This window comes from Neovison vison, chromosome 6 (assembly GCF_020171115.1).
Source record: "Neovison vison isolate M4711 chromosome 6, ASM_NN_V1, whole genome shotgun sequence".
In the NCBI taxonomy this organism is placed as follows: Eukaryota; Metazoa; Chordata; class Mammalia; order Carnivora; family Mustelidae; genus Neogale; species Neogale vison.
Genome location: NC_058096.1, coordinates 94,074,464 through 94,134,363, shown reverse-complemented (window position 1 = coordinate 94,134,363; position 59,900 = coordinate 94,074,464). Strand labels below are relative to the sequence as shown.

Here is a 59,900-nt window from a genome sequence, read left to right as displayed (position 1 = left end):
ATACCAGTGCAAATGCAGATGCTGTAGCTGTGCTTCTCAGCTGCCTCTAGAGGGAGCAAGCCCTACCCCTCACTGTGTCTGCAGCAGTTACAGACTCTCATTCCAGACAGCAAGCCCACAAGGGCTGCAACCAGGTCTCACAGCCACCCACACAGGAAATAAGCACTGCCTACCAGTGAGCCCAGAGCAGGCAATGCGGACTACCGCAGACAGGCTGAGCGCTGGCCCAGTCTGCATGATGTAGAGATGACTAGGGCTTATTAGCCAGCTGTGCAGCAGACAAGCCCTGCCCACCAGTGTGCCCTCAACACTACAGGATGATCATTGTAGGCGGTAGGGCAGAGGGCTAGCATCATCCACCAGCACGTCAGCATCCGTCATAGCTCAACCTCAATAAATTCTGGTGACCAGAGAGGGCCATGTTACAGGTAACTACAGGACATGTTCCACACAAGGCCACTAATTTCAAGACCAAGAGAAGCGGCTGACTTATGTAATTCACAGAAACATAAAATGAGGAAACACAGGAAAACGTTCCAAATGAAAGAAGGCAAAACCACAGAAAAAGAGATCAGCAATATGCCTGATAGAGTTCAAGGTAATGGTCAGAAAGATACTCACCAGACTTGAGAGAAGAGTGGCTGAACTCAGAACTAGTCAGGGGTGAAGAATGTAATAACTAAAATTAAAAATGGGCTAGAGCAAATCAGTGGATTAGAAGATACAGAAGAATCAATCAGTGATCTGGAAGACAGGGTAATGGAAAATATTCAAGCTGAACAGTAAAAATAAAAAATGAGAATAGGTTAAAGTATCTCTGTGACTTATCAAGTACATGAACATTTGCATTATGGGATCCCAGAAAGAGATGAGAGAAGGGGGACAGAAAGCTTATTTGAAGAAATAACAGCTGAAAACTTCCTTAATCTGGGGAGGAAACTGACCTCTAGGTGCAAGAGGCAAGAAGAGTCTTAAGATGAACCCAGGGAGGTCCACACCAAGACACATAATTAAAATGACAAAAATTGAAGAGAAAGTCCCAAAGCAAGAGAAAAGCAGTTACATATATACATGGGAAACCCCATAAGGCTATCAGCTCATTTTCAGCAGGATGCTATAGACCAGAAGGGCATGGCATCATCAAAGCGCTGAAAGAAAAAAGCAAAACAAAACTTCTGCAACCAAGAATACTTTATCCAGCAAGATTATCACTCAGAATTGAAGGGGAGAGTGTGTCCCAGACAAACAAAAGTTAAAGGAGTTCATCACCCCTAAGCTAGCTTTACAAGAAATGTTAAAGGAGATTCTCTAAGTGGAAAGAAAAGGCCACAGTGGAAGAAAATTTCACAGTAAAAGCAAACATATAGTTAAGGTAGTAGATCAATCACTTAGAAACCTAGTAAGGAGGTTAAAATAAAAGTAGTAAAATCAATTTTATCTATAAAAACTAGTCAAGGGATACACAAAAAGAGGTAAAATATGACCTCATATACCTAAAACATGGAGGGGGGTAATAAAACTTCAGTGCTCTTAGAGAACTAAGAGACCATGATCTCAATATAGACTGCTATACACAGGGTGTTATATATGAACCCCAGTGTAACAACAAAGCAAAAACCTCTAACAGATACACAAGAAGAGAAAGGAATTCAAGCAGGACACTAAAGAAAACCAAAACGATCAATCACAAGGGAAGAGAGAATTACAGAAACAACCAGTAAACAACAAAATTCTAGTAAATACATACCTATCAATAATTACTTTAAATGTAAATGGACTGGGGTGCCTGGATGGCTCAGTCATTAGGCATCTGCCTTTGGCTCAGGTCATGATCCCAGGGTCCTGGGATCCAACCCGTCACAGGGCTCTCTGCTCAGTAAGGAGCCTGCTTTCTCCCTCTCCCTCTGCCTGCTGCTCCCCGTACTTGTGCTCACTGTCAAATAAATAAATAAAATCTTAAATAAATAAATGAATAAATGTAAATGGACTAAATGCTCCAAGGAAAAGATATAAGGTAACTGAAAGGATAAAATAACAAGGCCCATCTATATGCTGCCTACAAGAGACATCAGACCTAAACATGCATACAGACTGAAAGTGAAGGGATGGAGGGGTGCCTGGGTGACTCAGTCGATTAAGTGTCTGTCTTCAGCTCAGATCATGATCCCAGGGTCCTAGGATAGAGCCCCACATTGGGCCCCCTGCTCAGCGGGGAGTCTGCTTCTCCCTCTCCCACCATCCCTTCCCTCTCCTTTACTAATTATTAGGTAAAATAGACTTTAAAAAAAAGATTGTAAGGAGACAAAAAGGGTCACTGAATAATGGTAAAAGGACCAGTTCATTAAGAGTATATAATAATTACAAATACCTATGCATCCAACATAGGAGCACCATATAGATATATAAAGCAAATATTAACAGACATAAAGAGAGAAACTGACAATAACACAGTAACAGTAGGGGGCTTTAACACATGCTTAAGTCAATGGATAGATCACTCAGACAGTAAATCAAACCGTGGCTTTGAATGACACACTAGACCAGGTAGACTTAACAGATACACACACAATTTTCCACCCCAAAACAGCAGAATGTCTATTCAAGTGCACATGAAATATTTTCCAGAACAGATCACATGGCAGACCATAAAACAAGTCTAAGAACACTGAAATCATATCAAGCATCTTTCACCACCATAAGAGTATGAAACTAGAAAGAGATCAATTATAAGAAAACTGAATGAAAAACAAAATACCTGGAAGCTAAATAACAGATTACTAAAGCAACCAATGGATCAACAAAGAAACAAAGAGGAAATCAAAACATACTTGGAGACAAATGGAAATGGAAACACTACAGTTCAAAATCTTCAGCACACAGCAAAAGTATTTCCAAGAGGGAAATTTATAGTGATATAGGCCTACCTCAAGAAACAAGAACATTTTAAACAATCTAACCTTATATCTAAGGAACCAGAAAAAGAACCAACAAAGCCCAAATAAATGAAATAGAGACTAAAAAAACAACAGAGAAGATCAATGAGACCAAGAGCTGTTTCTCTGAAAAGATAAACAAAATAGGTAAAACTTCAGCCAGACTAATCAAGAACTCAAAATCAGAAATGAAAGATGAGTTAAAACTGATACCATAAAAAATTATAAAAAATTACTACAAAAAAACTAAAAGCCAACAAAATGCACAACCCAGAAGAGATTAATTCCTAGAAACAATCTTCTAACTGAGTCAGGAGGAAACAGAAAATCTGAACAGACCAATTACTATAAACAAAATTGGACCAATAATAAAAAACTCCCAATAAAGCTAGGATCAGATAGCTTCACAGATGAACTCTACCAAACATTTAAAGAAGAGTTAATACTCTTCTTTAATCCCCAAGCTATCCCAAAAAACAGAAGAGGGAGAAATTCTTCAAAATTCATTTTACAAGGCCAGCATTACCTTGATACCAAAACTACAAAACAAACAAACAAATCTATAGGCCAATTATCCTTGATGAACATAAAAGCATAAAACTCAACAAAGTATTAGTGAACAGAATTCAAAAATACATTAAAAGGATCATTCACTATAATCAAGTCATATTTATTCCAGGGATGCAAAGATGGTTTAATACCTGCAAATCACTGATGTGATCTACATTTACAAAATGGTTAAAAGTCTTATGACCACTGCAGTAGATGCAGAGAAAGAATGACAAAATTGAACATCCACTGATGATAAAAACTATCAAAGTGGGCACAAAAGGAACATCCCTCAACATAATGAAAGACATATATGATAAGCCCAAAGCTAACATCACAATGGTAAAAAAGCTGAAAGCTCTCCCCTTAAGGTCAGAAATAAGGATGTCCAAACTTTCACTACTTTTATTCAATATTGTACCAGAGGTCCTAGGTATAGCACTCAGACAAGAAAAATAAAAGGCGCCCAAATTGGTAAGGAAGAAGTACAACGTCACCGTTTGTAGAGACATAGGCTATATATCGAAAACTCTAAAGACTCCACCAAAAAAATTATTAGAATAAATGAATTCAGTAAGTTGCAGGATACAAAATACAAAGATCCGCTGCATTCCTGTACACTAATAACAAAACAGCAGAAAGGGAAATTAACAACCCTATGTATAACTGTATCAAAAAGAGTAAAATACTGAGATGCCTGTTTGGCTCAGAAGAACGTGTGACTCTTGATCTTGGGGTTGTGAGTTTGAGCACCACGCTGGGTGTAGAGCTTTCTTAAAAACATTAATAAAGTTAAAAAAAAAACACAAAACACAACTGATGAATGAAACTGAGAACAACACAAATGGAAAGATATCCTGTGCTCAAGGATTAGAAAATTTAATATTGTTAAAATGTTAAAACAGACTCAAAGACTTAACAAACTAGTGGTTGCCAGAGGGGAGGGAGATGAGAGTTTGGACAAAATAGGTGAAAGGGATTAAGAAGTAAAAATTTCCAAACTTATTAAAATAAGTGAAGAAAATGAAAAACTACAGCATAGAGAACATATTCATTAATATTGTTGTAACATGGTACAGTGACAGATGATAACCATACTTATCATAGTGAGCACTCTGTAATGTATATAATTGTTGAATTATTGTGTTGTAACTCTGAAACTACTATGTCAACTACACATCAATTAAAAAATAAAAAAAAGACTGGGGGGGGAGAGTAGAGACTAAAATTTTACCTATGGAGAAAATAAAATCAAGGAATTAAACTAATATGCTTTTAAAAAGAAAATATCATTAATTAGTAAAATAGCATAAAAAGGAAAAGGCATTATAGGTATCCTAACTGAAAGTTGTCATGAAGTGGTAAAAATGGTTCAGGTGGCAGAATCCAAGGGAATTTCAGGCGGTTCAGAGTTGAAAAAGTATTTTATGTAACTTATTTAGATAATAATGATTGTTGATACAATTTTGCAAACACAGGGCAATATACAGAAACACATATAAATGTATGTTTGTTTGTTTTTTTAAGATTTTATTTATTTGACAGACAGAGATCACAAGTAGGCAGAGAGGCAGGCAGAGAGAGAGGAGGAAGCAGGCCTCCTGCCAAGCAGAGAGCCCGACGTGGGGCTCAATCCCAGAACCTGGGATCGTGACCTGAGCCGAAGGCAGAGGCTTAACGCACTGAGCCACCTAGGTGCCCCTAAATGTATGCTTTTTAAACAAGTCAGTAATGCCAGTGAACTTTTTAAGATCATTCTCTTTTAGAAGATGCGCCAGTAAGATTTTAATGATTTGATGGCAAATTACTGTTGTCTATGGCCAATCTTGTTTTTAAATTAAGATTCCTATGAGGAGGCAACAAACACTATGATGCTTTGATTACAGACCTATATTCACAAATTTATTCACACATGCCAAGATGATGCTTCACCTGAATGATTTACTCATCAAAGTGTGAAAAAAAGACATGTGGACAGTTTTAAAAGGTTACTTTAAATTATGCTGAGGTCCTACAGTCTAAAAGAAAATACCATCTATCTCTAAAGGTCTACAGGGAGGAGGTGGAATAAAGGTGGTGGTCAACTTTACATAGTTGTCAAAATACCGGCCTTCACTTAAAAGTACTGTGAATTCCTCAATTATAGCTGTATTTTTTAAAATTAGCATATCAAAAAAATCACATCTGTCTACTCCTTTAGTAGATTAAACACTTAAGATCAGTAACCCCTACCCACTATTTAATGAGTTTTGAAGGTTTACAGGTATTTCCTTGTATTTGGCACCTAACACCATGTTCCTATACTCCCTGGGGGGAATGAAGGGTGGGCACAGAGGGTAGTGGTGGTTACATAAGGGGAAGAACATCTAATAAACTGTTCAGGCATTATTTTCACTTAATGTTACAGTTACTGAGCCAGAAAAGACCTAAATGCCTTACCAAATCCATTCTCATGCTTTCAGAGATGAATGTGAATCACCCAGGACAGGACAGATGGTTGCTATCAGGATGAGTCTGTGCTGAAAAACAAAATCTTAAAACATCTGGAATTGGCTGAAAAATACATACTCAACAGTTCATATTAACTATGTGTGAAATGGATTTCAAGTTGTTGGTATTTTTTTAGATAAATATAGTTTATATGTTGTATCAAAGAAAATTACCACAATCTGATAATGGAATTTTACAAATAATACGACCTTCCACTGATGTGAAAATCATGTAAAGATCTGCCATTGTTTACAGTGGAACTAACAAAGCTATACTTTATAGACTACGGAATTCTATAAATGACATATATGTATCCTGACACTTAAACTGACTGATTTTACTAGTTACTGATTTTACTTATTAGGTTTTACCAAACCTTACTTGGCAACATTCTAAGTGTTCCATTTTAAGATCTTATTTTATTTCCATTTTAAGATCTCTGCTTTGCAGATATAAAGACTGGTTGTTTTTTAGAGCGTTCTTTTACATTATCACATGTTGAATAGTCTAGAACTAAATATCTGTATCTAAAAAGACAATATATCCCAGGAAAATCAAATGTCTTTGTACTGTTAAAAATGCAATAGGAAATGAATAAAATTTTTTCTTTTAATCAAATTTGAAAATCTGCAGAATTCAATGGATGCAATAAAGCCACGCTATAGAAAAATAAAGGAACATTTTAAACAACTGTCATTACATTTGTAAGACATTAAGGTGGTGAGGAAATGCTACTCCTAGGTATTAGAGATCCAATTAATTCAGATTCAAGTAACAATTAATATGACAAACTTCTTATACTTGAATATCTGCCCAGAGAGTTAAGGAGAATTTGTTAAACTACAGATGCTAAATCAGCATTTTTAAAGCATGGAACATCAGAACCACTGGGGCAAATGTTAAAATTACAGATTCTTAGAGTCAGACCTACTGAATCAGAACTTCTGAGGACAGTCTGGGGAATCTGCATTTTTACAATCCAGGTCTTTAAGGTTATTAAAGTTTAAAAACCAATACTCTAGTTTTCTTCATTCTTCAAATTCATTTTTTTAATATGTACTTTTTAAAATGTACATACAAAAAGTACACAAATCTTTTTTTAAGAAGTCTCCATGCCCAGCGTGGAGCCCAATATTCGACTTGAACTCACTACTCAGACATCAGGGCCTGTGCTCATGGCCCAAGTTGAGATCAAGAGTTGGATGTTTAAATGAATGACCCACTCAGGCACCCCTTGAAAAGTACACAAATCTTAACTGAACAGGTAAACGAGTTACCACAAAGCTAACCCACCCATGTCAGCCATGACCTAATAAAGATAGTAAATGCCACATGTTTCAAGAAGCTCTTCCAAACTTCTTCCAACAAACACCACTCTCTTGCCTTCTAACATCACAAGTAGTTTTGCCTGCTTTTGAATTTTATATAAACTGAATCTTAACAGAATACACTGTGTCTGACTTCTTTTGAACAACATTAACAGAATTCATTCATGTTTAATGTAGCAACAGTCCATCTTTTATTGCTTTGAAGTATCTGTAATATGCTGGGTAGTAGAGGAGTTTATAGGATTCTGGAATGAGATGGCCTCTCATCAGGCTAAGCAGGGCACAGTCACATGAAAGTAAATCTTGGTAATGAGATTTGTTTGTCCAAGCTAATCTTTGTTCTTCTGTGGTATGGAGGGGACCCAAGAGTTTCTATATTCTCTCAAGGGGAAACTCAGAAGGTAGCTGAGTAGGAAGAAAGCTCATGAATGGGGGGGGGGGGGAGGGCTTATTTTGAGCCTGCAGGAAGGTAGCACAGGCGAAACCTGCATCCTGATCTATACCGGCCTGCCTGAGACAGAGCTGCAGAAGTCTGAGAGTTCTCCACATTTCTTGGAACTAAGGTGAGGCCAACTCAGTCAAGAAGTACCGGGTTCTGACCAAGCTAGGAAAAACCTGATCGCATATTTCACAAGCTGTGGCCTACTGCATCAGAGGCCAGTAGGATGCCCAGAGAATGAAGAACAGAGGATGCTGTCTTCCCTGATAACACTGTACCACGTTAAGTCCCCTTCATATACCTGGACACCAGTTTAAAGAGGAGACGAAGGATAGAAATAAGAGCATTTTCCCAAAAGTTTAAGCATTGCCTCAAAATCTTATAAATTGTATCTCCTTTTTATCAAACTGAGTTCTAAACTGGCTCAGACAAAAGTTAATTTTTTCCTGACTTCCCATGGGGTGTGAGCTCAAGAGGAAAGAAATTCAAGTTGAAACTCCATTTCCTCTGCACACCTGAACTGTAGTGAGTAAATCTGCAACCATATAAAGTTTCCTTCCACTTTCAAGATCAGCCCAGCATGAAGCCCAGTATTTGAAAATACAGCCTCTGATTACAGTGTTGCAAATCATATTATGCTGATCATTTTAGTGTTTGAGATGTGAAAACAAATAATAATGTGCTTTGTATTTTTTACGTATTTGACAAAAAATGATCCTGCACCGCACTGCTTTTCAGCTAAATAGTAGTATTCAATGTCTTAACTACTCAAACCATATCCACCTAACTTCTACTCCTGCTATTACTACAACTGCCTTCTCCAAAGGTCATCATGCCCCCATTACTCAACCCAAAGTTGTCTTTGATTTGCACCCTATTTAATTTCTCTGTACTGTATGACCAGTACAAAACACTTGCCTTCTTAAAACTTGCACTACCCTGGTATTCTTCTACTTTTTAATCTCCCTTTTCATCTTTTGCTCATTTTTTAAAAGGAGGGTCCACACCCAGTGTGGAGCCAAAGCGGGTCTTAAACCTACAACCCTGAGATCAAGGCCTGAACTGAGATCAAAAGTGAGATGCTTAACTGAGCCACCCAGGCACTCCTATCTTTTGCTCGTTCTTTAAATGTATTTCCCCAAAGATTTTTTTAGCTTTTGTTCTTTACCATATCCCAGGGCTTGCCTTAATCATTTCTATTGCAGTAATTATTAGCCTTATGCTACAAGGTCCGTATCCCTAGCTTTAACCTCTCCTAGATTTGGGGCTCCATTTCCAAGTACTGCTAGACATTTTCACAAGGCTATTGTACCACCAACCAAATTCAATGCATCTAAAATAAAGTCTTCTCTGCCACAAACCTCTTCCTTATCTTCCCTATCACAGTTAATGGCATCACCACCTTCTTAATCATTAAGGATCAAAACTTAAGGTGTTGTGGGGCACCTGGGTGGCTCAATGGGTTAAACCCTCTGCCTTAAGCTCAGGTCATGATCCAGAGTCCTGGAATCGAGCCCCACATCAGGCTCTCTGCTCCGGGGGGAGCCTGCTTCCTCCACTCTCTCTCTGCCTGCCTCTGTCTACTTGTGATTTCTGTCTGTCAAATAAACAAATAAAAAAGTTAAACAAAACAAAACAAACAAAACTTAAGGTGTCTAAGTCAGGGTTAACCGCAAGGAAAAGAAACGGATTCAAGACTGTCTAAGAAAAGGGGGATTTACTGTATGGATGTAACAGGAAAAAAAATCACTGGCATCCAGGCGACAAGGAAATAAAGCATAAAGCTACGCCAGCTCAAGAATGGGACTGCAAAGCCAGACACCAAGGCCACACCAATCTCTCACAGGCAATCAGTGGCTTGGTTCTGTGAACCTATTTCATTCCCTTGCTTCACTCTATAGATTAGCTTTCTCTGCTTATTCATCATTTCCTTAATATTTCGATTTGCTTCACACTGGTCCAGTTCTAAATGATCTTTTCACTTACACATATGCCAAAACATAACAGTCTCTGAATTTCAGAGCTCAAATTATTGAGAATCTAACTAGCTCAGACAGACTTAAGAACTGTTTCTCCCTGGTAAGGTGTTCAATTAAGCTCTGGACATCGATATGGAATCATATATTATAAATGTGGCTGTCTAATCCTCTAATCCCTGCCCTTCAGCAGTCAACTGTGCTTGGGTGTGTGAGATTATAGGAGTTACAAACCTAGTTATTCAATCCTACTCCTTCAGCACAGGTTAAGGACAGAGGACTATTTCATGTAAGATGGTGCAGGCATAGCGCTGGATATGTCTTTGACTCCTATCTCCTCCCTGTTTCATACTTTCTTCATTTGGCTTATTTCAGTTAGCTGTGTGCACATTCCTTCCCATCACCATCATCCATCTCTTCTGGTTTGTCTATGCAGGGGAACAATGGCCCTTTTTCTGTCCATTCAACTCTCACTGACTGCTCCGTAGTTCCTTCCTTGTCTTCCCCCATTAACACTTGACATTCTGCCTTGTTTTACTGCCATTATAGTCACGCCTGTCTTTCCCATTTGACTTAAGGGTGGCACTTATCTTATCTTTGTTAGGTTTATGTATCCTGATCTCAATTTTCCAGTACCTGAAATACTGGCCAGACATTTTAATCCAAACAGATGTTCATATCCATGATGTTTACTTTAGTATATTCTTCTTGAAATTAAACACCCTATTTCTAGATCGTTATTATGTCTACCTGATAATCACTAAATTCCTTAAGCAAATATACCAAATCTTTCTTGAATGAATGGGGCAGGGGTCGCAGAGAATCAAAGAGTAACCATATCACTGTCTCAAGAAATTAATGTTCCAGTAATTAAATCTCCATACTGTTCATAAATAATGAGTAAAAATGTAGAATTTACTAGGCGGTATTTCTAGGTAAATTCTAAAGACTCAAAAAATCTGAGTATAAGATGGAAATTTCTATCAAGAACTTCAATTTTAAATGCTTCCCAAAAGAAAACCAAGAAACATTCAGGCTATTAGTTCTCAAAATCTGGTTACATTAAAACACCCGTGGAGATTTTCTAGCATATACATCCCAAAGGCCTAAGGAGGGGTGGGGCTTGGCTAGTGTTATTTTTTAAATGTTTCTGATATGCATCAAATGTCAGAACAGTTATTCTAGGATAATTTTAAAAAACAAGAACATGTACATTGTCTTTATAAATGTACATTTCAACTACTCTCATTTGTACAATTTCCGCAGAACTGAAACATACAGAAGTAATAAACTTTTACAAGAGAATGGATAGAACCTTTTCTTTAAAAAATTTTTTTCTAAAAGTTGTCTATCAAAATCAATCTATGAAATTAAACATAAAACAAATACCATTTAAAAACAGCAAAAAATCATTTATATATAATCTATGGTTTCTTTTTTAAAAGTCTACAGTCTAACAATACAGTAGAAATAATCTAATACATACAAAATTATTTTAGAAAATAATTTCTCAGTAAGATCTTCAACATCCTAAACAGACTTTCAAAAATGTAGTCATATTTAATTAAGAATAGACTTCCACAAACTGCATTGTAACAAATATATTTAAAAATGGGCATAATTAAAATGGTAATTATGAGTGTTAGGATGATACCAGATACAACTGAAATCTATCCACATTATGATAAAGAAGAGTATAACATTATGAGAAGAACGAAAAGACACGAACCTCAGCCTTTGAGACTTACTATATGTAACTATGGAAGAACACCAAGCCATGTCAATTTAAAATAGAATTATTTTAGCTATGAAGCAGATAACGTGATGAAGAAAAAGCACAATAAATCAACCTTAGCCATTCCAATTCAATAATATTAAAAATAATAAGTTTGAAGACTAGTCTATGCAAAATGCTAATTACCATCATATTAGTGGAAATTTGGTAACTACTGCTCTCATAAAATTTTGAGATCACTGTAGATTTTGAAATTTTATTCATTAGATGCTTGGATTAATGAAGATGTGAATTAAATATAACCTCTCCATTTCAGCAGACTTCTTAAAGAGGCTGAGTCTTTTAATTTTCTTTAATTTCTTCACATTCCAATAAATTCCTATTGAATTTAAGCCAGAATAGATTAGTTGAACATTTTTTAACTTGGTAAATTGTATTTAAACCAGTATATTAATACACAAGCATAATTAGATTTCTTCGATAAATTATTAAATACTAAGCTTGATGTCTATTATACAAAGGCAAGAGTTCAAAGTCTATTCAGTTAAGTCAGTCCCACTGGTGGCAATCCATTGTGAAAATGCTGACTGTGCTGGGAAATGGTGACAATCTCCACAAGAATTAAGGAGTTTTATTATATCCTCTTCTAGTTGGTTCCTCTGACTAAGATGCCAGAGAAAATACAATTAAAGAAATCAATACCCAAAACCTCACATTAAACTTATTATAGGTGTAGTTCAAAGTCAGAAAACAAATAAGCCACAGCTAAAGCAATGGCAGAAATAAGAAATGTCAACATGGTGTTTGATCGGCAGTATAGGAATTGACTCTGTGGAACTGATAATTTAATGTTCAAAGATTAGGCAATAAAATAAATCAATTATGTGGTAAAAGTGGAATGGGGAAGACTGGTAGTGAATATTAGAATGATATTCTATTTTCTACATTCAGCAGGAAGGAAAGAGACTACTGTGAAATTATGACAACAGCCAAATGTTATGGTTTAATTTATAAAATTTAAAACTCAAAACTTACAGAATACTTAAATATAAAATAGTTAATAAACTGGCTTTCTGGTAACTCAAATGTTTACTTACAATTGAAGCTGGTTTCTTAACTCTCTTTGTAATTATAATGTGTCAATTCAGAGGCCAAGTGATTTAGAGTATGCATTAAGTTTATATTTAAAAAATTCCTTTTAGAGCTTAGTATTTTAAAAAGATTATAACAGGTGTAAGAGAGGCTTATCAAAAATTTTCAAAACTCAGTATATTTTCCTCATCACCAGTAATCTAGAAACCTATTAAAACATAACCTGAATCACATTTTTAAACTGTCTTTTAACAAGGTAAAAAAATCAAATGATCTATTCAAAACTCATTTTGCAAAAGTAGTGTAGGATAACTCAGTTATTGAGTCGAAAGTACTGATGCTTGCTTTTCTCCAGAATACTGAATTCTAAAAGAACAAAAATGTACATACAGTTTTCTAGCTTTTAAGAAAAACACTTTTTAAAATTCATTAGAAAAGTTACCTCCAATGGAATATATTAAATAGCACAAGTCTTTCAGTACCTAAACTCTCTTAAGTAGAAATATGAAAATTTACTTTCCCCCCAGAATTTATGTATTGACCTATGGGGCTTGGTAACTGCAACATTCTTGGCCGGATACTATCCTGGATTTTGCTTAAATTTTGAGGGGAAAAAAACCTAAAAAATCCCACAGGTCAAAATTGACTCATATAAATGGGAAGATTCCACTTCAATAAATGAAAGGCAATTTAAAAATGCAAAATAAACATGAATTAAGGCAGCTCTAAAAGAAAATATAACTTACCCATGCAAAACAGTACTACTACAGTTTAATTCACTCCTTAACACGCTGTGTTTATAATCTAGACATAAAAGCTAAAAATCAAAACAAGTGTTGCAGTTACGATGCAGCATCAGGTGTTTACTTCAGTGAATGAAAAATAATGGTCACAACTCAAATGAATGGTAATTTAATATGAATATATGCACCTTACCAGAGATGTTTATGTTTACTACCAGAGACGTCTTAGCAATTCCATATTCCTCACAAAGTCAGTATAACTGCTGTAAAAAAATCAACTGTGGTTCTGAATACCCATTCACAGTTGATCTCAACAATGTATCTGATGTAGGAGACTGATTATCTGTGACAGGCAGAAGGATGTGGTGGTCCTCAGTTCCAAGTGGAAGGGATAGTGGTAAAGTCATATCAGAAGGTTTCACATCCAATGTTTCTGATAACGGACTTTTTTGTATAGAATCTTGTTCACTCAAGGGATGATCCTCTATACTAGAATCCAGAACTTTATCTGCACCTAAAATAGAGGGAAACAAATTTAGGCTATCTTTGAAAACAAAACAAAACCCCACAGACTAAATCTGCTTACCATTTCAGAACATTGCATTCCAACCTCCACACCTTTTACTCATGCTGTTTCTCTTACACTGATTTACATTCATCATCTATTCAAATCCAATAGGGGCCTCAAGCCTAGGTTCAAGCACAAACTTGAAATTAAAATGGACTTAACTATTCTAGACTAGGGTGAGCTGTTATCTATTTTATCACTCGCTTGTCAATTTTTCATGTGCCACCTTGCGACATCTCTCTTACTGCTACTGATCATTCTACTTCAGTATGCCCTGAATTCTCAACCAGACTATAAAATCCTTAAGGGTATAGATCAAGTTATGCTTCTCTAATTCCTTAAAAGTACTTAATAATAGTGCTATATACATAATAAATTTGTTTGCTGAACATATTAATTAGTTCATACTATTCTCTGAGTTCAAGTTGAGAGGTATGGCACTTTTGTTTATTTCCAGAAGTGAGAAATTTAGCTCCACTTAGGAAGTGATTATCACCCTGACCATGTTACACTTTTGACTTCAAATTCTCCAGGAGCTTTATCAAACTCCTGTCACTCCAAAGTACTTACATGATTTCAATCTCCTGGTCTTCATTAGACAAAACTGCCTATTAACTTTCATAAAACTGTAATTCTCTGTTCTTGCCAAACTACTCTTCAGTTCAACCAGCCAAGAATGTAACCTGCACTTCCCGACGACTCCTCTTACAATGCTCTCTCTGCCTGAGACAAATGCTCTTTTTCCTATCTCCATCCTTCAACCTTCAAGTTCCTTAGAATTAAGCCTTTCCAATACTTACCACAGAAAGACTTTATCTCTTCTTTGACACTTTTGTATCTCTATAATACCCTACATTTTACCTTGTAATCAGTTATTTAGCTTTCTGGTCTCCCACACTAGACTGCAAATTCTTTGAGGACTAAGAATGTGCCTTGTTCAACTTCATGTATCTTGCAGTAATGTGTACTTTGGAGTAGAGGCATTTCGTGTTTGTTCAATTAACAACACTGCAGTTTTCAGAAGTTACTGACTTAATCCTTAATTATATTTCTATTCACTATCAGACTTGTTAACATCTCTACACACTGAAGAAGCCTAGTATTTTGTTTCCAATCATGACAAACACAGTAAAGCTTTTTCAAAGATTTATTTTAAGCAACAGACTTAAAGTTTTATAGTCTGTCCTTCCGTTTCTATGTAACAATTTGGGGCTACCTATTCCCCTATTTATATCTTTCTATTATATTCCTTCTTATAGGTCTCTGGATTAGGGCTCATGATGCCCTTTTCTTCACATAACTATAGTAATTCCCAGGTAACCCAGACTCTAGTATGGAGAATAGTGATACATACACATATATATGTTTTTTATATTCTTTCACTCTTGAAACTCCATAAATCAGGTTTTTAAGAGGAAATATCTCAAGTATTGTTTATTAGAAGGTCAATATGGAAAGAAATTCTTAGTGAACTTATCTACAAATTATGAAGCTCCCTTCCTAATATGGGTATACCTAATTTTCAAAAATATATACCTAATTTAAGCTGTCAAAATGTGCATCTCAAAATTTTAGGAATAGCACCAATATGAGAGCACCAAATTTTTATAAAACACAAACATTTACCGGAATGGACTTTTGTTTTGTGCTTCTTTAAATTTTTAATATCTGTGTAAGAATTTCCACATAATTCGCAGATAAATGGCCTTTCTCCTGAAAAGCAAGTTAAAAAGTTTAAACTCAATATCTTAGAAGATGCTAAGACAAAAATATCAATGCCTATGAACAAAGTGCAAACACTACTATACTGTTTAAATTTAGTTTTAAGTGATCTTTTTAATCACTTGGTTATAATACAGTGAAATGAAAACTTCTATACATACTAGGCACTCCTTTACTTTATTATACAAAGCATCCCCATTTCTGGGAAAATGGAGCATGCTTATTAACAGAAATTTAATTACGCTTTTAATTCTATTAGACATTTAGTGAGTGCGAGTGATCTGCCAGACCCTAAGAGGAACAGCTAAGGGAAAAAAGTGTAATTATGGTTTCTGCTTTCTGGGAGCTTACAAATTAGAAAATCCTTTAAAAACGGTGATAGAATAAAATGCTACAAAATTGTAATTCCTCTGAAATAAGAACTGTTCAATGCTTTATAAACAAAGAGCGTGAGAAAATAGATGCTTATTAAACGTCTACTAGGTGCTCACATTACTCTAGATAGGAATCGTGAGGAATAATTTTATAAAAATAAAAAAGTCACAACAGTATATTTTCACTTCTGACTTCATTTCAAAATGGCATTTTCCTTTAAGTTAATTTGTTCCATATTTTCTTCATACTACACAATACTATTACAAAAAACAAGTCAATGCTAAAGTTCATTCTGTAAACTTGCTTACTGAACGCTATTTGATAAGAAAATATATTATCTTGATATTATCTATTCCTTTTCATTTCTTGGTACACCTGTGCAACTTAATCCAAATTAATCTAAAAACTATTATTATCTGGCATATTAGAAACTCTATACAATTCTAGACCAAACTTAATTAATACTACTCCAAATAACTAAAAAAAAAAAAAAACCAAAGCAAGTAAAGTTAATATTTATACGTTAAAATACTACTATAGGTAGAGTATGACTAGATACCATATAGTCCATAATGGTTTAAAAGTCAAGGTTTACATAAAAAGAAATTAGAGAGAACCAAAAATAATACGTTCTCCCTAAACACAGACCTGTATGGGATCGAAAGTGTTTGTTGAGCTCTCCTGAGGAAATAAAACTTTTCCCACAAATACCACATATGTATGGTTTTTCACCTAGATGGAAAATAAAAGATAGCGAAGTGGTGTACTATACCAATATAATATTTATCAATTACAATAACTAAAGTAACCTGAATTTAAATTAAAACCTCTTTATATATTGTATTTTAGAGGTATCTTCAGTGTGAACCTACTTAGATGAACATTAGTAATTATTTTACACTGTTCATGTAACCTGATGCTTTTCATATATTAAAACTTGATTTCTGCAAAATTCTTCCAGTAGACTAGAGTTGGGCAAGAAGTTCAATTTTTATATGATTACAAACATATGATTAAAAATTCATCAATCCATTACTTTCATTCTTGCTATCTACTGCATTAAGAAGAGTAAGATTATTTAGGAAAGATCTGTTTTAAAAGGTACCCTATCAAAACTGAAAATAAACTTCAAATTTGCTTCAAAACTGATACTCGGCCTCTGAAGTATCCATTTAATTTGCAAATCATAGAATGTCTGCATAGGAAAAGTCCTAAGAAGTCATAAAAATCTATGTTCTACCTAAACCCACTCTCACCCAATAATTCCACTCTACAGTTTTACCCAAGAAAAGTAAAACAGAGGCTAAGGAGTTTTTCTAAGGTCATAAAATATAACTCAAGTTTATATACTGTCAAAACTATCTGATTTTAATGTACACAAGTTAAATGATAAAAAAATTCCAACCACCATTATTACTCTAAAAAATAATCTGCTTTAATAGCTAGTATTTACGTGAAAACCACAAACACAAAAAGCTTCAACAAGCACAAACGCAACAGATATACAACACAAAGTCTATAATCTATTTTCCTTAAGGGCTCAATTTCCCTTTTTCTTTCTTTTATTTACAGCTTTTCCTTATTTTAAACATCTGTCAAATTCTTACCTGTATGTTTTCGAGAATGAGTGATAAGAGAACTAGAGACAGCAAATGCCTTCCCACAAGTATCACACACATAAGGCTTTTCTCCAGTATGCCTACGAACATGATAGGTCAGTGTGCTGGCTTGAGCAAATCTCTGTCCGCACCTATCACAGACATATGGCTTCTCTCCACTATGCTTCCTATTCATAAATAAATATAAAGTTATAGGCTGGTAAGTAAAACAATTTGGGCCAGTCTCTGCAATAAACATCTTTCATACAGTTTTCACGCAGTATTTTATTTCATCTTAATAGACCAAAAATACTATTTAAAATTAACAGTTTCAATGTAAACTGTCAAAAATAAATGTTTTGGTTGTTATCAAAACACCTGTTCTAAAATTAGTTAACAAAAAATTGTGCCAAGCAATGAGGTATCACCTCACACCAGTCAGAATGGCTAAAATTAACAAGTCAGGAAACGACAGATGTTGGTGAGGACGCACAGAAAGGGGAACCCTCCTACACTGTTGGTGGCAATGCAAGCTGGTGCAGCCAAACAGTACGGAGGTTCCTCAAAAAGTTGAAAATAGAGCTACCCTACGACCCAGCAATCATACTACTGGGTATTTACCCCAAAGGTACAAATGTAGTGATCTGAAGGGGCACATGCACCCAAATGTTCATAGCAGCAATGTCCACAATAGCCAAACTATGAAAAGAGCCTAGATGTCCATCAACAGATGAATGAATAAAGAAGATGTGGTGTATATATATATATACACAATAAAATACTATGTAGCCATCAAAAAACCCGAAGTCCTGCCATTTGCAACGACATGGATGAACTAAAGGGTATTATGTTAAGTAAAATAAGTCAATCAAAGAAAGACAATTATCATATGATCTCCCTGATATGAGGAATTTGAGAGGCATGGCAGAGTCTTGGGGGGTAGGGAGGGAAAAACATGAAACAGGATGGGACCGGGGAGGGAGACAAACCATAAGAGATTCTTATCTCAGGAAACAAACTGGGTGGGGGACAGATAGGGTTATGGACATTGGGGAGGGTATGTGCTATGTTGAGTGCTGTGAATTGTGTAAGCCTGATGATTCACAGACTTGTACCCCTGGGGCAAATAATACATTAAATGTTAATAAAAAAAAATTGTCATCATCTTTATATGGTTGTCAAGTATGCCCCTAATACCATAGGCAATTATTTTCACTTGTCCATTCATGCCTTTTTTTTATTTTTATAGATTTTATTTATTTATTTGACAGAGAGAGAGTTAAAGAGGGAACACAAGCATGGGGAATGGGAGAGGGAGAAGCAGCAGGGTTCAATTCCAGCACCCCAAGATCATGACCTGAGCTGAAGGCAATCACTTAACAACTGAACCGCCCAGCCGCCCCTCACTCACTCTTTAAAACTCTTTCCTTAAACCTCCAGCACCTCCACCCATCCTCATCCTTAGCTGATGTCCTTGCTTCCTGTTTTACTGAGAAAGTTTAAGCAATCAGAAGAAAATTTCCACCATCCCAACTTTCTACCTATAGAGGTACTCATGTATTTGCTGTTCTTCTCTTACCTCTAACATGAAGGTGACCGTTCATCTGAACTCAACTACTCCTATTTGCATAATGAAGATACTATCCTATCCCCCATTCCTACTCAGAATCACTCCTGTATTTTCCTCCACCATTCAGTTTTCCCATCCCATTGTATCACAGCATAAATATACTGAAGTCTTCAATCTTTAAAAAAAAAAAAAAAAAAGACCCCTGACCTCTTTTGCTCCTCCATTATCAAAAATTTGAGTCTCCAACTGTTTCCACTTTCTTATCTACTATTCTCTACTAGTCTCTGCTAACATTGCTTTTGTTAAGAGCACTGCTGACCTCTCACTCTACTAAATTCAACTGAATTCTTAGTCTTTACCTCCCTATCATAAAGAATTTGACATAGCTGACTGCTCCCTTCTGGAATAATTTCCTTCACTTGGATTCCAGGGAAGTCTACTCTTGGTTTTCCTCCCAGACTGGCTGCTCCTTCCTGGTCACATCTAAGTGACTCTGACTCAGTCCTCTGCTATCTTTTCTATCCACATTCATTCCCCTGGTGACCTCATTCAGTGTTATAGCCCTAAATACTATCAATACACTGAAGACTCCCAAATTTGTACCTTCAGCTCAGACCAGTCCCCTGAGCTACAGACTTACATAACCAATGTATATCTCCATTCAGATGTCTAATAATCACCTCAAATTTAAAATGTTTGGATCTCCAGTCCCTCTTAAACTGCTCTATCCACAAATCTCCATTTCAGTTAATATTAATTCTATCTAAGGCTTGGGTCTGTAAGCCTCAGAATTATCTTTGATTCCACTCTTCTTTCCTCCTTTCATACCCAACATCCAATCTGTAGCAAAATCTGTTGTTCTACCTTTAAAGGTATGTCTAGAATCTGACAATTACTTATCTCTTCCACAGTTACCACTTTGGCCTGTATCATTATCACTCTCACTTGGATTTTATCTATAGCTTCCTAACTGGTAACTTTGCTCCCATTCTTGCAATCTTACATTCTTTTTCTAATATTGCAGCCAGAGTCATACCCATCAAATGTAAACAAGATATATTACTTACTTTTCAATCTCAAGAGTAAAAGCTTTATAATGACCTACAAAATCTTATACAATCTAGATGCCCTATCACCATTCTGATCTTATGTCTGTCCCTTGTTTATTCCTCTCCAGTCACCATGGCTTCCTTCTGGTTCCTTGACTATGTTAAGAAAACTTAATGGTGAAAAGAAAAAAAAAAAAAAAAAAAAAAGAAAACTTAATGGTGGAGCCACAATTAGAACTCTGTCCTAAGTGCTAATAAAGTAGGTTATTCCAAAGACTACGGTGAATAACAGACTCAAAGACCAAACAACTCATTGTTTTGTTTTTTACCTTGCATGAATCTTGAGATTGCTAGAAGTTGCAAACTGTAAATTGCATACATCACATTTATAAGGTTTTTCCTCACCATGATGCATACGACTATGGAAGACCAGCTGGCATTTCTGAGCAAATCCTTTATCACACAATTCACATTTGTATGGCTTCTCACCTAAAAGGACAAGCAAATAAAATTTATATTTAAAAGGAGATATTGTTTGAGCTGCTTGAACCACATAAGCTTTCAAAAGAGTTCATCAACAGTACTATTTTCAGTATTCAGAAAATGTTAACTGCTAGAAGTAAAAAAAACAAATGGGATTTTTTTCCGGATTGCCTTTTGAAAACATTAGTAGAATTAAAAGAAATCAGTGTTCTCATTTCATAATAGTGAAAGGTGATCAATGAGAGAAATATACATTGAATCTTAAAATGTACAAATCTAAGTGTACTGACAAAGGTAAACACAGAGGCTGAAGAATGAATGTGTGTGTAATTCTAAGAAACATGTTCAGAAGTTGACAGTCTAGGAAGCAGAAGGTAAGATGGCTGGCGAAGTCTGAGAACTGTCCTGAGTTGTAACTACTTTTTCTCTTAATCTGTTTCTGTTAAATACTTAGCACGCTAGAATCAAGTTTGTGTTTATTGTAACTATGAGAGAAAATGGCACAAAGACCTCAAACATTAGGACTTCAGAGTGATCAGCAGCAATAAAACGAATAACCATTAAATACTTGGTCACAATTACAAATAAATTTTCAACAATCTAACATGCATTTGTGAATGCAAGTATTTACCAAATGTTGGTCAAAAACAGTCAACACTGCTTATTAATATGTTCTGTACAAAGATGTTATTTCAATATAAAAGCAATTTTATCTCCCACAAACCAGGCTTACCTGTATGAGTTCTTACATGCGTTTTCAGCTGGTTACACTGGGTAAATGCCTTTCCACACAAGTGGCAGACATAAGGTTTAACTCCTTTATGTATTCTCATATGCCTTCTCAAGCTGCTGGCTTCTGAGAACACTTTCCCACATGTGTTACACATTGGCTTGGCCTTGGAATACCTCTGATCCAGCTCTTCCCCAGAGCTCTCCAGCTCGTAAGAATTCTTGACACTGGCTATGTTAGACATAGAGTGTTCCTTCAGAGCACAGTTGGGTTGTGATTTTCCACGTTTCCTTTTCACTGTAACAGTCTGCGCAATATCTTGTGCTGGAAAAGTATTTTCCACAACTGACGTCAACTCGAGTTCTGAATTATCATTTCTTTGTGAATCTTGATCTATTACAGGTGTGGATACTTTGTTTGCATCTAAGAATAATTCAACAGACGCATTCTCTAAAATGTCACTTGGATATTGCACTGTTTTATTCTGTCCTGTTTTCTGGGAGTTGAAGGCCTTCTTCTTCTTTTTAGTTTGAGATGACTTCTTTGCTAAAGCCCCTTGTTTAGGATTGGCCTGAACTAAATCTGTAGACAGTTCTGATTTTTCCCGACTGTTATAATCTCGTAAAGTAAGGAGACAAGTCTGTTGATTCAATTCAATGTTTCCAGTAATACTAGATATCTCTGTAGAAGAAGGATTAGCAATAAAAGCAAAATCTTCCATCTTTATTTTACATTTAGTGACCACCTCTTCCACCTTGAGATAGTCAGCAGCCTGGTGAATTTCTTTAACATTCCAACTGTAAGGAAACAAGGCTAAATGACAATATTCTGAACAAAGAAAAACTATTTGTGAAAACAGAGCTGCACATAAATTTCAATGCCTTTTAAAAACCTAATGCAGCAAAATGATGAAAAAGGCATAACTAAAAGAACAAATTTACAAAAATTCATTCACTCATTCAGAATAAAGTACAGGCAAAAATCTCCAGTTTTGCAACTTGAAAAGATGTAAACAATTCGTTACATACTACATTATGTACCACTATGAGAAAATAAGATGTTAAATAATAACTGTGTGTTTTTAAAAATACTTGCAACACAAAAAGTAGCTGTTGGCAACTTACTGCCTCCTCCCATTCATCCTGAGGCCTATTCAGATACAACCATCTTTTGTGGACTGACAACAGCGAGTCTAAAAAATTACTTCCTGTCATCTTTCTATGCTCCCCTGTGAGGGACCTTAACTGTGCTTCTCAAACTTTCTCATGCCTGTGAGTCACCCAGGTATCTTGTTAAATGCAGATTCAGATTCTGTGGGGAGGTCTGTGGTGGGACCTAAGTGTCTGCGTTTCTAATACACCTGCTGGTGATGCCAATGCTGCTGGTTTACTGATTATACTTGGAAGGAACAAGGATTTAGAATGCAGTCAGCTCTAACAACCCTCGTGTGTGTGTGTGACTAACTCATGTTAGTTGGAGAGTCTGTCATTACTAGAATTATATAAAAAGCCTTAAGTTCACCCAGTTCAACATTCCAGTCAATATTTACTAAGCATCTATCATGTGTGGTACACTAAGAGGGATATTTAGAAATATCAGATAGTCCCTGCCCTTCAGAAGTTTATATTGCAAGAAAAATTGTTTGATTACTCTAGTAATGGCTCTGGCATTACAAGGTGAATTCATCACAGTAAGTCAGGATATTTAGGCACTTTGATTTTCTTAACTATAAAATCTGAGAGTTGAGGGGTGCCTGGGTGGCTCAGTTGGTTAAATGTCTGCCTTCAGCTCAGGTCATGATCCTGAGAACCTGGAAGAGCCCCACATATGGCTCCCTGCTCAGCAGGGACCCTGCTTCTCTCTCTTCCTCTGTGCTCTCTCCTTCCGTCCCTCAAATAAATAAACAAAAACTTCATTTAAAAAAAATTTGAGAGTTGGGGCACCTGGGTGGCTCAGTGGGTTAAGGCCTCTGCCTTCAGCTCAGGTCATGATCCCAGGGTCCTGGGTTGAGCCCTGCATTGGGCTCTCTGCTCAGCGGCAAGCCTGCTTCACCACCCCCTCCCCCACCACCTGCCTCTCTGCCTGCTTGTGAGCTCTGTCAAATAAATAAATAAAATCTTAAAAAAAAAAAAATCTGAGAATTGAGTAACTACTAATATAAAAATATGACCCTTTTAAGTATCTGAGAATAAATGTACATACACACACAGAAACACACCCTCCAAGCAAACTTACTACTTGCCATTTCCCCCAAATAATATTAAACTCTTCAGAAAAAAATGTATTTTCCCTGTCCCCTCTTCATTATACGTATAAACTAGAAAACGGTTTTAGTCACAGCTGATAATATATAGTGCTATTAATACATCTTTAAAAAAAGTAAAATTTGAAATTAAAAATTAACTAGTGTCATAAATCACTCAGGTCTTCGAACATATACTACAATATCTATAGATCTCTATCCATTTTCTCATCATCTAATGAAAACTTCTTTCTTTCAAGTGCCACCTGTATGTTTCTTCTTCTTTTTTTTTTTTATAATTTTTAAAATTTGTCAGAGAGTGAGAACAAGCAGGAGAGGCAGGCAAAAGCAGGCTCCCTGCTGAGCAAAGAGCCCAATGTAGGGCTCAGTTCCAGGACCTGGGTGTCCCTGTTTCTTCTTTTTTAATTTAACATTACACTTGCTTTTAAAAAATTGCCTTTCGTTATATACATAATCATTTTTCAGCTCATTACAGATTAAGTAGGTTGATAGGCCAGTTTGGAAACCTAATCACAAGTTTAGGGAATATTTTATTTTCTGGGAAAATATACCCTGAGTTCCTAAACATACTATAAACTCTTGGAATATAACCTACTTGCAAATGGAGTCTTTTCCCTAGATAAGAAAACATTACCTAAAGACTTCTTATGTCCCTCAGTTATAATTTTGGAATATATAACAAATGATCTTTATAATGAAGTTAATTCTCTATTTGCAAAGATAAAGCACAAATGCTCCAAATATAAACACAATCTTGTTCATCTTTTATACAAAGTTATTTTGTTTTTGCCACATATACAGTAGCATTAACACTTTCTAAAAATGTTATGCTTTTCCTTAGCATGTTTATTAATTTTGTTAGTCTATTATTAAATTATAATAAATGAGAAATACCACTAGAACAAAACCAAATTTATCACTCATTATACTAAGGCCTCCAATTATAATTGTGCCTTAGTGTTCCATAAAATGAACCACCAAACACATAGCAAGGTCTGGTAGCATTTAAGCCCAATACAAACTAACACTGAGTGGCACGTTAATTGTTCAGTACTGACACAGTATTTCATACAAATTATTCATCTATTTCATAGACAGCCTATAATCTCAGTTACAGTTTAGAGAACCAATCAGCATCTGTTTACATCAATAACTGCTTTTGTTTACAAGCATGAAGTTACAGTGCTTGCAAACTTGCTTTCATCTTTTGAACAGTCACTGAAAGTCATTTAACTACACAGTGCCAGATATATGGCTAAGCACTTTATATGAACAGTTCATTTAATTCTTAGGACATGCCTATGCAATCTGTAATAATTCATTTTACATACAAATGAAGGCTAAGAGGTCCAAAGAAAGCTAACTTGTACAAGATCACAGTGTGTTAGAACTAAGATTTGATCAAGGAAATCTGGCTCATGAGTCCACTTAATTCTTTATTTTTTTTTTCCACTAAATTTAATCACTAAGTTATATACAGAATTTCTACTTTTGATGTAAGGCTTCTCACATCTGTGGCTGGGCTCAAACAACTAGTTCCCAGGAAAGGTATGTACCAAAAAAGACTGAGCAAAAATCTGGCTCTTTTCACATTGGTCCTTTGCATGAAGGCTCAAACTAAGATGCTCTTCAGTGTGTTCAAATCAATTCAAGATTTTTCTGGAAAAGTTAATTGAGAAAGGGAAACTACTAAATTGAAGATCAACCAAAATTCACTAGTTTTATGGTTATTTTATATTACATATTCTAAATATTTAAGTAAGAGGCACCTGCAGAGTCAACTATTCAGTAAGTTTAAATAATCTGTCATGTGGGTTAATCTATGACACCGGTCTGTTCCTTTAATCAATTCATATAGAACTGACTCAAAGATGTCATCACCCCAAAATTTAAAAATAATTCCAAACAGTACAAATGTTTTCTTTTCAAAAGGATTAAGAATATCCCGCTTCTAGCTTTTTAAAGAATAAGCTGCAGTGTAAAACAGAGAGAAGGATTCTGCTTACTGTGCATGTGTATATATAGAGAGAGAGATCATCTAGAAAAGAATGAAAGAATATTTAATTGAAATGTTAACAATGATTATCAGTGGGTGGCAGAATTTCAGGTATTTCCTTTTGGCTTCTTTCCTAATTCTTCTCCAAAAATTGTGGAGTTAAAGGAAGAGGAGAGTAGAAAAGGGTAGATAAATGAAACTAATGTTCATCAGGAGGAGGGCCTTCAAGTAAATCCTTGATCTTTACAGTAACACCAAGGTAGTTATTACCATCTCACTTTTACAGATGGGGAAACTGAGGCCCTCAGAGGTTGCATCTTGCTCAGAGACACAGTGACTGACAGGATAGACCTAACTCTAAAGCCCATAATCTTTTCATGTCAGATTATGATCTAGTCATGTTCACACTTCATAAGAGATAAAGAAAACAGGAATAATTTGATAGGTTTCTCTTCCACCTCCACATTTCCCTCCAAAACTAATAAATGCATTAGTATTAAACTAATTATGTAGTTCACTATGCATGGGAGACACACAGCACCTACATTATGAAATTCCTCAGAATCTACTTCTTGTTAGTGCAGTGAGAGCATTAAACATTTCAGAAAAGCATTCTAGCACCTCAGATCTGATTTAAGCATTAGTACTGAAAGCTTTACAGAGATAACAGGAACCACTGCCATTTACGCTCCAAGGAAATTATTTTCCTGAAACAAGATCAGGAAGAGGTCCTGCACATTGCTATCTATGGTTAGAAATGGGAGTATTACCAAATGAACACAGAGGCTTATCCTTCTTTCTTCATCTACACTCCCTTACCTCCACCACCATAAGAGGTAGGGGATAGAGTGAGAGAGGGAGAAGAGCAGAGGTACATAAAGACCAAAGAAACTGGAATTCACTTAGAATTCATTGTGTATGTTCCTCATGTTTTCATAACTGAAATCACAGGCTTTATTTCAGTAGATAAATCAAATGTATCAGAAACAAGGCTTTAATCTTATTAACGCCTGTGCCTTTTGTGCTTAAGAAATGCAGTCTGTTCACCCCAAATCAGTAATACTGACTTCTTTATTACAAACAACAATAGCATTGTACACATGACTATAAGAAGACTCCAAGTTAAGGGACTGAATGGAAAAAATATAAGTCTACTTTAGCCCTACAGAATGCTGACTAGCTTTTATAAGTGAAAATAAAATGTGTACTTTACCTGTCAAGATTTAAAGTTCCTGTGTATATGAACTCCAACAGTTTCTGAAATCCATCAGCCTTCACCTGACTCTGATCAAGGAACACATTGTTCTCAGAAGTGCTTCTGTAGATTGCACCAAAATACTCACTAAATGAGGCAAGCACATTCCTATGAGCTTTAAACTGGAATTCCCCAATCACTACAGTGCAGTCACAAAGAAAACCTGCTTCCCGCTGTTTGTTCAGTCTCTCTAAAAGGTGCTCACAGTGGTGCGAATACTGCATTTTGGTATCAGAATGGAATTTTACCCTTGTTCTAAAAGACAAAAAGAAATCGCAAGTCAGTAACCCTAAGTTTTCATCAAACATTTCACCTAAGCAATTGGTAAGGGGAGAAGGGACATGGGACAGAACATGGACAAAAACAAAGTCAGTTCTCATTTACTGCCTCCTCCAACGAAAATTCTTATCAAACAGAATAGTTTAAAATGCTGAAGGGTAAGTTCCTGTCTATGTTACATCTTGGACAACTAACACAATCCTTGGGTCACATGAATAAATGGCGATAAATGAAAACACTTGCATGACCTGAAAAAAAGCACCGCAAAATTTCACGCTTTTGCAGAAACAGAACCTTCAGACTTTCAAGCTCAGTTCGCATGCACATGCTGGGGAAAAAATAAAACAAACCACTAAGAAATGACCCCCTTTGAACAGATGGAGAAAAAACACGGTACGAGTTCTTTAAAATTGCTCTCAAATCACCGAAAGCCGTTAGTTTCCGTAGTGCACAGCTGCTTTAAAACGCGAAGTGGGTGCCCAGGCGCGGAGAACGAGCAGAACCAAGAGTTGTCAAGGTTCCGTCACTCGCCCGGAGGAAGCCACACCCCCTTTCTTCCCACTTCTCCATTCCCGACCGCAACGGAGAGTGACAACCAAAGCCAACCCTCTCCCGGCTTGTGCCGCACTGCCTTTCGCCCAGCTCCCACTACCTCCAGTTCCCACAGCAGAGGTTGTGGCCAAGGCCAACATCGGGCTGCCTCCTCGAGCATTCCACGTTAATACCTTCTCCCCGACCTGAACTGGAACTCCAAAAAGAGTGCCCTCCGATGGCCCAGGGTCTAGAGAGTGGGACTGGCAATCTAAGGGTGAAAAAAGAACTCACCTAAAGCAAACCAAAGGGGAACAGTTTCTTCACGCTCTCTCCGCCATCTTGGAAGGACGTCACCGCGCCCCGCTCCGCCTCTTCCTTTTTCTCTACGAAGACATCATATCCGGCCCGGGCATGCCATGGAAACGCAGGAGGCTCTGGGACTGTGGAGGTCCGAGCCCGGCGAGGACCGGCCTGTGTGGTCCGGAAATTCCACTCCTCAGCATACTAGGGCCCCCGGCGAAACCGCAAACGTCATGAATACGGGACTTAAGCCTTGTTTACAGCGCCGCGCTTGACTTCCTCATTCTGAACATTGTGGTCGGCCGTCGGCATCTCTTCGACCGCCCGCTGTTGGGCTGCACCTCTCCGCGGCCCTCTTTCCAGGAGCCAGAGTGTGCACTGCATGCTGGGGCTTGTAGTTCCTCTTCTTCTCCCATCATCCTCCCCTTCCTCGGGACCCCGCGAGTGCAGGCAGCTTGTGTACTTAGGCTCCTGGCCATGGGAGATTCTCAAGCTGAGACAGATCACCCCTTTTCAGTTTACGTACCCGAAAGCTCTTGGGACCCCCCTGGGTTTGGTTTGCATCAGCCGACTGCAGCTCCAGGATATCCTTACCTGTTACAAGTCTGAGATGCAGCAAAGCGGAGAAAAGCAGTAGGGTACACTGGGCACGCGCAACATTGCAGGAAGGTGGGCTTTATACCGGAAGAGGTTCTGCGTCTGGACCAGAAAAATTTTAATATAATGATTTACATCGAATGCAGATTTTGTACAGTGAAGGAAAAGAATGCCAGATATCTGCGAAACATACAAACGTTAATATGTTAATATGTTAGGGTGAATTTTTCCCTAGTTTTTGGTGGGCGTCATAAGCCTCAGAAAAACAAAACTTCATTTTTTCTTGTTAAAAGTTGTGTCAGGGGCGCCTGGGTGACTCAGTCGTTAGGCGTCTGCCTTCAGCTCAAGTCCTGGTCCCAGGGTCCTGGGATCGAGCTCCGCATCGGGCTTCCTGCCTGGCGGGAAACCTGCATTCCCTCTTCTACTCCCCCAGCTCCTGTTTCTCTGCCAAATAAATAAAATACTTAAAAAAAAAAAAAAAAAAAAGAGTTGTATCAGCACTTTAGGATATTTACTTATGATTTCATTTTAAAGGACAGCAACTGGAATTTATTCGTTTCTTCCGAGATTTTTCCAATTACATTCTGTTTCCTCTTTAGCTTCTGAATTCTCTCGTCTGTAAAAATCATATTTGTGGATAAAGTCACTATCATTAGGTTTATAACAGGAAAAAGTTGAGTTGGGTTCTTGATTTCATCTTTCTGATTTCTTTTATATTTTGTCGGAACCCTTTTCAGTAGAAATATTTATGAGTCTCTACCAGGTGTTAAGCATGACACCAACTATGCATAGTATGAGTAATATATGGTCTCTTGGCGTTTAGGGGAATTTGCAATCTGAAGGGGAGAACTAATGGAAAATTAAGTAACTTGTAATACAAAGAATGCTCAGGAGGCAACAGGGCTAACAGTTTTTTTTTTTTTAAGATTTTATTTATTTATTTGAGAGAGAGATAGTGAGAGAGTCAGAGAGAGAAGCAGACTCCCCGTGGAGCTAGGAGCCCGATGCGGGACTCGATCCCAGGATTGCAGGATCATGAACCCGAGCCGAAGGCAGTCGCCCAACCAACTGAGCCACCCAGGCGTCCCAGGGCTAACAGTTTTTAACATCGTGTTTGAGCTCCTCTCTAGGTTGTACATTACATTATTTATCAGTAGTTGTTTGGGAGTTGAAATTTTTTTTTTCTAATTTTGAAACATTTCTGCGTCTCCAGTGCAGTGAAAGCATTTGCTGAATAAAATAACCAAGGTGAAAGTTCAAATTTATAGTGTTCCACAAGTTTGTATTTAGACTGTCTTTTAGAAAGCTAGATTGGTAAAAATGACATGGCCCTGTTTGAGGAAACTCGGTAAAGAAAAAAGCAGAGCAATTGTTTCCGCCCGGTTTCGAACCGGGGACCTTTCGCGTGTTAGGCGAACGTGATAACCACTACACTACGGAAACTCCGCTGCCTTTGTAGCTTCAGAAGAGCCTAGATATGGATGTAGTTCCATGGAATTCCTGGCACTTAAAGCAGTACTAAGGTAGATTTTAATAGGAAAAACAAAACCAAACCAACAAACAGAAAACGAAAAATGACTACACTTTTAATTGTCTGATGCTGAAAGTATTTTGAAAGTTGGAATTTGCGTGCGCGCTACCCGCCCCCCCCCCCCCCCCGCCCCCAGGCCCCTAGGGACGGACCGCTGCAGAAACCAGGCACTGGCTCCTTGCACTTCCTTTTGGTACACTCTCTTCTGTGGGAAAGAAATGTTTTATTTGGCATTCTCTCCCCGCCACGCAGTGCTGAGAAGCCCGGGACAAGTGCGGGGCTTCGTTGGAGTCCCCCTTCTTGCAGTGGTCTGCAGCAGCAAACGCCACCTTTGTTACTTAGTAACTTGACCCTTCCAGTCTCTGGTGGAAGGACGGGCTTTTTTGAATTTCCTCCCCTGCTCTCATAGACCAACCAGAGGTCCGAACTTGCCTACTTTAAAATTCTCTACACGGTGTGTAGAATTAAGGGGATAAAAATATCAAACACCAAGATGCACTTTTTGGCACGCAGTGTACTTAAATTATTCTAATCTTGCACTTCACATGACCGAGGGAATATCGCTTTTCTTGTAAACAGGCAGACACGTCCGTCCTTATGCCTAAAAATCAAGTATTTTTAGGAAATGAGAATGACCTTCCATATCACAAGAGGGATAACCAGCTGAGATTCTTAAAAATCAATCAATCAAAAGAAAAAAAAAAAAAGCAAGACTCTACCGTTTTGGTTTTGAGTACATTTTGCTAAGAAACTGCAGGAAAGAAACACAACAAAGTATTTGCCCATCATATAGAAACAATAATAAAAGTATATAAAACCACTTTTTTTTTCTTTCAAGATTTTATTTAAATTCAAGTTAGTTCACATATATTATAGTATCAGTTTCAGGGGCAGAATTTAGTGATTCATCTGTTGCACATAACACCCAGTGCTCATTATATCACGTGCCCTCCTTAATGCCCATCACCCAATTATCCCATCCCTCCACCCCTCCCCTCTAGCACCTCTCAGTTTGTTTCCTATGTTTAAGAGTGTCTTAAGGTTTGCTTCCCTGTCTTTACCTTATTTCATTTTTCCTTCCCTTCCCCTTTGTTCATCTGTATAAAACCCACGTTAAATCACAGCATTTTTTTACCTTTTTCTTTTCATAAGTTAAGGAGGGTTTCAGAAGCTTCTTCTGAAATTCAGTTTCTTCTCCGACAACTTTCCCCTGTTTCTTTCCACCTTTTCCTACTTTCTAGGGCACATTCCAGAGCTCTCCATGGACAGATGCCTATTAGGTGGAATTTAAAGGCTTTGGAAAAGAAAATTGTTTTCATGGCTCACCCAGGTATTAGAGAAAGCCACTTGTAAAGGGTTAGATTTGTATCTTCAGGGAAGAAAGTTGGGTTTTCCTGATACTGGCATCCCTGGATTCCAGGGGGTGGTAAGTGACCCAGCCCCTGTGAGAGGCAATCGGTGGGCAGTACTTTGGAGAGTCAATGGGCCAGGCCTCTCCCTGCCCCCTGCGCGCCCTGGCCAGGGCGCAGGCCTAGTGGGGCAGGCCCGGGCCTCTGTGACGCGACGTTCCAGGCGGTGGGCCTGTTAACTCTGCCCAGGGCCTGTGCCCCGCACTTTCCGCCCCACTGGCGCAGCCAACAGGCAGGGTGGCCGGTGTGGCCAGGCGACAGGCGGCAGCGGCGGCATGAGCTACTACCAGCTACCAGTGGTGATCGACAACGGCTCGGGAATGATCAAGGCGGGCCTGGCTGGCTCACGGGAACCCCAGTTTGTATACCCGAATATTATCGGCCGAGCCAAAGGCCAGAACTGGGAGGCCAAGAGCGCGCTGGAACTGTGTGTGGGCGATGAGGCGCAGGAAAGAAGACACTCACTGTCCATCAGGTATGGCCTTCTCCCAGCAGGCAGGACCCACGTAGGGGCAGGGAGAATCCAGATGAGGGGCTCAAAGTTTCGAGGATATGGAAACGAGGAACAGGAAAGTTTCAGCCCGCTGGTGCAGGCCACAAATCTCCAAGGGGTACTAAACATCCAAGAGTGAACATTACTTGCTCTCCGTATCTAAACAGATGTATTCAAATGTATAAAGTTATTCATAAAATATAAGTTTATTAAGAATATCACTTAATTCATAGTACCCTCATCATGTGGGTTTCTTTAATTAATTGATTTTAAAACTGTACTATTATGTAAAGATTCCCTGATTTTTTTAAAAAAAGATTTTTGTGTGGGCGCCTGGGTGGCTCAGACGTTAAGCATCTGCCTCCCACTGGGGTCATGATCCTGATCCAGGGATCAGCCCTTCATCGGGCTCCCTGATCCCAGGGAAGCCTGCTTCTCGCTCTCCCACTCCCCATGTTGTGTTCTCTCTCTGCCAAATAAATAAAATCTTGAAAAAAAAAAAAAAGATTATTTGTCTTCTAAAGGGGGGAAAAATGGAAATCAACAAAAATTGCAGAGGAAGGGAGTAGCTATGCTAACTGTTGCTAGCAGTTACCTTTTCTGACTGGCAGTCACTGCCCTAGAAAAATTAAAAGCTGTCATTGTAAAAACAAAACAAAACAAAAAAAACAACAACAAAAAACAAAATAGCAAAACCTGCTGCCATTTATCTTATTGTTTTTCCTACAGCTACCCAGTGGAGCGTGGTCTGGTTACTTCCTGGGGAGACATGGAAATCATGTGGAAGCATATCTATGATCATAATCTGAAGCTAAAGGCCTGTGATGGCCCAGTCTTGATTACTGAGCCAGCACTGAACCCACTGGTGAACCGGCAACAGATCACTGAAGTGTTTTTTGAGCATTTGCAGGTTCCTGCCTTCTATATGTGCATCCAAGGGGTGCTTGCTCTTTTTGCCGCTGGCTTCACAACTGGCTTTGTGTTGAATTCAGGTGCTGGGGTGACCCAGTGTGTGCCCATTTTTGAGGGTTACTGTCTGCCTCATGGCGTCCAGCAGCTAGATCTGGCAGGCCTTGACCTCACCAACTACCTCATGATGCTGTTGAAAGACCATGGCATCATGTTGCTTAGTACTGCAGACAGACAGATTATTGCAGACATTAAGGAAACCTCTTGTTATGTGGTAATGAACTATGAAGAGGAAATGGCCAAGAATCCTGAGTCTGTAGAGAAAGTTTACCACCTGCCTGATGGAAAGATGATCAAGCTCCATGACCAGCTCTTTCATTGTCCAGAGGCCCTCTTCTCTCCACATCTTATGAACCTTGATACCCCTGGCATCGATAAGTTGTGTTTCAGCAGCATAATGAAATGCGATACGGATCTGAGGAATTCGTTTTTCTCTAATATTGTCCTTGCTGGGGGATCAACCTCTTTCCCTGGTTTGGACAAGCGGCTAGTTAAAGATATAGCAAATATGGTACCTGCCAATACGCCTGTGCAGGTTACAGCTCCCCCAGAAAGGAAATTGTCAGTGTGGATGGGAGGCTCTATTCTTGCATCCCTGTCTGCCTTCCAGGACATGTGGATCACCGAGGCAGAGTTTAAAGAAGTTGGACCCAACATAGTACATCAAAGATGCTTCTGAATACAGATGAAATGGTTAGAAAAAAATGTTTTGAGTATTTGTGACAGAAAAGTGTATATTATAAGTATCTGGGGGAACAGGAAGTATTTGAATTATTGGACTGTCCATGTCTCTTGCATTTCTATGTTGGGGGAAAATAATGGTAAAGTAAACCATTGAGTAGAGCCAAATTAAATGCTAGAGGAAACTATTCTTGACCTTGGAGATCTTGTATTTCCTTTGGAAAAAGAACAATTTGTAGTACAACATGTGTGCCAAATGAGTGATATAGATTTAAGTTTGTTAAGGTTTATGGAAAGGTTGTTGTGAGGAAAGGTTTTATAGCAAAGGTATGCCATCATGAATGGGGTGGCATTAGAATGGGTGTGTGGCAGAGGAGGAGGAAGAGGGCAGATATCCAGAAAAGCATAATGGAAAAGAGCCAGGGTCTCCGGATGAGAATGAACAAAGCATATTCAAAGCACGCTTAACAGACTGGTGGTAGTGAAACCAAGGTCTCACAGGGAACAGGCTAAGAACAAGTCTTTGTGTTAAATGTCCCATAGACAGAGGGGAATAATTAAAGACAAAAAGCAGGAGACACAGGAAATTAAGATGAATGTGGGTGTAGTTTGGACTGGGAAGGCCCTGGACATTTGATCAGTTAATTTATTAGTCTAGATATAAAGTAGTCAAGTTTTATACTCAAGATTATAGGCAATAGGAATTAAAAAGAAGAAATTGCAAAAAACTGACAAGTCTTGTCAAATTAGATATGAATGGTAGAAGAAAGGTGTAAAATGACCTGGGTTCCTGATAATGACGGCACTGTTAACATAAGTATTTCATATCTGCTCTATACACTGCACTGTGCTAAGTGCAATGAATGCTCAATTAGGAGTCAGAGCCTTTCCTTAAGAAGCCAGCAGTCTAGTATTAGAGGTGAAATTTTTACCTTAATTATAGTAATACCGGATAGAAGTGATTTAGTGTTCTCAGAGAAATATGAAATTCTCTGGGGCTCAACGGAGGGAAATACCTTGAAGGCTCATGGTAGACTTTTCTAGTAGAATTAGGTTTGGGGCTGGGCTTGAAAGACAGCTGGAACTGAAACCCAATGCAATGCCCTTTCCTCAGAATTTAGGGACAGCCTATATGGATTTCGGTCCAGGTTCTACCACCTACCAACTGCACCACAATTTGAAGATCAATTTCTTCATCCATAAAGTGGGGCTGCTGATCTCTGTCCGTCTCATAGGGTCGTTGTGGGGTTCAAATGGGATAACGTCCCTAGAGATATTTTCAAAATACAATAAAAGGTTTTTTTGGTTAAAGAATTAGATAACTTATAGGTCCAACTCAGATGCTACTTCCTCCATGCAGCCAAAATTCATTTTGTACTCCAGCATATTGCATTACTTGTACTTCTATTGACCACTTAATTTATGCAGCCTTATTTGGTTTGCTTGTCTTTTCTCCTGCACTAGCTATGTTCTTAGAAGTTAGAGATTGCAGGCTTTCCCTTTTCATCTCTATCTCCCTCCCTGATGCTCTCTATGGTGCACTCCTGGTAAGTATGTAGAGATTTAGAACTGACCAGAAGCGTACTCTGGACAGTGGAAACGTTAGTGCAAAGGCTCCAAGGTGTAAAAACAATGGGCACATTGTATAAGCAGTAAGTAGACCTGAGTCAAGCATTTGTGAAGAGATGCATTTTGTTCTTTGGTACTTCTCTCCCACTTTAGTGATTGTAAGCAAACCTAGATTGGATAAGGTGTGGAAAATGATTCTCTGAGGGCAGTTTGAACAGTTGATGCTGCACTCACTAGATTCAAAATCACTGTAGAGAGCATGAACTCACTTTTCACTTTAGAATTCATAAAGTACTTTTTTTTCTAAAAGAAAATAAGGCTATCTAATTATCTGACTTAAACTTCGACATCCCAGAGAGATGGGCAAGACAAGTCTTACTCCCATTTTACAAATTAAGAAATTGAGATTTAAACAGGTTAGTAGTTTAGACTTAAGTTTAAAGTGATCCCAAAGTAGCTTGCTACGTTAGGTAGGCCAATGATCCTTAAGCATGGTCTCAGGTAGTTAACCCAACAACCAACCTGGACTGTTCTGTACTGACTCCAGCCTCTAACATGGGGTCATAGATGATCCTTCTCAAGTAATCTAGGGATAGAGAATAAAATTAGAAAATCACGTTTGTATTTTCCCCACCCTTACAATCTTTGGAAACCGATGCCCCTAACATTTTGCTTTTCTCTCAGATTGAAGTGTCCACAGCGACAACTCCCCAGAATTCACCCAATGCAACATGAATTCAACAATCAGGATCTGCCAGTTGTATGTAAAACAGTATTACACCGGCTATTATAGAAACCCGCTACAACTTATGGTGGATTGTTCTTTTTTAAACTAGTCACAATATTAAAGCAAAGTCAACGACTGAGAAGCTTTTATTCGTAATAAAAGGTATATTCAATCCTGAATGTTAAAATTAAGAACGAAGTAGTTATACTTAATAAAACCCATTCTTTGTTCAAGGAGAAGTCGGAAGAGCGGCATTCTAATGAGAGAGGAGCAGGGTAGGAACTCCAAGGCAGTCCAACGAGCCGCGCCAATATTCTGGTTTAGTCAAGGCTGTCCGAGAATCTATTTTCTTAAAGATCTCTAACAAATGTGAGTTACGAATCACTGTTCTGTTTCCCCGGCCCTAAAATTTTTCTGTGAACTCCACTTTTTAAGGTGGTTGAGCGCACCGTGTCCGGTCTGTAGGGGATGGAAAACGGAGCCGAGATTTACTGCAACTTTCCACTTCTGAAGCACGGACAAAAAAACACACAACACGCTCCTTAACGAACGTGGAGGAAGGCCGCGAGGGTCCGCATGGCAGGAAATAGAATTTGGCAGGGAGGGGTGGGGGGGGGGGAGTGCCGAGGCCGGCTCTCGCGAGAGCCGAGACAGGGGCTCCGGCCAATCGGCACGGACCGCGGCCGCTCCCTTTATAGGGAGACGCGGCCGGGTGCAGTTCGGGTTGCGGAGGGTGGGCTCGGGAGGGGTGACGGTCATTTTCTGTCTAACCCTAACTGAAACGGGCGTAGGCGCTGCGCTTTTGTTCCCCGCACGCTGTTTTTCTCGCTGACTTTCAGCGGGCGGAAAAGCCTTGGCCTACCGCCACATACCATCCAGTTTGGAGCAAACAAAAAATGTCAGCGGCTGGCCTGCTCGCCCCTCCCGGGAGCCTGCGGTGACTCGCCCGCTTAGCCCCCGCATCCCGCCTGGAGGCCGCGGTCGGCCCGGGGCTTCTCCGGAGGCACCCATTGCCGTCGCGAAGAGTTGGGCTCTGTCAGCCGCGGGACCCTTGGGGGCCAAGGGCGAGGCTCTGGCCGCAGGGAGAGAAACGGAGCGGGTCCCCTCGCGCGGTGCGCTTCCCTGAGCTGTGGGACTTGCACCCGGGACTAGGCTCACACACACGCCGCCTGCAGAGGGTCTGCTGGAGGCCCGCAGTCGACTTTCCCACGGGAATGGGTTGTGGACACTCCTTTTGTGCGCTTCGGTCTCCCTTCCCCCATCAGTGGTGGGCCTGTGGATCCCCAGACCTGCGGGCAGGACCAGGGTGCGTGCAGATTGGTAGAAAGATAGGTGGAAGAGCATTGAGCCAAGCAGCTAGCTAGCCATTCTTTTGCAGGATTTTTGTCTTAATGCCCCACATCTGGTTTTGTTGCGCATTTACATTTCACGTATTTTCTGTTCTGCGAATTTTGAACTTTTTGCCGTAACAAAAGTAGATTTCTCTGTGTCCTCAATCGGATGCGAGATTTTTAAACATTTCGTAAGCATTTGTTAACTAAAACTAGTGTGTTGTCAAAACATGAAAATTGGGTTCATAAATGGTGGTTGCGTTTGACTTTTCCTCTGCCTCTGGATGCGAAGTGTTAGGTGGTGACAAACGAAGTTTACAAAGAAATACATTCCCTGCCCCCACTGAATCTGGTTTCCTTCCAGAAAAAATAAGCTGGTGGCCCACTAGGTTAAAAGAAACAACCTATAGGCCCTCTTGCCCATTCAACCCCAAAAGCTAATTACTAATTCCATGCTTACGTACTGGATTCATCCCAAATTTGTGCCTTCACCTCCTTAAGAGGGCTATTCTATGGTCAGTTACTGGGAGAGATAATAGCCAGCGGCGTGCTGGCGTACAAAGGCAAATGATTGAGGTGATACCCATCTCAAATCTGACAGGACAGTGGGAACAGTAAGTCAGGAGGACCAGGTCAGCAAATTTGTAAATGTGTAGGTCAGCCCATTACCTAAAATAGGACCCTCGGTGTTGTCTAACACAGTTTTTAACCCTATTAAAGGAAAAATGAGAAATGGGATATGGGAAAAAACTGAAATTCACTGTTGCTGGTAATGTTCTCTGAGTAAAATGAAAAAAATTTCCCCAGTCAGCATAGTTTTGTGGAAAGGACACAAGGTGAGAAACCAAGTGAAGTCTAGTTCTGACTTTTTAGATTCTTGAAGTACCTAAGCATCACGAAGTTTCCTTTTACTCAGAAGTTGATCTTTGAAGTCGGGGTTCCTTGAACTAAAAATAAGTCTTTTGTTCCTGCTCCCTCTAGTGGTACTTTTGCTTTTCCACATCCATAAAATTGGTGGTATGAGGCCTGAGGCAAGGATGGCCATCTACTGGCAATGTTTTTAGCTCATTTTTAAAAAAGAAAATGTAATTGAATAAATATAATTAAAAAATAAGTCCACAGCTGTTTTTTTGTTGTTGTTGTTCTCATATTTGAAGTCCTCCCTCTGGCTAGTATCTTGTAAACATTCCAAAGGAAAGGTCTTCTTAGTATTATAAACACTTGACTTATTTATTCTATTTTGGCAAAATGATTCTCTTAAGTTATATAGTTTTGGAGTAAGAAGCAGCCATCAAGTTCATTCAATAAGAAAATTTACATGGAAACCTTTTATAGATAATTATGGCAAATGTAACTTAACTGCCACAGGATTTAAATCTCTCTAGCAGATAAAGAAACTGATGCTTAAATGGGTTTAGATGACTTGCCTGAATTAATTATTTGCAGAGTTGGGACCAGCAACAAGACCTCCCAACTTAAAGTTCAGTCTAATGTTTACTATGTGGCATCTTACTGCTGCATTGGTTTGGCTGGGAGGAATGACTAGCATTAACTCCACCATCATTTGCTGGTTTAAAATAAAATAGCATCCTTAATGGTTAGTTGCCTGTGAGCTAAGTTTCCATCCCCACCCCCACTCCCTCCATGGTGTCTTTGATGTGATTTTGTGCTGGAAAGTCCCTTGTGTGTGTCACTGTTTTACAAGTACAGTTATCTGTATCATTTATGGTACTTGGGTTCTGTAAAGTCATCATAAACACTGAATTAGTGAATACTGAACCATTTCTGTCAGAGAAAATATAGAATTTAATTTCTGTGAGCCTCTGGTCACAACATCTTCATTAACTGATTAATACATAATCTTGTTTTATGTGTGTTTCTGTTTGAAGAACTGTATTAATATACTCAATATATTGTTGACTTACTATTTTTAATATTATATTATTTAATATATGTTGTTGATTCATTAACACTCAACTCATGTTAAACAACACTATAATCATGCCTGTACAAAGCTTATCTGGCACATTATTTTCTCTATAGGTCATACAAGAGTTTTCTTGTACTTGGGAACACAGGATAGCACTTCAACACTATGCTTGAGGGTCATTTTAAATGGCAAAATCATTAAGAAAAAAGCACAAAAATGCAAAAATAGTGCCACTAAATAGAACACAAAAAGGGAAGTTAGTTACAGTGTTCTTTTGTTTTTTTTTAATATTTTATTTATTTATTTGACAGAGAGAGAGAGAGATCACAAGTAGGCAGAGGCAGGCAGAGAGAGAGGTGGAAGCAGGCTCCCTGCCGAGCAGAGAGTCTGATATGGGGCTCGATCCCAGGACTCTGGGATCATGACCTGAGCCTAAGGCAGAGGTTTTAACCCACTGAGCCACCCAGGCGCCCCTACAGTGTTCTTTTGGAACAAGAATGTATAGTGTCACTTTGTTTGGCCTCAGTGGGGAACCTTCATAATCAGGTGACTCAAATTTTTCACTGCCCTGTACATGTTTGTGATGACTATGGAAGCACTGCAGGTACTGATTCTGGCATTACAAATTTTAGTGAGTAGATGAATTCCAAATAGGAAATTCACAAATACTGAGATCAACTCAAGGGCTGTTTGTGACACCTGTACCTGAGAGAGATTAGAAGTGTCCCCATGGCCACTGAAGTAGATGGGGCTTGTTTCACGCCTTTTATGTTCTTTAAACAAGTGATTTACAAAGGGAGAAAGAGTATGTAAAGTTTGAAAATAACGACACTTGTCCCACTTACTTTCATTGAATGATGTTGAATTTCAAAGAATAAAGGAGGATGTGAGAATTTTATGCTCATGAAGGAAGCTATAGCTTTGAAAATACTGAGAAACCTAGGTTTTGGTTTGTCTTTAGAATGAGAGTCTTTTTTTGTAAGTTCCTGGGTGGGCTATTGTTGACTCTGAAAATGACGCAATATTATATTCAGCTTGTCCTGGTTCTGCAGTCAAAAATGTCATGCTAGCCTGGCTCAGGACATAGGAGATACGTACATGGTACAGGCATGCATATGTGTGCACATGTGCCCAGCCTCATAGAAAGCGTAGAGGAGGAGCAGTTTGCAGTGGAGAATGAAATGAGGTAATTATCATTCCTTCCCGATTTATTCCTTGAAGTTAATTTGTGTGATGCAGTAAAAACAGCCAGGCCTAGGCCAGAGTTTGCAAATTTAAATGTTTGCATGAAGGAAACAAAGGAGCAATTCACCCCAATAAGAAAACAGAGAGGAGGGAGATGGCAGGAAGCATGAGTCCCTTCTAAAGGGGACAGCAGCTTTATGGGAATGGAGGCAGAAAGTTGCCGAGATGTTAGGGGAGGGCAACACATTTAGAATTTTATGTAAACACAGATTTTTAAATAGCTTGTGTGAAAAAGAATTTAAATATTGCATGGGTTTCTAAGTAATTTGGCTAGTCTTTGTTTCTGAGTTGTGGGGAGAAGCTTTTATACCCTTGGAATTCCCCGAGTGATAGGAGTGCCTTTCTTGTTCATGGCGGCCCCCTCACAGTTTGTGAGGTGGCTAATAGTATGAGGTGACTCAGTCCGGGGCTGTTCATGCCAGGAAGAACAAACATGGGGTTATCAGTCCAGCCTCCTGGGAAGGGGGGAGGGGTAGGCTGGGTGGGCAGAGACTGATACATGATTTAGCTGATCATACTGATGTAATGAAACCCCAGTAGAAACTCTGGACATATTGATACTTGAATGAACTTTCCTGATTTGTAATAATCTGTCTTGTCATATAGCAATGTGTTGGGAGAATAAGTCCCTGAGGACCCAAGAGAGGACAATGGAAACCCCACATCTGGGACCCTCTCAGACCTCACTCTATGCATCTTTCCTTCATACTGGTCCTAATTTGAATTCCTTTGCTATGATAAGACTGTAATTATAAATATTGGATTTTCCTGAGTTCTGGAAGTTATCCTAGCAAATTTTCAGACTTGAGAACCCCTAAATTTGTAGCCAGCAACTTAGAAGGGAAGGTGGCCTGGGACCCTCAAACTTGTCGTTTGTATCTGATGTAAAGGCAGTCTTGTGGAGGACTGTGCCTTTAACCTGTGAAGTTTGGCCAAACTTGGGTCCTTGGTGTCAGAAGTCATTGCAATGGGCCAATCGAAAAGCCTTTTGAGGTAAAATCTCTCCCATCATAGGCTAATTAATGTCCTTCGGCCTAGGCAAATTCCCCAGTACCAGAGGTCAGTTAGGTATTCCCTAGAAGTGTAGGGGTCTACCAGTTCGAGGTCTACCCAGGATAATTGAATTTGAGAAGAAGTTATGCTGTTGGTATCTTTTATAGGCCCTTGGGTATATTGCTGGAGACAGAAATTTCAAAATTAAACTTAAATAATATTCTGAAATAGTAATGCTACTCCTTCCCCCATATATAGGGCCTATGGTATTTTCCCCAGGGTTCTGCCTGAGGGATGGGCCTATTGTCCCTCAGTGTCCATTCTGTCAGATCCTGGTAGGACCGTGAGCAGGCTTCCACCATCACTTGGTGGAATTGAGTCCATTTTCTCTCTCCTATTCCACTTTCCTGGTTAACTCTCCCCTCCTAGAAAGTTATCGGAGTGTACAGTGTCTTCATTTGTGTTGCCTCAAATTCTAATTTCTTCCTGGAGAGAAAAAGGAAACAGGAAGAAAGGGTATCATTGTGGTCAAGCATTTTTATTTAGCCTGTGTTCTGACCTAGCTGGGAGATTCGTGTAAGTCACCCCGTTTCAGATGCCACGTCTGTTGAGTGGATATATTAAGACTTACCTGGAACAGTGTTATCTAAGAGAAGAGAAGTAGGCCTTACTCTCTTACTTTGCAAAGAACAATTTTATAGCACTTGACTGGGAGTGTTTTGGCTACTCTAGCAGAGAGAGCTTTGATTTGTGTTAGGTGTATAGGTAAGAGATATGTGGATAAGGAAGGAAATGCTAATGGTTTGAGAGTTTTTTAAATATATTCCTGATGATGAACCTGATGCACGTCTATTATAAGAAATGTTGTTCTCTAGATGTACGTTAGTGTTGTCAAGAAAGGCAGTCTTGTTTCGCATGCTCTAAGGTGGGAGAAAAAAAGCTGAGAATTAACAAATGATTGGTTCTGCTTTTTCCTGGAGTTTTGTAGTAAGTGGGTGTGGCTAGGATCTTCCTTCCATCTTTCAGGAAGCTTTTGTAGATAAGGAAGAACTTTACTGTTTGTTCTTTCATTAATGCTAATTTTGAAAAAAACATGTTTCATTGATATTAAGAAAACCTTTATAAACCCAGTTGTTAAGTGTCGAAACACTGATGACCAGCTGATTTCTCGATGGCTTTTAGTTAAAAAGAAGTCTGTTATATTTCCAAGAAACAAACCAAAAACAAAACCAAAAAAACCAAAGAGTTATGCAATAATTTAATATGTGTTATTGAGGTGTATATTTAATTTGGAAATAAATATTAAGTCCTAGGAATGCATACAAGAGATTTATGAAATTGAAGAAATGTATACGATTTATTTGCTTTCCTCCCTAATCATAAAACTAAAGTATGTTTATGCATAAAGAGTATTTAAATGAAGAGATAAAATAATCTGAAAAAAAATGTTCTCTATGTTTACTATCCTGTATTCTGTCTTGAGGCCTATACATTTTTACTTTGGTGATATTTATCGGTGTACCCTTGCTGTTGATATAGATCTTCCTTGACTTAAGATGGGGTTATGTCCTGATAACCGCATTGTAAGTTGAAGGTATCATAAATAAAAAATACACTTAATACATCTAACCCAGCGAATATAGCTTTCCCTAGCTTACCTTTAATGTGTTCATAATACTTACATTAGCTTACACTTGGGTCAAATCTCTAAAGTAAAGCCTATGTTATAATAAAAGTGTTGAATATCTCATGTTATTTGTTGAATACTGTGCAGAAAGTGAAAAAACAGAATGACTATGTATGGATACAGAATGGCTTTAAGTGTATTGGTTGTTCACCCTTGTGATTGTGTGGCTCACTGGGACCTGTGGCTTGCTGTCACCACCCAGCATCTCGAGAGAGCATCTCACCATATATTGACAGCCCAGGAAAAGATCAAAATTCAAGCTTTCAAGTATGGTTTCTACTATAAGTATCCATATCGCTTTTGCAGCTTCCTAAAGTAAAAAAGTTGTACGTCGAACCATTGTAAGTCATGGACTGTCTGTATTTATAATGTTAAAATGCATAATTATCACTATTGAAAGCAATTTTAAGAAAACATCAAAAAATGCAACAATGAAGAAATTAAAAATACTAAATTTTTCATATCAATTTTTGAATGAGGATATTGCAGCTAAAGTGAAAAACATTATACATATCTTTTGCATAAAATAGTTACATTCACCTCACAATCACTTTTTAGAGTGCAAGTAGCTTACCAAAGGACTTATTTTCAACCTTGGAAGAAAAACTCAATTAAAGCTGCAGTTGAACTATAATGGCACCAAAGAGTTCAACTTGACCTCACATGCTAGATGATAATCATCTCTCAAGTGTACAAACAAGGAAGCATAGTTATCAAAGAATGAGAAATACATTTGTTCAAAGACCATTTACTGCTTTAACAAGAGGTGAAAGCTTGCCAGAAATGTATAAACACCTAACACAGTGCTATTCATAGGCTTAACGTGTTCAAAGACTTGGGGGGCAATTTAAAAATATCTTTGAAGTTGTGAGTATTCATCATCATATCTAATAATGCTTACTTTCTAGAGCCCCTTTCCAAGGAGGGCAAAGCAATTTATCTGACTTATTTTCATGACATCCTTGTGAGATAAGGCAACTACCATTATCTCCCTTTTGCAAATGGAGAAACTGAAACACTGGGAGGTAAAAATCACTTGAAGTAGGTCAGTAGCTGGCCCAAGAATTTAAGCACACACATTAAAGCTTTTAATTCCCATTTTAGTTTAACTAAAGAAAACTAAACAAAGAATCAAAAAACAAGAATCTCATACTTTTTGTCTCTCTTTTTAAGTTAAAGGATAATTAATGGTCAATCAATTTTTTCTTGTCAGCTTTGGTTAGGAAAACGGTCGTTGATCAGGCTTTTTACAATAACTAGGATCTTATTACATTGGAATGGATGAAATAATTGCAAAACTATGACGTTCGCTTAACAAATACTTAATGAATAATGGTATTCTGTAACATGTTGCATTGTTCAGGATGTTAAGATTTCAAAGGTGGAAAACATGCCCTGTTTTTAAAGGTCTTCCTGAAGAGAAAGATTATATAAGTAGATTATATATGACAGTTCAGTATTATTTAAATTTAACTAAATTCTTCATTTTATCCCTCCAATCTATTTCTTCCTCTATTTTCTCATCTCTGTAAGTGCCACTGCTGTACGCTCAGTTGCTCAAAACATTAATCTGGCCACCATCCGTGACTAGCATTCCCCACATTCCACCATATGCTCTGGTCTATTTTGAAAACATACCCTGAAGCTTTTTAGTCTAATTCATCTCTTTGCAGGTGGCTGTCAACACCCCTGACTAACCTCTCTGCTTATCTTGTCCGCTACTCACCACCAAATCATTTTCCAGAATACAAGGCTGATCTCTTTTTTAGATTTTATGTATTTATTTGACAGAGGGTGGGGTGTGGGGGAGAGGACAAGCAGGGGGAGAGGCAGGCAGAGGGAAAGGGAGAAGCAGACTCCCTACTGAGCAGGGAGCCCAATGTGGGGGCTCCATCCAAGGCTCTGGGATCATGACCTGACCCTGAGAACAGGATCTGAGCCAAAGGTAGATGCTTAACCCACTGAGCCACCCAGGCGCCCCCAAGAGGTGAGCTTAATTATAGTGCAAATTGAATCATGTTTCTTCTCTATACAACCCATCAGTGGTTTCACGTTGCATTCACAATAAAATCCAGAATTTTTGTCAAGGTTTTGCAGGAGCTGATCCTTGCTTACCTCCTGACCTCATTTTACCCTTCTTCTCCTCTTGCACTGTGCTCGAGCCACTCGGGCCTCCTGCTTTCAAGTTCCCAGGACTTGCCAAGCTCTTTGTCACCTTAGGTCCTCTGCTGAAATTGCCCTGTGCCAGCACTTGCAGTTTGTGGCTACCTTCTCATTCTCATCTCAGCTTAGATAATACTTCCTTGGAAACCTCTCTGACCTTCTTTTCAAGTAGGTTCTCCTTCCTATTATGACATTATTTGGTTATCTTCATACTATGTTTTCTTCGTTTGTAACAAATTATTTGCCTACAGTCTGCCTTTTGTACCAGGCTGTCAAGATAGGAGCAGGGACCACATCATTTACTCATTGATACATCCTTGGTGCCTAATAGGTAATCGTTGCTCAATAATTATTTCTTGAATAAATGAGTGAGTGCTCTCAGGACAGAGGACATCCCACTTAAATGTCATTGCTCTGTTTTTTTGGTTTTTGTTTTATTGTTTTTAAGTTAAGTAATCACTCACCCAACGTGGGGCTCAAACTCACAAACCCAAGATCAAGAGTCACGTGCTCCTCCCACTGAGCCAGATAGGCGCCCCTCTAATTACATTTTTACCAGCATAGGGGCAAGCGGCTAAGTAGATATCTGCCAAGTAATAATGCTTTCTTTTTTTTTTTTTCCAGTTATAAGGTTAATGTAACAGTATCACAAGAAAAGTTGAGAAGTGGAGAGCAATCACATTTCAATAAAACTCAAGTATTATTTGGTGTATTTCTTTCCAATCTCTTTTTAGATGTGTGTTTTACATGATTATATCTGATAGGTACATTTTTACATAATTATTTTCCAAATCCCAAATTCTGCTTTTTTCACTCAGTAATAAATCATAAGCCTTTTTTTGTGATATTATAGCAACTTCAGATCCATTAGTTAATATTGTTGCTTAATGTTCCATTGAATGGATGTATGAAATCGACATAACACTTTGACTATTGATGGATACTTAAGTTGTTGTCAATCTTTCCTCTGCTATTGTGAATATTATTATGCACAACATTTGCCATGTTTTTAGATTATCCTCTCAATTACTAAGAGAGCCTAACACAAGGGGTAGTATTTGATTTGAAGGAGAATCACCCATGCTTGTATAGTATCTTTGGATAATCCACCTATTTTGCTTTGTCATCCAAAATCTCCCCAAACAGAATTTTTCTGGATCACCATAAACATCTGCTTATATGTACAGCATTAGATCTGGCCACAGCTACAGGGCTTGGGTAAATGTGCAGATTGAGTCACTGAATCTTTCCCAGAGTCTTTCTACTAAAATGAGAGACACATTATACATTTCCTCTCTTATTTCTTCATTCTCTTTCCTATCTTGCTTTCATGGTCAATCAGTTTTAACAAGCTGACTGGGAGAAAAAGATGGGGTGGGGAGTGTGGGAGGGATGGAGGGGGAGAAAGAAAGAGAGGGTGTGGAGGCATGGGGGGTGGAGAATGGTTCAAAATGCTAAGTCTTTTTCTCAGAAGGTTTTGTTTGTGGTTCTAAGTTATAGGGACTGAGGAAATGAACACAGAGGCTGGATATGAACAGGGACATTCTACTTTATTCTCTCCTCCTGCATTCAGTTGCAGCTACGCATTGTAGGTGGAATGGACTGACCCCCGCCTTATCTGGGTGGTTCTGATCCCATCTTCCTTGCCATTGTGATCAGTTCCGGGATGGGTCCAACTGGAACAAGTCCAGCACTTCACTTTAATGGTTGAGTGAAATTAAGGTCTTTCTCCTTGGATGGGAATGAAGAAGCAAGAAATCAATGTTGCTGCTACTGGCGATTAGAAGGGAAGCCACAGTGAGGACAGAGTCACCATTTAGAGGCAGAATCCAGAGAAACACAGAGGAGTGGGGGTGGAGCTCCTGATGGACTGTACTTAAAAGTTTGCTCTGCTTCTGCAATTTCCGAACGCATGAACTGATACATCACCTTGTTTAAGCCATTTGAGGTTGAGGTTTTTGTTGCTTCCACTCAGAAGTACCTGTACTGTTACAGAAGGAAGGACTGGCATGGCTGCTCTGTGATTGCTATCTGGCCAAGTAATCTTACTATGGCCCCGTCCCAGAAGAGGGGTGACGGTGGCTTCTGTCCTAGAATGGGATGTTCTCTTCAGCACAGGAGGCCTGCCACAGAGTTTCTGGACCTGCTCTTCTCCCACTTTGTGTTCTCAGGCCCTGGACACAATGATAGGTGGCATTGCCATTTCTGAAGACAGGACTTGCAACTTTTTTTTTTTTTTTAAAGATTTTATTTACTTATTTGACACACAGAGAGAGATCACAAGTAGACAGAGAGGCAGGCAGAGAGAGGAAGGGAAGCAGGCTCCCTACTGAGCAGAGAGCCCGTTGCGGGACTTGATCCCAGGACTCTGGGATCATGAGCTGATTCGAAGGCAGAGGCCTTAACCCACTGAGCCACCCAGGCGCCCCAGGACTTGCAACTTTCAGACAGTGTATTTTTTTTTTAAAGATTTTATTTAATGGGGGTGCCTGGGTGGCTCAGAGGGTTAAGCCTCTGCTTTCAGCGCAGGTCATGATCTCAGGGTCCTGGAATCGAGCCCCACATCGGGCTCTCTGCTCAGTGAGAGTCTGCTTCTTCCTCTCTCTCTCTCTGCCTGCCTCTCTGCCTACTTGTGATCTCTATCTATCAAATAAATAAATAAAATCTTTAAAAAATTTATTTATTTATTTGACAGAGAGAGATGCACAGAGAGAGAGGGAACACAAGTAGAGGGAGTGGGAGAGGGAGAAGCAGGCTTCTTGCTGAAGAGGGAGCCCAATGCAGGGCTCGACCCTAGGATGCTGAGATCATGACCTGACCCGAAGGCAGACACTTAATGCCTGAACCACCCAGGCGCCCCTCATATACTGTATTTGCAAGTAAATGTTCTCCTCTTAGAAAGGTTTTATAACTACCAAATGCCACGGATATGGTTTGTGAAGATTTATAGTATATAATTACATATTTCATCCCTGGGAATCATACCTATCCTTACTCAAGCAAAGCAGGAAATCATCATTCTAGTGTTTTCATGAAGCTGTTAAAAGATTATAGAAATATACACGTGAGAGCAAATGGCATCGAAGTCTAGCAGGGTACCTCATTTCCCAAGTCTCATGGTAGATGATGGCAGTGCTAGATTCAACCCTGAGTCCATTTGTCTCCACGTCTCTTTGGCTGCTAGTCATCATGTTTTTTATTTCTTACTTTCAAAACAGGAATAAAATCATACTGAACTTGAAAGAGAAGTTTTACTTAATGTCTTAAAGATCTAAACATACACTTACCATGTGATCTAGCAATCACACTCCTGGACATTTATCCCAGAGAAATGAAAACTTACGTCTTTACAACAACCTGTACGTAAGTGTGCAGAGCAGCTTTATTTTTGATAGCCCCAAACTGGAAATAACTCAAATGTCCTTTAGTGCGTGAGTGGTTAAACAAACTGTCCATCGGTACCACGGGGTGTTACTCAAGAAAAGACCAATGATACATACAACAACTTGGACAAATCTCTGGCATTACGCTGAGCAGAACAAGCCAGTCACCCAATGTCAGGTATTGTATGATTCCATTTCCATGACATTCTCTAACAGAATTACAGAGGTGGAGAACAGATTAGTGGTGGCCAGGAATAAGGATGGTAGAGAAAGGGGAGGGTGTGTGTATCTATAAACTGGTAGCATGAAGGAGATACTTGTGACATACTGTCATGTCTTGATTGTATTGGGGTTACATTAAGTCATATGCAATAAAATGACAACTATAGACCTATATTATACCAACATCATTTTCCTGGTTTTGATGTTGTGCCATAGTTACGTAAGATGATCCCATTAGGGGTAAGTAGGTGAGTGGTATTTGGGATTTCTTCTTATGAATTGATAATTATTTCAAAATAAAAAGTTAAAAAAACTTTAACTCCACTCGCCCTTCCTACCCCACTTCCCTAGTCCAGCTTGTCATTCAGCCAGAGACCAGTGTAGGGGTCCAGGACTGTCTCAAAATGTAGCCGGATGGCATACCGATTAGTTTTTGAGTTGAAGCTCCTCAGGGAAGAGCTGATGCAGGGACACTCAGACCCTCCTCTGTCCCTGCTTAAAGCAGGAAATATATCTCCATGTGAAAAACACCCCCCTTTCCCACCGCATTAAGGAGTAAAAAGACATCTTTACCACCAGAGTTAGGAACTTTAAAGCTGAGAGAGCTGTAGAAACAAACCTGATTACTTTTTAAAAAATCTATTATCTTGGGGCGCCTGGGTGGCTCGGTGGTTTAAGCCTCTGCCTTCGGCTCAGGTCATGATCTCAGGGTCCTGGGATTGAGCCTGGCATCAGGCTCTTTGCTCAACAGGGAGCCTGCTTCTGTCTCTCTCTGCCTGCCTCTCTGCCTACTTGTGATCTCTGTCTGTCAAATAAATAAATAAAATCTTAAAAAAAAAACAAACAAACACAACAACCCTACTATCTCAGCCTAAATTCTGCTTAGAATTTCTTACTAATTAAAGCTCCCAAACATCTGTTTTCTTTATTCTGTCAACTCCTCACAGATTTATTGTCTCTTCATTTAAAATGTGTGGAAACTGCCTGCCCTGGTCATTTCTTTTGGTCTCAATTTCACTATTGGACCTCCATATGTGTGTAATAAAACTTTGGCTTTTTTCTCCTGTTGGTCTGTCCCATGTCCATTCCTATGCCAGTTAGAAGAATCTGCGAAGAAAAAAGGAAATTTCTTCCTCTGGTACATTAGACTCTGTTCTTTCCCTTTCCTCCAAGTATAAGCAGTCTTGGAGTCCTGTCCATCCGTTCTACTTGTGAGGATGTGTCTTTCTGTCTCCTCCCTGTGTCATACCCCCAGCCTGACCTTCTGCTATAGTTGAAGGTCTGGTTGGCTTCCTATCCATCACCTATCTTTTACAATGCTGGTGACTTCATTAAAATATGAGTCAGATCTCCTTATTTCCCTGCCCAAGAACTGTCAGTGGCTTCCTGATGCCCACAGCTTCAAATCAACTCTTGCTTGGCAAACAAGAGTCTTCAGTTCCTGTTCTCCCCACTTTTTAAGAGCAATAAATATGCATGTATAAATAAATAATTAAATAAATTCATAAATAAATCCTGGAAGTGTCTCCTCCCCATTTTTGGTAGATTAGAAGACAGTGGCTTAGCAAGTCAGAGTGAGTGCACCGGAAGGACGAGCTGACCCCAGTCTGCGGGCTTCAAAGTTTCTCCCTTTCTATCAAGGCCACTCTCTGACCAGGGAGTGTCCAGCGGACATTGCTGTTCCCTGTTCCCTAGAGTATTATGGGATAGGGCCCCTTTCTCCTGGGATGTTAGCCCTGGGCCATCTGTGCAGGGCCTGAGCTGTGGGATAAGGAGAGTTTGGCGACAACGCACACTCCACTACTTCTCTGCCTTTCAGTTGTTCTCCTATAACCTTTATTTTATATATCTTCCCTGCATATATGATACTTAGGTGTGTATGCCTGGAACTACCTACCATTCATGATGCACAGGCCCGCCAAGCATCTGGCATCCTATAACCACCCGTAATTCTCAGCAAGTGTGCCCTCTGCTGGCTCATGCGCGGTGTGGTTTTTACCACCTACACTTTCCCGGTTCCGCCTTGACCACCAGACAGAAACAGATGTGCTATGGTTCATTTTGACAGAACACCCCTTCAGCCCTCTGTCAGGGAACTTCCCACATTGTTTCATAAACCCAGTGGTGAGGTTGCTTCCTTCTCGCCTCGCCTAGACTGGGAAGCTCTTTGAAGGATGAGATGGTTTCGAGTGGAGTTTTGTACTTCGGATGCTCGTGGGAGCCTTGCACATGGCTGTTGCTCAGGACACATTTGTTAAATGAGTAAATAACTTGTGACATGGGTCAGGGCCCGTTAAAAAGTAATTACTATCTATAGCAGTGCTGATTATGATGAGAAACCTTAATGAAATCAGCAAGATAAGCCACATGAACCAGAATTGTTGATACAGCAAAATCAATGACCAATACATTAACTCCTCTTCAGACACACACACACACACACACACACACACACACACACAAAACACACACACACACACACAGGCACAGGGCCATGTGAATACCCACACGCCTGTCTGCACCATACCCAGCACATAGTGTGCAGCCCGTTCTCACACTTAGACTAACACACTGCAAGACTGGGGTCTCTGTCCTTTCTTCTCACAGATGTTCCCACTGGGGGTTTGCTCCCCTCCACCTACACATGGTGCTTCACATCTGCTTCTCGAGACTGTGATAGCTGACACAGGACATGGTGTGGTGCTTAGCTGTTGACAGAGTTAAATAAATATTCCTTAAAGGGAAACCTACTTTTTTATGTGCAAAACCAACTGAATTTCGGCCACCAAATCATGTCCTCTAGCTCAACACCAGCCATCAGAATAAAGACAGGTCATTCTTCACATTGATAGATCTGGAGTCACAGAACTCTCTCTCCTTACTAGTAGGTGAGTTTTAATGTGCTGCATGGATTCTCTGACTCAGATGCATTGCTTTTGTAGTAGCTTTCGGCCCTGAAGGGGCTTTCTTAAAATTTGAACTTAATTATGTACAAGAAAAGCCTAAAGAAGGTTGTGTTAACTACCTTATTTTTCTAAGGAAAATTTATTTATAGCTAAATCTAAAGTTAAAAATTGAGTTAGTCTTATGCATTTCTAATGGCTTTATGAAAAAACAAGGAAAATAAATTATATCTTAAATTTTGAAGTCAAGATAATGAAAAAGGGTTAACTTACTTATACTTCATCTTTATTATAGTATCTAAAATTGTATGCCAGATAGACACTGAGGAAACAATGATTTGATTTCAACTTCTTTTTTTTTTAAAGATTTTATTTATTTATTTGACAGAGAGAGAAAGAGAGAGAGAGAGAGAAAGCACAAGCAGGGGGAGCAGCAGGCAGAGGGAGAAGCAGGCTCCCTGCTGAGCAGGAAGCCTGACTGGAGACTCCATCTCAGGACCCTGAGATCATAACTTGAGCCAAAGGCAGATGCTTAACTGATTGAGCCACCCAGGCACCCCTCACTTTCAATTTCTAATCTAAAGTGGGAATAATTACACACAGCAATTTTCTGATTTTAGGTAAGAAATTTTCCTGGTTTGCTATATTTTCTATCCTTTTTGGTTTTCAAACTACTTTATGAATACTAAGTAGGTGCATAAGCGAAGAGAAACTATTTTCACAAAGCCATTTTTTTCCCTTTTAAATTTATGATCTGTCAAAACCATAGTAAGGCTGAAAAATTTTGGCTTAGCCATTTTATTTTTTCTCAACAGTAGATGGCAATATCTGTTCACCTGTAGCAAAAACCTCAATCACAGTTCTGAGCATAGACTTTGATTTTCCCTCTCTCTCCTATAGAGTGGAATCAGTCTATTTAAAACTGTAAAATTGAAGACAGAAGCAGTTTGCATGTCTTTTAAAATTTTGGTTGAAGGGACACAAAAGTATATGAGTAGATGAAAACTTTGCCTTCTTTCACTCCAGGGTAGAGGGGCTAGTGGTTCTATGAAAGGCGACTAGATCCTGTGAACAAAGACAGCCTAGAGGTAGACAGTCTGAGGCAAGAACAAGAGGTTAAGCTAACAGTTTTTAGCTGGTTCTGTTAAAATTTATGCTCGGATCTTGTTACATACCCATAGAGATTTTTTGCTTATTTAAAAAAAAATTCCAATGTGTGGTTTCGCCTAGAAATTTTTAGGCTTTACATATTTTTATTTTTTGAGAAATAAAACAAGAAATAAAGAAATAAAACAATGCCAGTTTTGTACCCAATGCCCATGTTTAAGGAAGTAAATGGGGGTCAAAGAAGTAAGTGGTGGGAGGGTCAAAACTAGAATTCAGGAGAAGCTTCCTTCACATCTGACTCTCCTGATCTCCTCAACCAGAGCAGCTGCATTTTTTTTTTTTTTTATAAAGTGGATGTCTAAGGTGTGTTTGAAGAAACGGCTCCACAGTTTCAAAAATTTCAAAAATGATAATTAATGGCCTATAAAAATAGCTGCTCTACAAGTTATACATCTTTTCTTCTGTGACAGAACAAGAAACAAATCTTTTTTTTTTTTTAAGGGGTAATAGGTAATTGTGTCCTCCTTAACATCTAACATCATCTATGCCCTTGAGAACTCCAGTGTGTGGTATTGTGTACTATGATGAGAGAAATAGATCGACATACCACAACGCTCTAGATTTTACTTTAGGAATTTCCATAATGAGAGTTATCTTTGTTAGAATCTATCTTGAATATGGAACAGTTGGTATTAATTTGATTGTTTCTTGGCTATAACTTTTTTTTCCAACTATAACTTTTCTGTAACTCTTTTATTTATTCATTTTAAAATAAGTCAGCCTTTTACCAGAATAGTTCCATTGATTGCACAACTGAAACTAATATAAAACTGTATGCTAATTATGTTGGAACTGACAAAAAAAGCAATTCCATTGATAGTTGCTCTTTAGAGGACTCTGGATAGGAAAACAGCTGTTTTGGACAGAACTGGGGAGAAGCAGGGCAAGATCCTATTACCACATCGCCAAGCAGCAAGCTGTATGCAAAGTACAAAGAAAAATAAAAATTAAAAATGGGGACATACCTGATGGTATCAGATAGGTCTAGCTTCTGTGACGTCACACTGATCAAGATTTCACACTTTTTCATGGACCACATTAATATCAGGTCAATTTTCATTAAAAAAATGACTTAACTTTTTTTTAAGTTTATGTATTTATTTGACAGAGAGTGAGAGAGACAGTGAGAGAGGGAACCCAAGCAGGGGGAGTGGGAGAGGGAGAAGTAGGCTTCCCACCGAGCAGGGAGCCCGACGTGGGTCTCTATCCTAGGAGGATCACGACCCCAGCTGAAGGCAGATACCTAACAACTGAGCTACTCAGGCACCCTAACGTTCCTGGTTTTGATAGTGATGATTAGCCTCTCAGAATAAAAATATCCAATTATAATATATAAAAGGATTATAGTCCTTTTAGATTCTTTTTAAAAAGTAGCTCATTTTAAGGTAGATTTTAAAAATAATGTTTTGAGGAGTCAAGGAGGAATGAGATACAATCTATTTCTAGGTCAGTCTGTGTTGGTGACTGTTGATGTCAGTAGAAAATTCCTTAGGATTCTGGAGATTTGCACTGATACTTGAATTCCTATTAAAGAACAGATCTGATGGCAGTCTGTCTCTCTCATTATTTAAGAGGTCTATGGCATGTGTGGTTAACTGAACACAGTTACTGCATAAATAAAGTAACCACATTCCATGAAGTTTTGATGGGTTTATGGTCAAATGAAGGAAATTATCTTGGCTATTTCATGGTGGATCTTTTCCATAGAGTACGGCTGTGTTTCTCTCATTATTTCATGTGAAGTGATGGGTTTCACAGTAGAAACTTAACTATTTTTAGGATCACTGGACATCTGACCAGTTTTACTATTTATAACAAGTCTTCCTTAAGCACAGAACCAAATTTCATCATTTCTTTTATCATCTTAATATGCCTGTAAATGAATACATTATAGGATCTATTATACTTAGCTGAGGAATATCTACAGTGTGTATGTACATCTATGTATATTTCATCATAGGAAGCAGCTTGAATTTCTTTATAACCCAGGGACTCTCATTTATCTTATTTCACAACAGCCTTTTGCTGTTCACCTGGTTTTATGGCCCCTACTATGTACAAAGAGAAGTGTTAACCTAAGAACAGGCCTTACGACTGTAAACTCCCCCACATCAGACTACATTAAAGGTTCAATTTAATATTATGCATCTGTGGGCAGCTTTGAACAAACAGAGCGTGATGGTTCTGAGTGTGAACTGGTAAAGCCTGCTAATTTCTCTTCCTTTCCATTCACTCTTATCTCAAATTCTCCAAGGTGGAACTTTTATCTGCATGTTTCCAAGAAGGAGTTCAATTAATAACAGAGAAGAATTAAGGCTGATAGGATCATTTCATGTCTTAATTTAACTCTTTTAAATAGACTGCTGGGAAGAAAATACCATTTTCATGTTGGCTTTTTTTATTTTCTAAATTCCAGGGTTTTTTTTTTAAGGTTTTATTTATTTATTTGACAGAGAGAGAGAGAGAGAGAGAGATATCAAGTAGGCAGAGAGGCAAGCAGAGAAACGGGGGAAGCAGGTTCCCAACTGAGCAGAGAGCCTGATGTGGGGTTTGATCCCGGGACCCTGAGATCATGACCTGAGCCGAAGGCAGAGGCTTAACCCACTGAGCCACCCAGGCACTCTAAATTCCAGGTTTTTTCCATTATTTGTTTTGTTATGTTATGTTACAGATTTAATATTTCCTCTCAGTAACTTATCCCAGGTAATGTGGTATCTGATCACTTAGCCACATAGCATAGACCGACTTTAACTTGAGATGAATAATATTTAAAATCTAATCTGCCTACAGCTTGCTCAAGCCATGGGTTCTCCTCCCTGTTCAGAACAATGACCTCCTGTTTAGGTGTCCCTGTTCGAGGCACCTCATGTATCATCCCCTCCAAGCATTCTCTTCTAACCCCACCTTGTGTTATCCTTCTCCTGTCAGCCATGGCTTATGCTCTGGGTCCTGCTTTAGCTTTTCCCCACCGTTGGGAGAGCCAGGGTGAAGGAGAACTGTGCAGCCTACATGCAGCTGGCTCACTCCATCTTTTGAGACTTACTTAAATGGATGTAGCCCTTCCTGCTGTACCTAGTGGGATAGGAAGTATTCCTTGCCCACATCCCATCCCCTCTATGCTTTAAGGCTTTTGGGGGGAGGCTATCTGTTTCTGGAAGTCTCTGAGGTGTGTTTATCTTACTGTCTTTCCTGCCTGCTTTTGTATGTGTCTTCTTCCTGGATGACATTCAAATACCCAAGTCCTGACAATTCAGGGTCACATGTGAGGTTTTATGAAAGGTTTGGGGCCTTGAAGCTGTGTAAATACAGCTGAATTTCAGATATTTCTATTCTCAAAAGCCCTTGACCATTTCTGTCACCAGGCAGTTGGTCTCCTCTGGACTGGGAGGAAGACCCAGAGCTCCCTTTCTTCTTCCTTCAAAGTCCGCGCTTTTTTTCAGACCAGCATGTGCTCCTAAACCCCACAAAGTCTTGTTCTCTTCTTATGTAGAACAATTTTCCTCCCTTTGTCTTATTCGTGCCTCATTCAAGCTGTGCCCCAAGGATTCTTTCCACAGCTGAAAGGGCACATCAGGATTCTGTGTCTCACCAAGCAGAAACTGTTCTCTTAGATGAATTCTGCTACTAGTTCTTAAAGTAGCATTTATTTCAGTTGATGTAATATAATATTAAATTTATTTATTTAATGTTCTATGCTACATACTAATAGTTACTGGATTAATATCCCTCTAGAGATATTTACACAGGGGATTCACCTGAGGAATTGGGAGTCTTCTCAAATAGTTTCTGGACTACTTGTGGGCCCTTTTGGAGAGATATGTCTGAGAAGGAGAGTCAAGGTTCATAATGAAAATAGAGGTTAAGTAGGTGCCTGTGCTAAACTATTTAGGTGCATTATTTTATTTAACAAACAATTTTATGAAGAATCTATTGTGTGTTAGGAAATAGTTCCCTGTGAAGTAACTCACCCAAGGTCACATAGGCAATGGATTCAATCTAGATGGGTCTTACTCCAAAATCCCGTGCCCTTCACCACTAGGCACTATGGAACTTTTATCCATAGACTAGTTCATTACATTCTTTCAAGGGCACAAGTCCACTGACCTCAATGTGTTATTTTTTTTCCTAGTCAGTAAATAATGCATTGTTTAAACACACTCATTCCCTATATACGAAAAAGAATCAATTTGTTGTGGGATATGTTGGTTGTGTGACAAGTTTAAACCAATGATGAAGTTTTGAGATAGTGTAATATTGCCTAAAAATTAACTTCAGTTCCTTTATAAGTATGTATTGTGCATAATACACAATATAATATAAAATGTATTTTTCTCTTTATTTTCCTGAACCTGTCTCAATATCAAAAAAATTGGAAATTTTTTCTTTGTTAAACTATGGTAATGTGGTACACTTTGTGTTAAAGTTAAATATAAGAAGACAATACTACTAATTATAATATAATTGCCTTTATCATGGTAAAAAACAGAGATTTTTCACAAACACATTTATAAAGTCATCCCGTGGCATGAAGAAGATGATTTTCAAGTAATACATAAAGAAAAAGTGTCCAACTAAAATTTAGTTAAAATTTTTCCAGTAGGTAGTACATTCACACTATTCAAAAATCCAAAAGTTATGAAAAGGTAAATCGTGAAAATTTCCCTTCCCACCTCTAGTCTTCTCTTGTATTTCCTGAACCCGGTCCCCTTTTCCAAGTCACAATGGTTATATTCTTATGCATTCGAATATATATTTTTATTTCCCCATATACATAAATATTAGCATATTTAAACGCTCTCATGTACTTTGCTTTCTTAATAATATATCATGGAACTTTTCCCATATCAGTACTTAAAGAATTTTTTCCTTTTCTTTTCAACTGAATTATATTCTTATACAGATGTTCCATACTTTATTTAGGCAGTCCTCATCCAAAGGACATTCAGCTTTTTTCAATCTTCTACTACTTAAACAGTTTTTCAGCAATTAATTTTGTGTCATTTTGCATGTATGTGAGTACATCTGTAGGAAGTGGAATTATTGGATCAAATACATAGATTTATCATTTCTTTTTTTTTTTTTAAAGAAGAAAGCATTTCTTTCTTTTTTTAAGATTTTATTTATTTATTTATTTGACAGAGAGATCACAAGTAGGTAGAGAGGCAGGCAGAGAGGTGGGGTGTCGGGGAAGCAGGCTCCCTGCTGAGCAGAGAGCCTGATGCGGGATTCGATTCCAGGATCCTGAGATCATGACCCGAGCCGAAGGCAGAGGCTTTAACCCACTGAGCCACCCAGGTGCCCCTGCATTTATAATTTCAATAAATAACATGTAATTACCCATGATAGAAATGTAACTAATCTGCAACATACAGTATAACTAACAGTATAGTAATACTCAATCAATGTATAAAAGTTCCTATTTACCCATGTTAATAGAGTGCTATCAAACTTTGTTTTTTGCCAACCTGGTAAGTGAAAAATGGTACCTTAGATGTGTATTATTTTACATTTCTCTTGTCACAAACGAGGCCAAACTTCTTCTCATGTATTTAAGACCAGCTTATATTTCTTCTTCTGTCACTTGGTCATCTCTTTTGTCCTTACCCAGAGGAGCTCTGGGTCCTCCTCCCAATCCAGAAGAGAGCAACCTGGCAGTGACAGGAATAGCCAAGGGCTTTTGAGAACAGAAATATCTGTAATCTGAATATTACAAATTCAATTATAAGTGAACTTTTTTCTATAAAATTACTGATTTTTGGGGTGCCCCAGTGGCTCAGTTGGTTAAATGTCTGCCTTGGGCTCAAGTCATGATCCCAGGGTTCTGGGATTGAGTCCCGCATCAGACTCCCTGCTCAGCGGGGAGTCTGCTTCTTCCTCTTCTCTTCCCCCCTGGTCATAATCTCTCTTTCTCTCTCTAAAATAGAGAAATAAAATCTTTTTTAAAAAATTACTGTGTTTTTTTTCCTTTTGTGTGTGTGTGTGTGTGTGTGTGTGTTTTCCTTAGCAGTTACTATTTGGAAGATTTGTCTGTCATATATATATTGCAAACATTTTCTCCAGTTCCACTCCTCAGAGGTAACCCGAAAATCAGTTTGGGATTAGAATAAACATATAGATCAGTTTGGTATTATTACAATTATTTCAGGGGGTGCCTGAGTAGCTCAGTTGGCTAAGTGTCTAATTCTTGATTTCATCTCAGGTAATGATCTCAGGGTCTTGGGATCAAGCCCCATGTCACCCTCCCTGCTAGACTGTTTGTCTCCCTCTCCCTCTGCCCCTCCTCCTCTCTCTCTCAGTCTCAAATAAATAAACAAATCTTAAAAAAATAAAAATAAAATTTTTTTAGAATTGCTCTTTCCAATCTAGAGATAAGGTCTGTTTCAGGTTTTTCTAACCTAATTTATTATTTTTGTTTGTTTTATTGTTGTGATAATAGCAGTCTTGAACCTTTCTTCTATATTTATTTCCAGGTATTCTGGGGATTTTTGTTGTTACTATTTTCTTTTTGGTTCAGAAGTATCCTCTCATCTTTCTCTAGTTCAATGTTTTAGTGTTCCGGTACATAGATCTGCGGGTTTGTAACTCTTCTGAACTTTTTTGGGGGAGGAGGATCTTCATGCCCCACGTGGCTATTGGTGGCTGAAGAAGAGCAAAGAGAAAGGCCAGCATGGTTCTTATTTATTACTGTCAAGATGAAGAATTTCATCCCTTTTAACCTTCTGTGGTTAGGAAGGAAATGTTCCAATTCTAAAAGCATTATTCCTTAGTATGAAAGGTCTAAATGCCTAAAATGAAAATGCAGTACAAGTCCTCCAATTTGCTTTAAGTGGGTTAAAATGTAGATAGTGGTTTTGGAAATTTTTTCTTGGATTAAGATAGACTGTGAAATAGAA

General features: G+C 38.6%; 2 protein-coding genes and 1 non-coding gene across 5 annotated transcripts; 1 reads left to right on the top strand and 2 right to left on the bottom strand.

Annotated features, from left to right (window-relative positions):
• Window positions 1–11,301: 11,301 nt before the first annotated feature.
• Window positions 11,302–28,623, bottom strand: MYNN (myoneurin). Of its 3 annotated transcripts, XM_044251752.1 has the most exons (8): window positions 27,999–28,621; window positions 26,853–27,149; window positions 21,384–22,177; window positions 20,497–20,656; window positions 17,558–17,736; window positions 16,599–16,682; window positions 15,480–15,566; window positions 11,302–13,799 (listed from the first exon to the last, which is right to left on the bottom strand). In XM_044251752.1, exons 2-8 carry the CDS (start codon window positions 27,116–27,118, stop codon window positions 13,537–13,539), a joined length of 1,833 nt encoding a protein of 610 aa, XP_044107687.1. In that variant the 5' UTR covers window positions 27,119–27,149; window positions 27,999–28,621; the 3' UTR covers window positions 11,302–13,536. The 3 variants fall into 3 exon arrangements, with proteins under 3 accessions (XP_044107687.1, XP_044107688.1, XP_044107689.1); XM_044251753.1 differs by lacking the exon at window positions 16,599–16,682 and having other exon boundaries at window positions 27,999–28,623; XM_044251754.1 differs by lacking the exon at window positions 26,853–27,149 and having other exon boundaries at window positions 27,999–28,619.
• A 1,351-nt stretch (window positions 28,624–29,974) lies between these two features.
• On the bottom strand, window positions 29,975–30,047 carry TRNAV-AAC. Its single transcript has one exon. It is a non-coding gene; the product is annotated as a tRNA-Val (tRNA).
• Window positions 30,048–31,819: 1,772 nt separating this feature from the next.
• ACTRT3 (actin related protein T3) lies at window positions 31,820–33,685 on the top strand. The gene is made up of 2 exons (XM_044255103.1): window positions 31,820–32,019; window positions 32,767–33,685. The coding sequence occupies exons 1-2, from the start codon at window positions 31,820–31,822 to the stop codon at window positions 33,683–33,685; spliced, it is 1,119 nt and encodes a 372-aa protein (XP_044111038.1).
• The last annotated feature ends 26,215 nt before the right edge of the window (window positions 33,686–59,900 follow it).

Bases quoted from the DNA above. Each gene is read 5' to 3' on its own strand.
- MYNN (XM_044251752.1), bottom strand. From the start codon at position 27,118: ATGCAGTATTCGCACCACTGTGAGCACCTTTTAGAGAGACTGAACAAA. The intron at 22,178-26,852 runs GTAAAGTACACA...GTTTCCTTACAG, and splicing joins GGAACTTTAAATCTTGACAG to TTGGAATGTTAAAGAAATTC. The intron at 20,657-21,383 runs GTAAGCCTGGTT...TTGTCCTTTTAG, and splicing joins GCATGTAAGAACTCATACAG to GTGAGAAGCCATACAAATGT.
- ACTRT3 (XM_044255103.1), top strand. From the start codon at position 31,820: ATGAGCTACTACCAGCTACCAGTGGTGATCGACAACGGCTCGGGAATG. The intron at 32,020-32,766 runs GTATGGCCTTCT...TTTTTCCTACAG, and splicing joins AGACACTCACTGTCCATCAG to CTACCCAGTGGAGCGTGGTC.